General features: G+C 36.4%; 1 protein-coding gene across 1 annotated transcript; it reads right to left on the reverse strand.

Annotated features, from left to right (window-relative positions):
* Positions 1-30416: 30416 nt before the first annotated feature.
* On the reverse strand, positions 30417-48857 carry LOC110466900 (angiopoietin-related protein 7-like). The gene is made up of 6 exons (XM_021523691.1): positions 48641-48857; positions 44041-44165; positions 39655-39751; positions 39345-39509; positions 38713-38865; positions 30417-30553 (listed from the first exon to the last, which is right to left on the reverse strand). Exons 1-6 carry the CDS (start codon positions 48855-48857, stop codon positions 30417-30419), a joined length of 894 nt encoding a protein of 297 aa, XP_021379366.1.
* Positions 48858-65322: the final 16465 nt, after the last annotated feature.

Consider the following 65322-nt stretch of genomic DNA (forward strand, 5'->3'; position numbering starts at 1 on the left):
TTAAACTCTTTCAAACGCGCATCAGCTCGAGATTAGGTCCTGTTTACAAAATGGCGACTGGAAGTGGAAGTAGCAAGGCGGATTAAATTGGAATTTAAATTGCGTATATTTCGGCAAGTAAACATTGTTCACAAAGCCCATGTGGTCTGTTCATCTAATTTAGTCAAGATGTACTCAGAACAGTCGTTGTTTAGTCGCTAGGGTCATTCACAAAATAGTTAGTATTATTATATAAACTTATTGTAATTATATGCAACCGTATTGAAATGATTTAATTACATCACGTGGATCTCAGATAATGTAATATTCACCTGTTTCGAACATCCTGTTTAATTAACCTTCATGTGCTACTACCTTGTTCTCACTTTGTTGTGAATATGTATTCATTCTTAACGTTCAGTTTGTTTCAAATTTTGTTGCTTGCTGCTGTATTTTCTTAACATTGTATTTTTTATTTCATTTTTATTTTTTTTGTCTTCACAGATACATCATGTTAAATATAATATGAGTATACATATACCATGTAAACATATCCTCTCACATGAGTCACATCTTTGATTTTTTTCCTTGCTTGGGATGAGTTCTGGAGTTCAGTATCTGAGAAGTTTTTTTTTACCAAACATTACTTATAGTTAACGTCACATACTGTATACATTTACATCACACCACAAAGACATAAACTATTACAACTAACGGTCCATCATTAACGTTCAGATTGTTGAATTTTTTTAGCTCACCTGGTCCGTAGGACCAAGGTGAGTTTATGCCATACCGCAGCGTCCGTCGTCCGTCGTCCGTCAACTTAACACTACTAGTCATGAACCACTGAGCGGATTTTAACAAAATTTGGTGTGGAGCATCCTTGAGTGAAGAAGAACCTATTTTGAATAAATGGTTGGTCTGGCCTCCCAGCGGCCTGAGGGGCGGGGCCAAATAGGGGAAATATAGCAAATTATTCTTTAAAATCCTTCTTCTTCTGTAGGAATGAAATAATTTGGTCCATATTTAATCAGAAGCATTCTTTGGGGAAGGGGCACAAAGTTTGTATAAATGGTGGGTCAGGCCCCCCTGGTGGTTGAGGGGCGGGGCCCAATAGGCGAAGTATAGCAAATTCTTTAAAATCCTTCTTCTTCTGTAGGAATGAAAGGATTTGGTCCATATTTGTTCAAAAGCATCCTTGGGGGAAGTGGAACTAAGTTTGTATAAATGGCGGGTCTGGCCCCCCTGGGGGCTTATGGGCGGGGCCCAATAGGGGAAAGATTGCAAATTATTCTTAAAATCCTTCTTCTTCTGTAGGAATGAAAGTATTTGGTCCATATTTGGTGTGAAGCATCCTTGGGTAGTCGGGAACCAATTTTGTTTAATCCATGGGTCTGGCTCACCAGGGGCCTGAGGGGAGGGGCCCAATAGGGGAACATAGCAAATTATTCTTTAAAATCCCTCTTCCTCTGTAGGAATGAAAGGATTTGGTCCATATTTGGCCAGAATCATCCTTGGGTGAAGGGGAACAAAGTTGGTAAAAATGGTTTGTCTGGCCTCCCTGGGGGCTTAGGGGCGGGGCCCAATAGGGGAAATAGAGCAAATTCTTAAAAATCCTTTTTCTTCTGTAGGAATGAACAGATTTGTTCCATATTTGGTCTGAAGCATTCTTGGGTAAAGGGGAACCAATTTTGTATACACCGTGGATCTTGCCCCCCAGGTGCCTGAGCCGTGGGGCCAAATAGGGGAACATAGCAAATTATTCTTTAAAATCCATCTTCTTCTGTAGTAATGAAAGGATTTGGTCCATATTTGGTGTTGAGCATCATTGGGTAGTGGGGAACCAATTTTGTATAAACGGTAGGTGTGGCCCCCTGGGACCTGAGAGGTGGGGCCCAATAGGGGAAATACACGTAAATCTTCAAAATCCTTCTTCTTCGGTAGAAATGGCAGGATTTTGTCCATATTTGGTCTGAAGCATTCTTGAGTGAAGGGGAACCAATTTTGTATAAACGGTGTGGCTGCCCCCGCTGTAGACAGAGAGGCGGGGGCCAATAGGGAAAATAGGGGGAAAAACTTTTAAATCCTTCTTCTACCATAGAGATTAAGGGATTTTATCCTTATTTAGTGTGGAGCATCTTCAGGTGACGGTGACTCAATTTTGTATAATTGGTGGGAATGACCCCATTATGGGCATAGGGGTGGGGCTCTGTTTGAAGTTTGTTATCTATATCTCAAGTACTGGATGGATCTTTCTGAAATTTTATATGTACTAACAGCACCTACCATGGAGTGTTATATCTTTACTGGGGCCGCGGTGGCCCACGGTTAAGGCGTTTACCATTCTGCTACCACTAGCCCTCCACCGCTGGGTCGCGGGTTCGAGACCTACGTGGGGCAGTCGCCAGATACTGGCCGTCGGTCGTTGGTTTTTCTCCGGGAACTCCGGTTTCCTCCACCACCAAAACCTGGCACGTCCTTAAATGACCATAGCTGTTAATAGGACGTAAAACACAAACAAATATATCTTTACTTCATACCAATTACTTTAATTATATTAAGGTAAGCGAAACAGGCCCTATTGGCCTCTTGTTTTGCTTTCTATTGCTGCTGTATTTTCTTCACGTTGTACTTTCAGGTTGAATTTAAACACCACTGGCAAGCAACAATTCCTTAGCACTCCGCTCCCTTAACGAAAGATGCACGTATACATAATACATGCTAGAGTTTGTTTTAAACACGAAATGTCATGTGAAAGTCATTTTTGTGAGCTTCCGAAAACGACTGTTTCCTTTTTCAAGCAAAGAGCGCAAATCACTTGCTTGACAAAGGAAACAGGCGTTTTCGAAAGCTGGCAAAAATAACGTTTTAATTATTGTTGTTTTTACAAAAACAAACTTAGCTCTTATAATTATTACCAAATTAATTATGCTCATTCCTAATATCAGGAATTTACAAATTTGCAAAGTACTGTCTTGCTGTTATCATCTGCAATGCCGTACATAATCCTAAGGAGATCATGTTAACCACAACACAATTCGAAAGTTATCCTTATCACATGATTTATTTGTTATAACAAGTAAAGCGTCGATGCAGATTACAGCATACTTAACAAGAGGCCCAGGGGCCTGAGTATTATTAAACGTACTGGTACATGCACAAAATTTGATTGTAGTACATCTGAGTCTGAAGATTACTTTTGAAATATTGGTAGGTTTTCCCTTTATGGCCCCGCCCACGCCCACTGGGAAATGAGCAGGGATCTCTTTTAACAACGTAATACTCTATTCCGCCAAAGATGGTACTAACCAAGTTAGAATATATTTCCAGCAGAAAATGAACAAAATGTACTTACAAACTTTATTTCCCTAAATACAATTTAGTAAACTTATTTCCTAAAAAAGCAATCATGGTACAATATTTACATTTGCTCTGTAATGCCAATTTGTTACCACTTCAGACATGTAGGTTAAGAACTTGGAAGCGTTACTATGGAGACTGTATAATTCATAACGAATTAAGGTTGTTACTATTACTAGCACATTAGTTGGGTTGGAAATAAAAAGTATGTGATGGCTGTTCATTTGTTGAATTGTCTATATAAACAATACCAAACTTTACCCCTCCCCAAAGGCAAACGAGGGACCTTGGGCACATGAAATTTACAAAATATATAAACCATTAGAAGGCCTTTACAACTATGATTAATATTTGATACTAGCATTTCTGGAACTACAGAAGATTTTTGAAATTTGCCACCTTTTTCACCCCAAACCCAGCCCCCTAGGGGGTCAGGGTCACAAAAATTATACCAGCAGACCTTCCTCAGTTCAAAAACATTGGAAGACATGGCCTATTATGTATATTTCCTGTATGAACTATACTAAATTTCATTTCACCGCCTCACCACGGGCAAACGGCGGGGNCCTAGGGGGTCAGACTCATAAATATTATACCAGCAGACCTCCCTCCCCTAACAAGTATTCAAAACATTGGAATATATGGCCTATTGTGTCTATTTCATATATAAACCATACTAAATGCCACCCGCTCCTCAGGGGCAAACGGGAGCCCTGAGAGACATGACAATAACATGTTTAGGTCACCTGAGCTTTAGCTCAAGTGATCTATTGCTATCCGTCTTCGTCCGTCGTCGTCCGTCGTCCGTCGTGCATCGTCCGTCAATATTTTACATTTTCAACTTAAGCTGAAATACCGGCAAAGGAATTTCATTAATATTTCATCGGAAGGTTACTGACATTTCCCTGACCAAGTGTTGTTATTTTTCGGGTCTATCAGAAATTCAATATGGCTGAAACGGCCGCAATTTTGAAAAACTATTTCAAACTTAAAGTCAAGTTCTGCTAGGCCGATTGAACTGAAACTTTGTAGGAATGATCGACTCATGGTCCTGACAAAGTGTTGTGATTTTGCGGGTCTATCAGAAATTCAATATGGCTGACACGGCCGCCATTTTTTTAAAAACTATTTCAAGCTTAAAGTCAAGTTCTAATGGACCGATTGAACTGAAATTTGGTAGGAATGATCGACTCATGGTCCTGACAAAGTGTTGTTATTATGCGGGTCTATCAGAAATTCAATATGGCTGAAACGGCCGCAATTTTGAAAAACTATTTCAAACTTAAAGTCAAGTTCCGCTATGCCGATTGAACTGCAACTTTGTAGGAATGATCGACTCATGGTCCTGAAAAATTGTTGTGATTTCGCGGGTCTATCAGAAAGCTCAAACGATTTATACCAGCAGACCCGCCTCCCCTGATAAGTATTTATCTCAAATATGAACAAAATTATTTTCCAAACAATGTAAGATATGGCCTGTCATGTCTATTTCCTTTACAAACTGTACTAGATTTCACCCCTTCCTCAGGGACAAGCAAGGGCCCTGGGAGACATATATTCACAAATTTTATAAACCACCCAAATGCCATTACAGCTAATGGTAGTATTTGATCCTAGCATTTTTATAACTAAAGATCAAGATTTTTTAACCCCCCGCTTTTTTGCCCCTAACTCAGCCCCAAAGGGGGTCAGGTTCATAAAATTGTTACCTGCAGACCCCCTCCCCCTAACAAGTATTTCTATCAAATATGAACAACTTCCGTTCAAAACAATGGAAGATATGGCCTATTATATTTATTTCATATATAAACTATACTAAACTTCACCTCCTCCCCATGAACAAACGTGGGGGGGTAGGGGACATGAAAATCAAATCACAATTTTTATAAACCACCCAATGTCCTTTACAACTATGAGTTTTGGGGAAATGGAAAAGAAGATTTTTTAAATTTATTCTAAATTTTCCCCTCTTTGGCCCCTAACTAAACCCCATAGGGGGCCACACCCTTATTTCATAAATTCATTGAGCCCCTGGCCCAAGAATGCTTCATATCAAATTTAGTTAAAATCCAATCAGTCATCCAGGAGATAAAAAGCTTTTAAAGGGAAATATTGACGTCGGACGACGGCCGGACGACGGACGGACGATGGACGCCGCGGTACGGCATAAGCTCACTTGCCCTTCGGGCAGGTGAGCTAATAAAATCTTTAACGAAATGAAATACAACTTAACCAATCAATCTGCTTTGATGCAGTCGATACTCTGTATTTATTATTTCGATATGTAAACTATGAAGACAAAATTACAAAAAACCGTCAATAGTTGTCGAATCGTTCCGTTCTTATGTCTATCATTTCATTGAACACATAAGGCACACTTCAAATATGCCGCTTACAATCAAAATTTACTTACCATTCTTTAGCTCCCTATTCAACTTTGCAAACAGCATAATGTTTGGTGATTTCGTTGCGGTATAATTCCGACAGAACATCTTGGTAAATGTCTTGCATTCCTTGGTCTCGGGGTCATAGGCAAAGGAGACACAGTCTGTTTTACAAACCTTGGCACAGTCCACATAATTTGTTTTATTGTTGTAAGTGGTAAGCACGTTATTGGCGTAATCTGCCATGGAGACGCGAAGTACACGTGCAAATGAGGATGCTGAAAGTCCTCGGATAATAAACATAAAAACTAACCACACCATTGATAAATCCATGATGTATATGCAGTCGTTTTTCTTACTTTTTCTTAAAAAGATGTGACGGTAAATCTTTAAATCCCGTATTTTTTACAATGCTCTTATGTGGAGGTTATTACTCATCAAACGTCAAAACAAAAATCGTATCACTACAGTTGAACTGGAGGGTCTGGATGGTTTGTTAGCATATAATCAATAAAGTAAACAGCTTTGTCACACCTTCATTTTGTATCATTCCAACCATTCGTTCTATTGGGCATTTGTCACTTGTAATCAGATGGTCAAGAATCAAGTCTGCTGACGACACTAAAACGTTCCTGAAAGTGTGAAGTTTATAATTACACAATGCTTAGAAACATTCCTCTTCCATGAAAACAACACTCTCCTTCCATCAGTTACCTACACTGACTTATTACAAATCATTTCATGTGTTCTGATCAGTTATATTTCATGCTTTATGCATTTTGAATGTGTTTCTGATCTTCATTCTCTCATGATCGCATCTATAATTCATATTAATTTGTCAGTGTTTATTGTGCTGATTTAGTCAGATCTAACTTTGAGTAGTGCAATTACTCTGTCATCATGATATGTGTAGAACAAATACATCGTGGTAAAACATAGTGGATACCCTATTGTCTCTATAAGTCCCATAAGGTCTTCAAGCGTAACATTGTTTTCGGTTGAACCATCAATTAACCAATTTCCTCGACTAAAGGTATTGCACAATGGTATTGTATATATGTTTATATGCAACCGTATTGAAATGATTTATTTACATCACGTGGATCTCAGATAATGTTACATTCAACTGTTTCGAATATCCTGTTTAATTAACCTTCATGTGATACCACCTTGTTCTCACTTTGAGGTGAATACATGTCAATTATTAACGTTCAGATTGTTTCAAATTTTGTTGCTTTCTATTGCTGCTGTATTTGCTTCACGTTGTATTTTTTATTTAAAGTTAAACACCACTGGAAATCAACTATTCCGTAGCGCTCCGCTCCCTTAACAAAAGATGCAGGCAAACATAATACATGCTATACTTTGTTTTAAACACGAAACGTCATGTCAAAGTCATTTTTGTAAGCTTCCGAAAACGACATTTTCCTTTGTCAAGCAAAGAGCGCAAATCACTTGCTTGACAAAGGAAACAGGCGTTTTCGAAAGCTGGCAAAAATAACGTTTTAATTATTGTTGTTTTTACAAAAACAAACTTGACTCTTATAATTAATACCAAATTAATGATGCTCATTCCTAATATCAGGAATTTACAAATTTGCAAAGTACTTTCTTGCTGTTATCATCTGCAATGCCGTACATAATCCTAAGAAATCATGTTAACCACAACACAATTCGAAAGTTATTCCTATTACATGATTTATTTGTTATAACAAGTAAAGCGTCGATGCAGATTACAGCATACTTAGCAAGAGGCCCAGGGACCTGAGTATTATTATACGTACTGGTACATGCACAACATGTTATTGTACTACATCTGAGTCTGAAGATTACTTTTTGAAATATTGGTAAGTTTTCCCTTTGGGGCCCCGCCCACGCCCCCTTGGGAATGGGCAGGGATCTCATTTAAACAACGTAAGACGGTTCTAACCAAGTTAGAATATATTTCCTGCATAAAATGAACAAATGTACTCGTACATTTTATTTCCCTTAATACAATATAGTAAACTTATTCCCTCATAAAGGGCGAAAGGATCGCACGGGGTTATTGCAATTAACAAATTATTTAAAGCTCCTGATGGTCTTTCCATCCCTGCAGAGAAATTGACTGTAGTACCTCTGAGTCTGGAGAAGATTTTTGAATTATTGGTTAATTTTCCCTTTGTAGCCCGCCCTCGCCCCTGGTGTTGTCGAAGAAATTCCAATTTTTACAAATTGATAACATCTTCTTCGAAAAATGTTTTTAAGTACGAATAATTTCCTACTGAAAATTGACAAAGCAAATTGCCCAAAAACTGAAAAGAAGAACTAGGGTACGAGGAAAAATACCCCAATTACTTCCACCAACATTGTACAAAGCAAAAAACGGACAAACGGACAGCCTGTTTAATATAGGGCACCCGCATCCGATGCAGGGCCCTAATGCGGTATTACTCTAAACTTAATTGTGGGATGAAGCCTACTTAAATCGGTGCCCAGTATTGGTGTCAGGCGTCATGTTATTAGAATACAGCGCCATTAATAAAGCTAATAAATCCGACAATGTTTTGATGCAGTAAAATGTTACATTGTAGTAGTTAAAAGAAGTAAAACAGCGTAGCAAAGAGAAAATGTAATGATTGTCCCATTATAAACATGTTGTATTACTCTCCTATTGCAAAATATACAGAAACTTATATCGGTATCCCGCCATATTCATAAAATATATGTAGTATTCAACGGAAACCTTTACCTATACTCTATATATAATTTAAAATGTCATTAAATGCTTTGAAGATTGTATATATATATACGTTATTGACAATAAACTGAAGAAAGTTAATGAACTATTAACTTAAATCATATGATGGAACAAATAATACAAAGCAAATGATTATCATAACACAATGAATACAACTCATCATAAAATTAAATTTGTTCATTGTCTTGCATTGTTTCAATAATAAATGAACTATTTTAGACAAGTCATTTTTAACGCAAATTTATCTATGGAAACACAGAAAAGATCACGTACACTACTTTATAAGCATCTATTTTGTACATGATGTGATACAAGTTACAAATTCCCACAATACAATAAATGCTTAACATTGGCTATAATACAAATATTTAAGGATTGACCTTTATTTATACGGTAGTAAAAACGCACATATTCTGTACAGATCACCATAGACTATGCTCGTTGCCTTTTGCGTTTATAAAACCGTATATGCCGTCAAGATGAAGGACAATCCTTATATTAAGATCCATGAAATGTTTAATAGCTACGGTACGCAGACGAAAAACAGTCAAAGCGGGTTGCTACGATAATAACTATGGTAGCTGTGGTTGCTAAGATTATATCGTTCTAGTGAATCTTCATCTATATATGAGTAATTTTTAACAAGAGTCCTACAGTTTTTATTTTTGTTGTTGAAATATGTACCAATTTGAGTAAAAAATAGTTAAGTATAACGTTAACTTAAGTTTGTCAGGACCATGAGCTGATCTCTCCTAGACCGAGTTTCAGTTAGATCGGCCTATTAGAACTTGTTTGTAAGTTTGAAATAGGTATTTTCAAAAAAGCGGCCGCAGCCAAATTGTATTTCTGATCGACCCGAAAAATAACAAAACTTTGTCAGGACAATGAGTCAATCATTCCTACAAAGTTTCAGTTCAATCAGCCTAGCAGAACTTGACTTTAAGTTTGAAATAGTTTTTCAAAATGGCGGCAGAGTCAGCCATATTGAATTTCTGATAGACCCCAAAAATAACAACACTTTGTCAGGACAATAAGTGGATCATTCCTACCAAGTTTCAATTCAATCGGCCCAGCAGAACTTGACTTTAAGTTTGAAATAGTTTTTCAAAATGGCGGCCATATTGGATTTCTGATCGACCCGAAAAACAAGAACACTTGGTCAGGGAGATGTCAGTAACCGTCCCATGAAATATTAATGAAATCCCTTTGCCAGTATTTCAGCTTAAGTTGAAAATGTAAAATGTTAAAGGACGACGCACGACGGATAACGGTGGCTAAAGCTCAGGTGACCTAAAAATCCACAGTGAGCTACAATTTGTTTCTTCCTTCCATTGCCTTTTTTACTTTGTAATGAGTGATGGGAGAAGCCTTTCAAGTATTTACATTTTTTTACAACGGTCGTTGTATATGCGGTTTGACACACTGAGCATGGAGTGATGCGGACAAATGATTCAGAACGAAGCGGTCATTGTTCACGTTACCGTCAGAGATATGTGAGTGTGCATCTATGGAACACTTATTAATAAAAGATCATGTACGTGTTATAGATATTAAATAATGAACACAAGGAGTTTTGTACCGTGAACTATTCGTATATAACAATCCAGAGTTCCTATCAGTAATGCATATTTTCTGCCAAATAAATCAATCAATTTAGGTAACAGGAAATTACCAAAATGATTAACATAGTTAATTCTGTGTGCAATGGGCCCTAACCAGAACGAATAGAAGAAAACACCAGATGATTCAGGGAGCCGATATAAGTATATTTACTCGACCATGCGATGGTATACATCAGGGCTATTCTGGCTCTTTTATAATGTATTCAGAGCAATTGAAAACACTTTCTGCTCTGAATAGGTTCATTTAGAGACATTACATAAAATATGAATTGTACGTGGAAATTATCGCAAGTGGCAATGTTGGTGTTGAGACGCTTCATACTAATGGCGATGAGGAAATTTTCGCTTTGGCAATGTTTCTGAAAAAGGTTATTCTAATTTTCTACCACAACAGGTGGGTGTTATTCAACTTCCAAGGCATCAATTAATCATTACAACTGTTGTATAACATATTGTTTATACCACACGTGGTAAAAACTCTAAACGCGTTTTGATTGGCCGATACGATAAACTTTGACCGGGATTCCTTTAAATGGACAATTTGGCGGGAAAGCCGCTTCATGCGGTGGCAGAAATGATGATATACAGAAAGTAGTTCGTCATTGTTTTTGTGATACTACATTTCTTATGCTGGTTTCCATGAATTTATTGCTTTGAAGACAATACATTTGTTACGTACTTGTTATGATTTGTAATTCTTACGCCCTACCTGCAGGGACGAGAATGTCTGGAATGTGTTAACAAAGCCTAACTTTACCGTCACCAACTTTGCAACTATTCATGTTTTTTTGTCGCTAACTATTCGTCCAGATATAACTAGGGCCTCGTAAAATATTCACCAGCTTTGCAACTATTCATGATTTTTTGGTCGGTAACAATTCGTCCAGTTTTAACTAGGGCCTCGTCAAATATTCACCAACTTTGCAACTATTCATGTGTTTTTTGTCGCTAACTATTCGTCCAGATATAACTAGGGCCTTGTCAAATATTCACCAACTTTGCAACTATTCATGTTTTTTGGTCGCTAACTATTCGTCCAGATATAACTAGGGCCTCGTCAAATATTCACCATCTTTCCAACTATTCATGATTTTGTTGTCGCTAACTATTCGCCAAGATATAACTAGGGCCTCGTCAGATATTCATCCATTCATTAATTTGTTTTCATCAACTATTTGCCATTAAATACTCGTGAAGATACATACTAAGCAAAAATGTCCACTTTTACCAAATTACCAAAGCCTTTTTTTTAGTCAGCCAACGGCCTATATAATTCTTCCTCACCATCTCATCTGTTTTATATTACATGAAGGAATGTATGCATATTATTTTAATTACGGTCGTTCGGCCACAAATGAACAGTGTTTACGTAAATTTGAACATTTACAACATCATATACAAATATGTACCACTTGGTCAGTGCCATTGCAAAAGCCAGTATTTGGATTTTTGCTATGTACGGCGTAAGATTTAAGTTTGCGCCCTCCCAATATAAACTTACATTGTAAGTGAAGTCACAACAGGGTCATTCTTCTTGTCATGTCCTATTGCTTTCATTTGAAATATCCCCTCCATTTCTTTAACTTAGAATATCCATTATGTTGAGAATATTGTTAATCAAATACAAGTTATTTCCATATCCTAATTGCAGAGGAAAAGTCACTTAAAACAATATGGCTGACTTACTGTTTACTATTCAGGGGGTGTCATGCTATTAGCCTTTTACCACCAGGCAATATGGTATAGCAGGCTAATTACTGCAGGTCATGTGAAAAATTCTATGTATCTTAACAGGGGAGATACAAAAGGTAACATACTGTCCAGGGTCAATCGGCTGTGTCCATGTTACACTACACGTCGAAGACGATTCCCGGTGTCGACCTAATTCGGTAGATACCTGAGCTGAAGATAGGTGGGTTCATCGTGATACAATCGGTAAGATCTACAAACAATCAGGTGTAAGTAAAAAAATCCATATGTCCTGCCATCGCTTCATAATACCTTTTATAATACCTACAATCTTGGCTAATTTGTTTGATCGGTAAAAACTAATTTTAAATAAAACGACTACTAAGGTCTTTCATTCAAAAAAATCCCGGTAGTATATTTTTTTTTTTATTGGTTATTGTAATTAGTATTTTTGATACAACAGTTATATGAAGCTATGAAGACACACTATTACTTAGATTGGCCTAGTTTAAAATGACAGATTACTTCAATAAAGCAAAAGACGGTAACTCTTTTGCAACACCTGGTCGCTTTTCCCATGTAGTTTGGGGTTACAATCAAATTGGAGTTAGTTTGAATAAGTTTTGTTCAAATCTACAGTATTATCTATTGAAAATGTTGTCAATTTTCAAAACAACAGAATGATGAACCGTTCGAATATCCCTCAGTATCTATAACGTATAGTTACCTGATATTTATTTGAACATTACAAATTAACGTACCGTAAAAACGTGTTTATCCTGGTTTACTTCCATGGATACGTGATGCAAAATTCATTATTCATTATTTACCAAAAAATCCCCAGTTGATCGGAATGCTTAGATTTTCATAAAATCATCTCTACATATTAACACAACCATTATGTGAAACTTTCATTGAATTCTGCTGGCTAATTGCCAAAGGGTGGAGTCACCTTAATAGAAAGTTGAAAAATTGAAATAATCCAAAACTTGCATTCCGGTTTATATTAAAATACAATTTTATTCTTTTCACTTACGAACCAATTATGTAAAGGGCAACTGAATCCTTAGCGTTTGTATAACACTTAAATAACATCCCATTTAAGATGAACAGAATAGGTCTGGTACCCCTTCAGGTTGGGGATCGGAGAAAAATATACATGTAAACGTTCAGCATATAGGGCAATGTCAATTACTGTTTCACCCGTTGTCAGTATAATATGTCCCGGCATAATGCAACACCGGCTGCCGTTGATATATTATTCCAGTGAGATAGCACTACAGTCGGCTTAAGATCCGCCTTATCGCAACGAGGCAGTTCCAACATCACACATGATGTACTGTCGGCGATCAGCTCCAGATCCATGCAATTCTTTGCGTACTTGTAATATACCTGCCGGAACAATCGCTTTAATAATAGTTCGACAATCATTATACTGTTGTGTAGCATGCATTGAATATTTCGTAAAAGTGGAAAATATACCAATCGGATAATAAAGGCGTAAACCATATAATTTGTTTCACTCGAGCCTTCTACATTTTTTCATTCCGTAAACATTGATTAACCGAAGTTACCATATCGCACATATGTGTGCCTTTTATCGCACAACGGGGCGGCGATTGATTGTTAAATCGCACAGCTGTGTTTATGGTGTGCTCGCGGTAATTGTGGTGCGTTGTGTGATCAATTTCAGAAAACATGGATGATTTCATACACCAATGATGTGTGGAAAGTAATCTGTAGTGATCTGAAAATAACAAATTGCCATCAGCTTAGGTCAAAGCCACACAATTATCCACTGTTTGTTCCTACGGGAAATTATATTTACTATGGTTGTATGCGTTGTCTCTCCCATCGGATTGCTTCTAATTAAAATTTCATGATTCTTGTTATGCGTGTGTGATTCACAATTATAAAAAAGATACATTTCTGGAGATCGTCCATTTGTGAAGGATAGGGATTGGTTGGTAGATGATAATGGGTTAATCGCCCTTAAATGATCGAGGCTATTAATACAAGAATGAAACCATCACAACTAGCCTACCACACTGTGACCAGAGAATGAAATCCCGGGAAACAGCTTTATCTGGAAATATCTGCAAAATTATATTTTTGGCATATTTGAATCGTATTCAGGATTACGGTCGCCTTATCGCTTCGAGATAGAGGGAATTTCCCTATAGCTCAAAGGTAGAGCGTCCGACTAGGAACGTAGGGATCGTGGGTTCAATACCCGTTGGAAGCACACTATTCTCTTTTCCTGTTAAATACTAAATGAAACTATTTTGCAATAATCTTTTAGAATCCAGATGACTAATCATGCCTTCTAGCTCGCCTAGCCATATATTTGCTATGTACTAATGTTGTGGTGTACTGGTGTACTATCATAATTCTAGGGTATTTTAATATTTTTCTTTTTTTATTATTTTTATTAAGGTATACAACTGGCCCCTTGGATATACGGCGCCCTGCTACATAACACACGTTTGTATCATCTTCAGGACAGCACTGTTCTGACGATGTACGAATGGACGGCTTTGACTGACCCAGAAGCAACCGAATCATATCTCTTTTCGAGGATTGTTGATGGTGTTTATACTGTCTGTATTTTAGGCTCTTTGCACAGTCGTAATGTACACCCTTTATCCGAAGGACCTAGGTGAGCTTATGCCGTATCGTGGCGTCTGTCGTACGTCCGTACGTCAACAAATTCTTCAAACGACTTCTTCTTCCTTACCACTGATTGGTATTTGACTATATTTGATTGGAAGCATCCCTGGGTGGTAAACGACTTCTTCTGTAGAACTATGCGATATATAATTAGCTCACAGTTCGGGCAAGATGAGCTTATGGGATGGTGCGGCGTCCGTCGTCCGTCCGTCGTCAGGCCATCGTCCGGTGTCAACTTTTTACTTTAAACAATTTCTTCTGGATAACCAAGAGGCCTAGGGTGATGATATTTAGCAAGTAACATGCTGGGATGAAGGGCTACCAAGTTTGTTCAAATAAATGACCTTGACTTATATTCAAGGTAACAGGGGTCAAATAAGTTTAAAACCTTTAAACAACTTCTTCTGAATAACCGAGAGGCCTAGGGTGATGATAGTTGGCCAGTAACATGCTGAAATGAAGGGCTACCATGTTTGTTCAAATAAATGACCTTGATTTATATTAAAGGTCACAGGGGTCAATTATGTTAAAAAATATATTTAAACAACTTCTTCTGAATAACCGAGAGGCCTAGGGTGATCATATTTGGCCAGTAACGTGCTGAGATGAAGAGCTACGAAGTGTGTTCAAATAAATGACCTACATCCATTTTCAAGGTCACAGGGGTCAAATATGTTAACATATTTAAACAACTTCTTCTGAATAACCAAGAGGCCTAGGGTGATGATATTTAGCCAGTAACATGTTTGGATGAATGGCTACCAAGTTTGTTAATATAAATTACTTTGACTTATATTCAAGGTCACAGGGGTCAAACATATTAAAATCTTTAAATAACTTCTTCTTAATAACCGAGAGGCCTAGGGTGACGATATTTGGCCAGTAACATGCTGGGATGAAGTGCCACCAAGTTTGTTAAAATGAATGATCTCGCCCATACTCAAAGTCACAGTGGTCAATATATGTTAAAATCTTTAAATGATTTGTTCTGTATAACCAAATAGTCCAGGGTAATGATATTTTGCTAGAAGTATGCTGGGTTGGAAGACTATAAACTCTGTTCAACCTAATGTCCTTGTTCGACATTCAATGTCACGGGTGTCATATGTTTTTTATAGGTTCTTATTAATCAAACACTGATATTCTGCCTGTAGTTGTATTTTAGTCCACTTTAAGATAACAAGTGTGAAATTAATACCAGGTGAGCGATAAAGGCCCAGTTATCTTGTTTTCATATTTGGTTGGGAGCATTCATGGGAGGCAGGGATTCAAAATTGTGCAAATGGCAGGGCTGACTCCCAGGGGGCTGACGGGCGGGGTCAAAAAGGGTTACTTTGCTACGTTGCTTTAAGCGACTTTTTCTCTGGATCCGGAACCAAAAGATGGATATCAACCATATTTTAATGTAAGCATCCCTAGGTAGTGGGGATTCAAAATTGTACAAACTAGTTACACAAAGATAAAACCAACCAAAAAACCCATCGGCAAGGTATTGCAGTGAGATAGCACTATAACACAACATACATGGAGGCACGTCCTTAGATAACATTGGCTATTAATAGGGCGTTAAACAAAATAAAACCAAACCAACATATCCTGCCTCCAGCACACATACACACATGGAGACAACGAGTTGTATTCCTAGTTGATATAACTTTTTTTCAAATACTTAAATTCGTTAGTAATTCGGTAGTTCTTGTTAAAAGTTTGAACTTAAGTACCTACTATATTAAACAAGTAATTAAAGGAATTAAATATTGAGTTTTACTATGTTAAGTATTGTCAGCTGATCGCGTCTCTAGGCATTTCAGGGTAGGTCTTTGTTGAAAAAACCCCCAAAAAAACAGAACGTCTAACAATATCTTCAGTTATACCAAATATGTTTCACTCGTGCGGCGCATTCGTGAAAGAAATACAAAAATATTAGCCGGAGGGGTGAATTAAAAGATATCAAAATATTAGCCGCACGAGTAAATAATATATTAGCTACACGAGTGAAATATATTTGGAATAAGTGAAGACATTGTAAGACATCCTCTATCTATTTTATACTTTCAGTCTCGGGTTGTTCTGGTAAACACATGCTTCAGTTCTGGTTGACATTGTAATGTATCTCATTTTGTTACTTTCAGTCGCGGGTTACTCTCACCTGACTTTGTGCTATAAAAGACTTGTTTTCCAGTTCTTGTTTCTTATGTAATCTATATGATTTTGTTACTTTTATCCTCGGATTGTTTTGATCTAGCGGTGTCCTGTTAATATTTCGGTTCTGTTTACAATGTTATGTATATGGTTTTGTTACTTTTAGCCTCGGATTGTTTTGACCCGGCGGTGTCCTGAAAACGACATGCTTCAGTTCTGTTTACAATGTAATGTATATGTTTTGTTACTTTCAGTCGCGGATTGTTTTGACCCGGCGGTGTCCTGTTAATATATCGGCTCTGTTTATAATGTAATGTATATGGTTTTGTTACTTTTAGCCTCGGATTGTTTTGACCCGGTGGTATCCTGTACATATCTCGGTTCTGTTTACAATGTAATGTATATGGTTTTGTAACTTTTAGCCTCGGATTGTTTTGACCCGGTGGTATCCTGTTAATATCTCGGTTCTGTTTACAATGTAATGTATATAGTTTTGTTACTTTCAGCCGCGGATTGTTTTGACCCGGTGGTGTCCTGTTAATATCTCGGCTCTGTTTACAATGTAATGTACAGGTTTTGTTACTTTCAGCTGCGGATTGTTTTGACCTGGCGGTGTCCTGTTAATATATCGGTTCTGTTTATAATGTAATATATATGGTTTTGTAACTTTTAGTCTCGGATTGTTTTGACCCGGTGGTATCCTGTACATATATCGGTTCTGTTTACAATGTAATGTATATAGTTTTGTTACTTTCAGTCGCGGATTGTTTTGACCCGGTGGTGTCTCGTAAATATCTTTGTTCTGTTTACAATGTAATATATATGGTTTTGTTACTTTTAGCCTCGGATTGTTTTGACCCGGTGGTATCCTGTAAATATATCGGTTCTGTTAAACGCTGTGTAAGAGTATTGAGGAGCTGACAACACATATCGACTATGACACATACCTCCCATATATCGATCCGCTCATATTATCATCAACAACAAATGGTACTGATCCGGACCGAAAACGGATATATCATTCTTGTTTAGAAAATTACTGGACCGCATCTTTCAAGCTCACCGGCGTCCATAGTTTACTTTATACAACTTCTTCTTCATATCCAAAAGGCCTAGTGTGATGATATTTGGCTAGAAGCATGCTTAGATGAAGAGCTATAAAGGTTCTTCAAATGAAAGATGTTCACTCATATTCAATTTCAAAGGGTCATTTGTCTTATAAAACCTTTAAACGACTCCCTCTGAATACATAAAAAGAATGAACTTCACCCACATTCAAGGTCACAGGGGTCAATTATATTGAAAGCTGTCAAACGAGTTTCTTCTGAATACCTTACCTGTCCAGAGTGATGATATTCGGCCAGAAGCATTCTTGCATGAAGGGCTACAAAGTTTGTTTAAATGAATGACGTTCACCCATATTCAAGGTCACAGGGGTCACAATATGTTGAAGTCTTTTAAACGACTTCTTCTGAATAACCAAAATACTTAGGTTGATGATATTTGGCCAGTAGTAGGGGTCAACTATGTTTAAATCTTTAAAACAACAACAATTCATCTGAATAACCAAAAGGTCCAGGGTGATGATATTTGACCCCATCATTTGACTGGTCAATAGTGTATAAATCTTTAAGTGATCTTCTCAATAAACAAAAGATATATGGATGGTGACATTTGGCAAGTTGCGTTCTGGGATGAAGGGCTATACAGATGTTCTCCTTAATGTTCTCGTTTGATTTTCGAGGTCACAGGGGTCAAACTATTTTGAACAGTCTCAGGTAAATAACCAAACGGTCTAGGATGATGATAGAAGGCCAGAGGAATGCTGGGATGAAGAGTTACGCAATTTGATAAAATGAATGGCCTTTGACTCTATTCAAGGTCACAGGGGTCAATTGTCTTAAAACAGCATTTAAATGACTTCTGATGAAAAACCAAAATATCAAGGGTGATTGTGTTTTGCTAGCGGCACGCAGGCATGAACGATTACCAAGTTTGTTCAAATGAATGACCTTCATCCATATTCAAGGTCACAAGGGTCAAACATGTCAAAAATGTAAACGACTTCTCCTGAACAAAAAAATGGCTACGATGATGACATTTAGCCATTAGCATGCTGAGATGAAAGGTTTGAAAAGCTTGTTCAAAAGAATGGCCTTGAATTATTTCGAAGTCACGGGGGTCAAATAAGTAAAAAGAAATACTTAAAATGAATTCTTCTGAAAAAAAACCAATATGCCAAGGATGGTGATATGTGACCAGTAGCATGCTCAGATGAAGAGCTATCATGATGTTTCATGTGAATGACCTTGGCAATCTTTCAAGCTCACATCTGGCCATTTGTGTATAAAACTTTGGATGTCATCTTCTCAATATAAAAAGGTATTGGGAAGTAATATTTAGCCAGTTGCATTCTGGGATGAAGGGCTATAACGGTTTTTTCATATAATATCCTTATTTGACTTTCAAGGTACATGGGGCAAATGTGTTTAAATCGTAGAACAGGTTTCTTGAATGTCTTGGAGTCAAGACACTGATATTTTCCCCTGTAGCTTTATTTTCGTCTACTTTTAAAGTTACAAGTGTGATATTAATACCAGGAGAGCGATGCAGGCCCATTGGGCCTCTTGTTATGAACAAGCTTGATGAACGTTTATGTAATTGATAACAAGTGTTTTACCTTTAATTGTCCATGACATGCATTGAAGCTACCTTTCGCGTTTCGGTAAAATATTCGATTTATACAAGTCAATGTGTCTCCCCCTGGGGAACACCTGTTTAATTGATGAGTTTGCTTTATTACCCTTTTTATTGTGTCTGACAAAGGCTAGCCTGCCATACTGCGCTTACGCTTTACAATATCTTCGCATGCAATTTAGAGATGGGAATGGATAAAGTAACCCTGTTCAATTCAAATGCCATAATTTATTTTTATCTTTATAAATAAACCGACATGACGTTCGGTGTTTTACAACAAAACAGGAGAAAGGTGATACCAGTTCATGCTACACAGATCTGAGGACTTCATCTAATATTTAGTAAAACATGTCTAGCTACAGCGTTAATTGTCAAATTAATTATTCCGTCGTCAATATTGTACTTTAAGCAACCTTTCCTTAATAACCAAAAGGCCTAGGGTGTTAACATTTGGCCAGAAGTAAACTGTGATGAAGGTCTACCAAGTTTGTTCAAGTAAATGAGCTTAACCCATATTCGAGGTCACAGGAGTCGAATATGTTAAAAACTTCAAGCTTGTTCATTTGAATGACGTATATCCACTTTCAAGGGCACATTTGGTCAAATATGTATAAATCTGTAAATGACCTCACGATTTCTCACCCGACAGGAATTCTCACCCGGGTGAGAAATCGTGCCAAATATTGTGGAGTTCGCAACACGATTTCTCACCCCTGCACGATTTCTCACCCGGTCGAGATATAGTGTGAAGAGTAGGCATACTACCCGTTGCCATGAGTACGAACATTGATTTTGATTTCGGGGGATTGTGGTATATTAAGGCTTGTTTATTTAGAAACTACTGCGCACACTCCGAAAGACCATGGCGAGCTTATGTCATACCGCAGCGTCCGTCGTCTGTCCATTCGTCAAATTTTCTTTTAAAATGCTACAAGCCATGAACAACCCAGTAAATTTTGACTGTGCAGCGGCCGGTATGGACAGCTTTCAAGCATTTGTAAAGTTCTTCATTTTGCCCTCTTGTAATCATAAATACCATTATAGTTCACGAAAATGTGAATAAGTACTTATTCAACGAAACATTCAAGTCATGACACATGGTTTGAAACATGTACATGCAATGTTAATTTTACATTTCCATATACATGTATGCGTAATCTTTGGTTGACAATGCGCGCAAACAACAAGTCTCCGAAAAAGATACAATATTGTACACTACACGGATCTGAGGCCGTCATCTTATATTTAGTTAAACATGTCTAGCTACAGCGTTAATTGTCAAATTAATTATTCAATCGACCTGTAGCTTACCTGATCCAAAGGGCCCAGTAAGCATTTGCCGTGGCGCGACGTCCTCCGTCCTTCCGTCGTCAATATTTTACTTTAAGAAACATTTCATTAATAACCAAAAAGCCTAGGTTGTTAACATTTGGCCAGAAGTAAACTGTGATGAAGGTCTCCCAAGTTTGTTCAAGTAAATGAGCTTAACCCATATTCGAGGTCACAAGAGTCGAATATGTTAAAAACTTCAAGCTTGTTCATTTGAATGACATATATCCACTTTCAAGGGCACATTTGGTCAAATATGTATAAGTCTTTAAATGACATAATCTCGATAAACAAAAGGTCTAGGGTGGTGATATTTGGCAAGTTACATGCTACGATGAAGGGCTATACAGTTTGTTCAACGTAATGACCTTTTCGACTTTCAATGTCATATAGGTCTTCTGAATGACTCATATATACTGATAGTATTAGTGTCTGTAGCTTTATTTTAGATAACGTTTGAGGTAACAAGTGTGAGATTCATACCAGGTGAGTGATGCAGTCTCATTGGGCCTCTTGTTTCAAGCATGTCATTTTTAACTCTGTCATATGACGTTGTTACGGCACGATTTCTCATCCGACAGGTATTCTCACCAAATTAGAAATCGTGCCAAAAAGTGTGGAGTTCGCAACACGATTTCTCACCCCTGCACGATTTCTCACCCGGTCGAGAAATCGTGTTAAGTGTAGGAATACTACCCGTTGCCATGAGAACGAACATCGATTTTGATTTCGGGGGATTGTGGTATATTTAGGCTTGTTTATTTAGAAACTACTGCGCAAACTTCAAACTTTATCAAACTTGTTCGAACTTCAAATTTGAGCTCACCTGGTCCGAAAGACCATCGCGAGCTTATGTCATACCGCAGCGTCCGTCGTCCGTCCATTCGTCAAATTTTCTTTTAAAATGCTACATGTCATGAACGACCTAGTAGATTCTGGCTAAAATTGGCCTGGAACATCATTAGGCCAAAGGGAATCAATTTTGTATTAACGGTAGGTGTGCCCGAAAAGATCTAAATAATTGCCTATCATTTGCTGAGTCATTTCAGGTTATAACAATTTCTGATCTGATTTACGGCCTATGGTGGCATATTTCTGCCATCGAGTTACATATGTCGATATACTTTTTAAAAGATGTCGACGTAATATGAGAGGATGTCGACATCATCTATGAATACGTCGCACTAACGCCTAAATTATGTCGACCTATTTTTAGATTTCCGAGATCATTTTGCCGAGATGATTATCACGTAAGTAGGTAACTCGGCTTTTATCGTGTTAATGCTCAGATGTGACATCGACTTGTCACTTTTTTAAGGCGACACCGATCTCTTACGTTCTACAGTATCGACCAATCGACGAGCCAATTGCAGTGAGTGACACGCTGAAACAACCGTTCGGTTTGTGGGCGTGTTCTTTTTGAACTTGTTACTTGTTGACGCCGTAATGATTTTGATTGTATAGTCATTAATTACTGTGTTAGTTAATAACTATTCAAAATAACTTTAATGTGAACCATCACAACTCATTAGATCCGCTTATTAAAAAAAACCACCAAATAAAAATATCAATATATATTTGTTTTGCTAATTAGAGGATTTAATTAGTTGGGATGGACCACATTAAAGTTACTTTGAATAATAAGTTATTTACACGCAGTAGTTAATGAATATAATATATTTTTCATGTTTTCACATATTTGATTGTGTTTACATATTGGCACGCTACAAAGATTAATATACACTGTGTTGGAGAGCAGACTAATAACAAACACAGCCATGCATATGATAGGTAATTGGAGGATATAATGAAATATATATCAAAGTCGTTACGGGCTTTATGAAGCGTGTCGGCAATAGCAATGCAGGTTATTTTCCAAAGATATTTGATATTTGATTTCAATATTGGTCACGTTTAAGACAAAACAGACACAGGTGTATCATACCTCTCTTCTATTAACGTCATACCGATCTATATTAACTATTAGCACACAATACCGATTTGGCTTTTCTATATATATTACACTTACAAAAGTAACTTTTAGTAACAATGTACATTTGAACGTAACACGACGTAATCGACTGAATTCATAATTATTAACATATAAACATTGTGGTTAAGTGTGATAATATGTATTTTGAACTATCAGCGTAAATGTTTGTACATTGACCGCAAGCAGAAAAATCCGACCCTCTGAGGGTTAACCAATAAATGTGTACTATTACCTCTCCTTCAACAATGGTTGACCACGTATGTTACGAAAGTCATTAATTTGAACTTAACAAATTAACACTACATAAAATACTCATCAATACGTCATGTTTTATCATTATATAATTGTCAATGTTCCATATTTTGCATACTGAAATCAATTCCGTTTTCCGTTCCATTTTAGAGAAACGAAAACACAAATACGAGTTGTCTCCCTTCCAACTGTAGACAGAGACGGGATAGGCCAACACTTTAAATGCCAAGAGTTTTAAATGTGTTTGCTTTGGTGAATAATGTACCTGTACACAGTTCGTTTATATATCATGGAGGGCTGTAATCGTATGATATACTTACTGAACTGGAAGCAAACCAGGGGTTTTCACCTGAAACAAATCATATACTGTAGCTAGTCGCGTGCCTTAAGTTTTTTCTATGACATATAGCAGGGGTACAGAGGACTTACACTGGAAGTGCACGTAGCCCCGTGGAGTATCGATAATGTATTGTAAACACGATCGGTTGCACCAACTACGGTTCCTGTGAACCTGAACACGTGTCCTTTGTTCCAGATCAATTAATCATTGGATTCGTATACGTAACGGCTCATCAACACAGAACAGGCTGCTAGGGCCAGTCATTGCTCCAGACACGTAGACAAAGCGACATGATATAAGTCTTTATCCACCAACAGAAATTTATGTATTTGTGCATAACTAACACTGTGTGTCGTAATTAAAATTACAAATTGGTCATATAGATTAGGCCCCGAGATAGATAAGATAGATAAGAATACAAGTGACTATTTGTCAATACTGTCAATACTATAAACGACACCCCGGGACCAGACATATTGCTTATACTGTCAATTTATAAAAATCAATCTGCAACTAACACAAGATAAAGATGGTGACGCAGTGCAGTTATTACGAAAGCCTATAATTGCCGCCGGTAAATTAGACATCTTTTTAAATATTTATTTACTTTATGTATGAGATGGTAATTATCGTCCGATCATTCTATCGGATGGGGATACCAATCCAATTCAGAGATGCTTGGAAAAAATATAGTTCTGTCTATGGAAGGCCCAAACAATTATGTATGTTTCAGGTAACATGACTGAAAACCAAGTGAAAACATAGGGTCGGTCGATTTTGTTTCGGCTTAAACACAACTGTGTTATATCTTTATATTACAATACGAGACTCGTTACAATGCCAACATCTCGTATACATACTGTTCATAAGATATGGCGTTAGTCTGTAGATACTGAACCGTTGAACAACATAGCGGTCATTTGCGTACACTACCCGGATATAAAATAAAAAAAACACGGTGTCGGCCTACATTGTATTACCATCGTCCGACATTATTTAGTTGAAGATTTCTGCAAACGAAGAGTATGCTAATAATAGTAATAATAAACTTTATTTACTGAGGATACAAAAAACCTGTTTAGCAAAGCTTAACTTTCACAGGGTCCTCTATGTATGCATTGCTGATCAATATTAATTGTCGATTTGACCTATGACCCTTTGCTAGCCTATGTATTGACCGTTGCTACATATAACTACATTCGTCTGCTTGCTTACTAAACGACTCGGTAGTGAAGCGGCCGTAAAACCTATCAATCAATCAATCAATCAATCAAATAACTAATGTAATACGAAGCAAGCCGCATGAGGATCTATTTAACCGGGAATTTTAAAACTATATTTATTGTTATGATGTAAATGCACTTATACATCGGTGATAACGGCAAGTAGTTCCAATTATTATTAAAAGTAACTTTGCTACTTTTTATATGCGATGGCCGATTTAATATAACAATGGTCTTGACATGAGTGGCCACTGCATCTTTTACTTAAACGATAACCAAAACCAGATATTCCGCCCATTAAAATACAGGTGACCATTTATTTCTAGACACTACAATTTCTCTAGAGGTTTTTATAACTAAAGTGTCTCTCTTGTCACACCTACTGTTTATACTTCTGTGTCTTTCCTGTCACATCTGCTGTTTATACTTCCATGTCTCTACCGTCACACCTACTGTTTATACTACTGTGTCTCTCCTGTCACAACTACTGTTTATACTTCCGTGTCTCCTGTCATACTTACTGTTTATACTTCTTTGCCTCCTGTCACAACTACTGTTTACACTTCCGTGTCTCCTGTCACACCTACTGTTTATACTTCTGTGTCTCTCCTGTCACAACTACTGTTTACACTTCCGTATCTCCTATCATACTTACTGTTTATACTTATGTGCCTCCTGTCACAACTACTGTTTATACTTCCGTGTCTCCTGTCACATCTACTGTTTATACTTCTGTGTCTCTCCTGTCACACCTACTGTTTATACTTCTGTGTCCCCTGTCACATCTACTGTTTATACTTCTGTGTCTCCGGTCACACCTACTGTTTATACTTTTGTTTCCCCTTTCACACCTAAACATTACAAGGATAAAATAAATAGAATATAACAGAATAAAAATATAAAACATAGTAAACTGTCTAAGCTAATATGTCCAAGCTCTATATGGGCAGAAATCATCAACGAGACGTGATGCAATCTTCTCAATTAATGAATATGTTGACAATTTTCAGAAAATCGAACTGTTTAAAATACTTCTATGATTTAATCAGTATAATCACCACATTTTCCCTCAATATTAAACATACGCTAAATAAAAGGGATAGAAAATAAATAGGTTGTACCGTAGATACATGTGTACATATACATTGAATGGAATTGAAAAGTTTGAATAATGTTTATCAAATTTGAATGGCTGAGTAATACATTCTGATTTTATATTCGTATCTTTGTTGAGTTACAGGGTGGCACCCAACAGATTTCAAAAATACTTGCAGAAAAAATAGGACTGGCGAATGTGCTGTTGAACCATCCAGTGGAGAAGATTGTCCAGGTCGGTACGTCCAGATTATACCCTCTGAACAACGTATTGCAAACAATAATCAGTTTATATTTTTGTGTTAATTAGTTCATTGGATTTGTTTTTAATGAAATTCAGTCATGGTAATCAGTTAAATTCCAGCCCGCAATAAAAGTGAATAAAATGGAGCTGTGCCCTTGCTTTTACTTCCAGTTCGAACACGGGGATCAACGATGTAAATATGGATGGGAACATAATGCAAATAATGCAATGGTACATACAGGGTTGTTACATGGGTATATTAGTCAGTTGTTTAAGCAGGCTATAATGTATGTTGTCGTCGGATTTTAACCAATAAAACAGCTCGAAACGTATGACAATTTATAAGATTACATGTATACGCGCACTGTACAAGTAGCTTTTTTTAGTTTAAAGTTTCTACGTCAAAACTGATACTAGACACAAGTAAGTCGGTTAATACTGTTATGAAATATTCGAACATTATCGGCAGAAATGCATTTCATTTGAGAATGAAAGCAAAAGCTCTCGTGACGTAACACGTTGTGTACTTATGACGTCATATATTAACCTGGTTCAATGGTAGTCTTGTCGGTTCGCTTCGGATCACATGGAGAATACCCTGCGTCAAACGCTCAAATGAATGCGGTTTATTATTGGCGCCACTTTTATTTAAATATGGCTATTTCGCCTATGTCGTTTAAAGGACGACGCATATAAAAGAAACGCAGTAAATACATAGATTATCTAAGAACAAGTAAATAACATTAAACAATTGTTCTATAAAAAAATATAAATGTATGGATTGAACAGCTGTTTTATTCATGTTATTCAATCTCTATGAAGGTATGTCTGTAAAGTCATTCTCGCTATGTACCAGTGAAGAGATTTTCTACAGAACTTTGGTTTCCAATGACATGTGAGTAGAAGACACTATTAACCGAATAACGTTTTATAACACCACGTAACAGACGCAACGCCATTGTATCAGTTCCAGGTGACGTGACACAAGCTTGGTCTAATGTGGCAAACAAATATGGAAGAAAAATTACCTCCCTTACTCTTTACATAGATAAACTTGCTTTCTCTAGCACGTTTAACGTTTCAACTCAAGAAGCACAAAGTTATATATTTAGTTATATTATCAATGGTCGCCATTAGACTGCCCTCTCGTTGGTCAGATATATCTTGACAGGTAAGCCCGTACTGCATATGTCATTAGCAGAATGTATGACTGCGGGGGTAGTTTTAGGTACTATCTTAGTGGCCCACAATAAAGTCACAAATTGTACGTTTTTTAAATGATGCAGTTTTATTTAACACATATTTCCTTTACAATAATGTTTAATAAAAAATTATATCTGCATTTATATGAAACATCACTGTTGGGACGGTTCGTAGTGCGCATGGGGTCTTATCCGGGAAAACCCACTTTCGCGCATGTGATCACCTTACATTTTCACGTGCAATGACGTAGTCACTGTGTCCTGTCAGAACGGTCTGCAGGTGACTGGCCAGCGAATCATTATAGCCACGCCCCTTTCAGCAACAGGTGAGAATATCTACCCATATATATAATACATAACATATCCTAGAACATATATACAAATACTGGTTGTGTTTATTGCTGGAGAACAGGCTCGACAATGGGGAAACAGCAGGTTGGTCGACCAGTGATTACATTCTTTGTTTAGAAAATACTGTCTCGATGGTTCTCATGGTTCAAACAATTTGATATATGATACAAATTTATCTCTAAAACAAACAGAAAAACATGGTTTAAAGTTATTTTATTTCCAAACCCTCTTCACAGCAATGTTAGATATATATCTGGAATGAATATTGGGATATCTCTAAAATCACAATCCATTTTATTGGTATTTTATACAATTACGTTACATTCAACTAATGTAGTATTATTTAAAGGCAGCATAATCTATTGTTTGATCCTATCTTTATATATACAATTCGTATCTATGTCTGTATAATTCGTCATTATGACCACGACGATCGGGTGCCGGAAGTCGCGAGTTCAAGGCCCAGACTGGGCACGCGTCATCAACTATCTTCCTTCGTCACTTGTGTTTCTATGTCATTTATTTAGTGACCTAAATATTAAGATATGAACTACCTGTCGTAATGTTTTGTATTACTTTACTTAACCTCACATTTTTAAGATAAATTTTGTATAATAATATAAATTTATAACCATTAAGAAATGTACAACAAGCCATACTCGTGGCGTGATAAAAAAACACGGACTTTCATACCAAACAAAAAGAAATAGCATAATTCTCAAACAGATAACTAAGTTCAATGTATGTCAAAAAAAACAACACGTTAGTTTCAACATAACGACACACCCTCTTAACATTTAATACAAACCGGTATCAGTTAGGAATTGAAAGATAGTATAGACAAACAATTCACCGACCACAACCTTCCGACACTAGTTTTAACACAGGTATTTACAGTCAGACCCGTGCACCATTAAGTGCCATTGACAGTTACTCGATAACAAATATTACGTTTATACGACAAACGTTGTTTGCTAACGTAACAGGAACAGGTCAGACGGAACGCCGTGCTGGAATCGCTTGCTCTCTATTTTGGAAAAGAAGCGTTATCTCCCCTTGATTACTGTGAGCGGGATTGGAGCAAAGAGGAGTTCATTGGAGGCGCTATGGCATCGTTCGGGCCTGGTACAGTAAAATATTTCGAGGAAGGAATTGGAGGTCATTTTATGCGGTGAGTATAGGATGGATCGGCCATACATTTTGTTTACTTTCACGTTTATTAGATGCTCAGGAATAAAGTATTTGTTTCTCACATTTTCAGGAATTACTGACAACATCCCTGATAGTATTTCACGATCTATATTTAAAACCACGTGCCGGAAATACCAACTTGTAATAGAAAAGAAAAGTGGATGGTATACATTTACGAAAAATAAACAAACATTAGTGGAATTGATATCACGATATAAATACATTGATATTTATTTCAAGAATATATCGTTTTGGTACCGTGACGTTATATTTTACATTAAGTGGATGGTATACATTTACGAAAAATAAACAAACATTAGTGGAATTGATATCACGATATAAATACATTGATATTTATTTCAAGAATATATCGTTTTGGTACCGTGACGTTATATGTTACGTTTTAAGTTTGGTGTAAACTGATCCAACTGGTATTTTCACAAAACATGGGGTGTGATAACTAATATCCGTTTGACTTGTTTACATAAAAAACACCCCAATAAAACAGAAGCAATACAACAAATTAAACGCAACTTATACACATTTCTTGCCTACATACTCTGTCGAGAATGACCAACATTCTACTTTGGAAAAAAAATTCTTGCATTCCGACCGCAGTGATCGTGACGGCTGATACAGGGTACCCATCTCCTGTAGGTACTGAGAATCTGTTCCGTTCAGTGCCTTGCACGTGTATACCAGCATTTTGTACTGCGACCTGTATGGAACAGGTAACCAGTGCAACGAATAAAGCACATGTGTGATGTGCTCTGTCTTTCCAGTACGAGTAACTATCCGTACTGCAGTGTTCTGGACCCTCTGTAGACGACTAGTTAATTTGCCAGATATACCACAGAGCAGTGCGTTATCATAATCCAACCGAGTGGTAGCAAGTGAATGCACCAACATCTCGCATGCATCTGTAGCTATAAACTGCCGAATACAGCCGATGTTGCTGATCTGGTAGTAAAAGGTTTTGGCAGTAGCGTTCACTTGTTTCTCCATGTTCAGTGAACTATCAAAGTATACCCCTACTCGTCAATAGTTCTGGCACCGACCTTGAGCTGGAAAGCCATTGTTTGCTGACACTTTGGGGAAATTAGTTCCGTCTTTTCCTGATTAAGCATAAGCATGTTGGCGTTCATCCGGATACTGATATCTGTCAGACAGGCTTACTAGACTTTCTGAGACTGTATTCCAACTGTCCTATAGTTTTAAGACCATGTAAATGTATGTGTCATCGACATAGCAATGATAGCGAAGGCTATCGCGACGTCAACTCTCTCCAATCGGTACATACAATATGTTCGTGATCCTAATACCGACCCTTGATGAACCCCAACATCTAGTACTTTGTCATGTGAGGTGGAAGATCCGTTGGCAACACACTGTCGTCGTTCACTCAGATAAGACTGTATCCAGCATAGTGCGGTATTAGTCACTCCATAAGAGTGTTTCAGAAGTTTATAAAGTATGCCAAAGTCGATGACGTCAAATGCAGCTGACAAGTCCAGCATGACAAGCACCGCTCTGCACTTGTTATCCAATGCAGAAGCTATATCATTATGTACACGTAGGAGTGCCGTCTCAGTAGAGTGTCCCATGCGGTTGGCCGATTGCATGTTGTCATGGAGACAGTTTGCATGGAGATGAACATCTAAACGCCGGGACACAACCTTCTCCAAGATCGTAGACAGAAATGGCAGATTTGAAACTGGGCGGTAGTTTTTCAACTCCCCCTTGTCCATTCCAGGCTTCTTTTACAATGGCCTGACATGTGCCTTCTTGAAACATAATGTAATCTTTGACTCAGCCAATGATTTGTTCATGATTGAGGTAATCAACGGCATCAGTGATTTAATACATGGATTTAATAAGTCTATAGGCAGTGGATAAAGCGCACAGGACTTCGATTACGAGGTCATGTTGCGCAACTTATCCTGGGTTGTTGATGAGAGCTCTGCTAATGGTTCTCCATCAAATGCAATATCTGCAGTCATGACAGAGATGTCAATGTCAGCAGATGAGTTCACTTCGGCAATATTTGTTCCTGAATAAGCTGATTTTATTCAGAAAGTAATCACTGAACTTGTTTGCTAAGTCTTTTTCAGAATTACAGCTTGGTAGGTTAATTTCACCTGTCCCATTAGGTTTTTGTTGATTCTAAAAAGCTGTCTATTTTCCTTACCACTTTCTTCGATTCTTTCCGAATAATAAGACTTTGACTGAAAGAGAAGTGAACCAACCATCCGACATTGCTCACTATAAATATGTTGGTGAACGGTTAATTTGGTCCGTCGCCACTGTCTCTATGCGTTTCAACGGTTCTATTTTTCTACGCGAATATTTTCATTATACCATTGGGCATTTTGTCTCACAGTTGTCACTTTAGTCTGCAGAGGTTCGTGTTTCCCTATAAGGGCTTCTATACTAGATGTGTATGCTTCAATAAGATTATCAACCTCGCCTTCAGTAGATTGAAGGGCGGAAAAACTAGACTGGATATCATTGTTGAAATCTGGTATTGAAATTTCGCGGAATTTCCGGAAGCTCACTTGCACGATCTGACTTACTACAATTCAGTTTTGTGTGGACAGCAAGATAATCACCGGATTGGTTCCCCTTTACATCACTTTGACAAGGATCATTCACTGAAATAGTTCCATGAATGACTGAGTTATTTTCCCTCGTTATGACCACATCCAGTGTGTGGCAATGGGTGTATGTTGCTTCTGTCACATGCTGAATCAGACACCTGTAATCTAGTAGTAGAGCAGAGAACTGGCGAGCATCAACATAAGATAGATCGTCTAAGTGGAAATATAGATCACCCGTGATAATAATCTCTTGTGGTACAACAATTTGGTGGTCTAAAAAGGTAGACCATTCATCATAAAACACTGTATTTCGGAAGGCATTTTGTTTAGTTGGAGTTGGCCTGTAAATGATACACAATCTAAATTGTTTATCACCAGCAATGACAGAACAAGTCATGTGCTCAAAGCGTGTTTATGCATCATCATGGCTGGAAGAGAGATGTCTCACACTTAGGCCTTTCTTAAACTGATCAGCCACCCCACCACCACGTTTGCCGAGTCTAGCACTGTGAAGGAATCCATAGCCAAATGCATCATGATTTCTTCTGTTAGATGTTTCCAACAATAAACAAATTATCTAACATCATAAAACATCACTTCAAAGACCAGTTAATTCTCTACGACGCTATTCCGACTTATAAAATACCGATCTTAAATATTATTTCAGTTTTTAACGGAACATTTTCCCATAAAAAATATTCCTAAACCTCAGAAATGGTTCTTAAGTAGGTCCGTTATGACGCTTAATGTTCTTTTCGCGATCCAAGAAAATTGTTATCGTATTTGTTTATTTCGAAGGGTATACTTCGCTGGGACAGAGACAGTCGTTAAATGGGATGGTTACGTGTGTGGAGCTGTCGAGGCGGGAATCAGGGCGGCTAAAGAGGTGCTACAAAGTGGCCAATCAGGTTAATGAAACAACTTCGACACATATAATAGTTACTATATTTTAATGAATAAATAATTACATTTTTGTTAAACCTTTCATCTTCCCCTTGCAAATGTGTCTCTACATTTCAACATACGTTTAAATCCCGCACGAGCGGGGAGAGTACAGAGTGAATACCATGAACAACAAATCAGGATAATTCGTATTTTATTGAATGAATATCAGACGAGCGCTGTCCTTCCGTGGCGAAGTTAATGTTAAATAACAAGGGAATGTATTCTCATGGAGTTCAAACGTGTACGCTCACGGAAGGAGACGGACACTGAACGTATATCTACTGTGTGCGCCATACGGAACAGATCTGCTACGGCTTGGAGAGCGCTCAATACATTTCTTGAAACAAGAGGCCCAATGGGTCTGCATCGCTCACCTGGAATTAATATCACACTTGTAATCTTAAAAGTGGACTAAAATACAGCTACAGGCAAAATATCAGTGGTTCATTTATAAGAACCCATTAAAAGATTTAAACATATGACACCTGTGACCTTGAATGTCGAACAAGGACATTATAATATTAGGTTGAACAGAGTTTATAGTCTTCCAACCCAGCATGCTTCTGGAAAGATATTATTACCCTGGACCTTTTGGTTATACAGAACAAATCATTTAAAGATTTAAACATATATTGACCACTGTGACCTTGAATATGGGCGAAGGTCATTCACTTGGTAGTCCTTCATCCCAGCATGTTAATGGCCAAATAGCATCACCCTTGGCCTATCTTTGCTTATTAAGAAGAAGTCATTCAATGGTTTTAAACATGTTTGCGATCCCTGTGACCTTGAAATATATATGTCAAGGTCATTCATTTGAACTTGGTAGTCCTTCATCCAAGCATGATCCTGGCATTTTTCTAGGCCTATTGGTTATTATAGGCCTATTGTTTAAAGGTTTAGAACATATTTGACCCTGTGACCTTAAAAAAATAATGAAGGTCATTCATTTGAATAAACTTTACAGCCCTTCATCCCAGCATGCTTCTAGCCAAATATCATCACCCTAGGCCTATTGGTTATTCAGAAGAAGTTGTTTAAATGTTTAAAACATATTAGCCCTCTGTGACCATGAATATAAGTCAAGGTCATTTATTTGAACAAACTTGGTAGCCCTTCATCCCAGCATGTTACTGGCCAAATAGAATCACCCTAGGCCTCTCGGTTATTCAGAAGAAGTTGTTTAAAATATTTTAACATATCTGACTTTGAATATAAGGCAAGGTCATTTATCCAAGCATGCTTCTGGCCAAATATCATCACCCTAGGCCTTTTGGTTACTGAGAAGAAGTTGTTGAAAGTAAAACCATGCCATACGCGCACTTGGCCCTTCAGGCCAGGTGAGCTAAATATATTAATGACTGAAAATCATAACAAGTATGGTAAAGTTTCATTCTAGATCCCCCTACTTCCACTTACTTTCTCTTTTCTTCGTTGTATCAATATAAAACAAGAGTACCGCGGGGCGGAACAATATACGCCCGTCGAATGCCATATAGTGTAATATACTTTCTTACGTTGAAATAAGATCTCTCTGCATCATTCTAAGAGTGGTTAGCTGACATGCTATAAAAAATGTAGGAGAAAATATTTGGACAAAAAATAAAATACTGAAAGGGACAAAGGGCAATAACCTTTGGAAAAATTGTCGAATCAAAATTCTTTTGAGAGAGACACATCTTCATATCATGAGTATAATGTATACCAAGTGTCAAAGAGATCGGTCGAAAAATGTAGGAGTAGATTGCCGGACAAACAAAAGTTTATGTCGGACGGCCGGACCCCATACCATAATACTTCCGTCAAATTTGACGGACGTATAAAAAGTGTTTTAATTTAAGGAAAGTTGGAATTCTGCTTGATAGAAGACCTCGTTACATGAAAATTCTTAATTAATAAAGTGTTAAATGTAATTAAAATGCTAATTTTTTGGCATCAATTTATTGACCCATGGTTACAAGACCTAATTAAACATTCCTTTTATTTATTACTATTTATAATAGTTTGTAATAAGAATCTTTTAAATTTTTTGTCTTGTTAACATTATCAGTGATAAAAAATTCTTTAACGCTGCTCTGGTTTTCTTGCAAAACATTTTGAAAACGCTAGCAGCTATTTCGATCACAATTACCCGGACGTCAGAATCCTGCAACCTTTTGCAATAAAAGGGCAAAAGTCCTCTCCAGACCGCAAGCTATGGTTTAACTTTCTCTTGGTTTGATTTGATTTAATTAATAAATGTACGGGATAACAATAACTACTCAACATATTGAAGAACAAAACTTAAACCACCAGGTCTAAAACAAATCGCCTACCTGCTGTATTAAGGATCAAACACTTTTAGCTAATAATAAAGATCAAACAACGTAATTTTTTATCATAAATATAATACATATGCAAGACCACACACTTGTGTTTTTCTAACGAATCAGAAAGCATGAGTTAATCGCGCGAACGAATACATAAACGAGTACGCGGAGCGCCCGAGTGAATAAGTATATACGTCCGCGCAATAAATTAGTGCTTTCTGATTCGTTAGAAAAAACACAAGTGTGTGGTTTTGCTTTTATCACATACCTTCCGTATTTGGTAGAGATCGATACAAATATTTTATAAACTTTGATATGTTTTGCAAATACCGGGAATTTTTCAGTTCGCAATAACAATGGGATTCCGATGAAAAGTAGTTCCAGCTAGTAAGGAAATACAACATTCCGTATTGCACATGTGCAATACAGAACGTTGTATTTCATGGTCTGAAAATTGCTTGTAGTACTACAACTAGATTCAACAGGTATGTGATAAAAGGTAATAAATATCAAACAAATTGCATATGATTAACAAATACAACAATGTACATCAAGTAATAAACATAAAATAAATTACATTCTCATTTATTTGAGATATATAATACTACATTCGATTGGTCAAGCAAACTGTTTTTCGACAGTATAACCAAAATATACCGTAAATTTTTCATTTGCATATCAAGGATGGCGAATATTAATGACGTCAATGACCCCGACTGACCCTGACACTTCATGAAAATGATTATTCATGACGTCACGAACAATAGCGTGACCCTGAAAAGTCAACGTAATTTCCGCCTCACTTTGAATATTCCTGACGTCACCAATCCGGGGCAGAGTGACCCCAAATTTTTTAGGAAAACACTCAAAAATATCTGAAAACCTTCTCTTCGTTAGGGGGTTATGGCGTATATTAATTACAATATGAAAGTTTCGGCGGTATATCGTGATCATATTGTCGCAAATATTCGTTTAATTGTCGACGAGGACCGCCAAGAAATTCAAAATACAGTAGGGTTATCTCCTAATTATAAAAGTATTAAAGTGCACGATGTTCTATAGACAAAACAATATGAAAAATGTTCTAAAAATGAAACAATGACAACTATTTATTGAAGATAAAACAATGTACACCATGTTCTAAAGATCAAACAATCTTAGCTAGGTTCTAAAAATAAAGTAATGTACGGTGTAAAATTCAAATTATGTACATAATAGTTTGCATTAAAGTTATTAAAGAACATTATCTTAAAAGAGACACGATGCGGCTAAATCGCTTACCTGGCATTAATTTCATACTTGTAGTCCTAAAAGTGGACCAAGGTCAATTATATTTAAATTAACTCAATAAAGCTACAGCCAAACTATCATTATCTTTGACTCTTAGTATTCCAAATGAATGATGCTTAAACATTTTCAAAATAGGCAATTTTGACATTGAAAGTAGGTCAAGGTAATTCATTTTAACAAAACAGGTAGCCATACAACCTAATACGCTGGTTGCCAAAATAATCATTCTGTGACTCTGGTTATTCAGAAGACTTTGAACGCTTCTGACACATTATTTTAAGGTCAAAAACCAAATACAGGTTTCATAAAATGCATTTTGTGATAAATAATGTGATAATGTTCCAACTAATTTAGGTTATGCTATAATTTCAAGCAAAGCAATATATGAAAATACAGACTAGTTATTGTACATCGTGTAAAAACATTAAAATGTACACAATCTAGTAAAACATTCATTTTCAACATTATGAGATAAAAAATTCGAAACATACAACACGGTTTATCATTGTTAAATATGATTATATTTTTAATTAGAGCATGTACAATTTATAATATAGTTCAAACAATGAACATTTTGTTAAGACTATATATCATATTTATACAAACAAGAAAATAAGTACAACTGTTGGATTATGCTTCTCGAAAAGGTCACCGATGACCTCGGTGTAATCTGGGCCTTGGCAGTACAGACCCTTAGGTCATATGTGACATACCACCTTTCCATCATATATCAACTAACTTTCATTGAGTTATATTATCTTCAGTAGGTAAGAAGTTATGTCTCAGGCAATGTTAGTTTGGTTTTATTTTGTTTGACGTCCCATTAACAGCTAAGGTTATTTAAGAACGTCCCAGACAATGTATTGAACCTATAAACTTAATGTGACCATGATCTGTGAGATACAGACCCAATTATGGTTTGCGACGCACCGCCTAATCCTAAATATATCCCAAATTTCAACTATATATCATCAGTGAGAGTATAATTATGGCCCGGATAATGAATTTGATTTTGGACGTTAATATGAGATTAACATTGGGTGTACGCAACCTTGTGTGGTACGCAACACACCGTCTTGTCATCCTACATACATCAGTATACAATCATCGAGTATCTTATGTGGTTCAGTTTTTTTTCCGGGGATCATTACATGATAAACAACTACTGGAAATATTATAAGTAAACATTATATATACATAAATATAATCTCATATAAATTTGATGATGATGCGGTTTTATTTACTTTTATTTTGTTAACGTTGAATCAACAACTAAAGTCTTTTAGGGACGCGCCTCCGAATATGATATTTACTATCGTTTTGAAGATTTATCAGCTTGTTATATTATCCTAGTGGGGCGATCATCCTTTTGAATTAACAAAGCAAATAAAAGGAGTTTTCTATGAAAACACCAAGGAAGCAGATCAACATATCCGCGCTTGGCCTCGCATGGATTTTTAAAAAAGGAAAAAAAAACACAAAACAATATTATCAAAAGCCAAACAAAATAAAATCTTTTTCATGTTATATATTAAAAGTTTGTAACATCAATGGAAACTTTCTAAATATCACCAAATTGTCATTATCATTATAGTGTATTACATTTTTGAATTAGGTTCTTGAGATTCAACTCTTACGTTATTGATACCTTAGCAGATATGAATATCTACTGAATACTTTTAATACATATGAAATGGAAAATACAAAAAAATGCCAACCTTATACGGCTAATACAGTTTAGTATAGTTAAGTGTTTAGAAATGGTAAATCTGCCAGGCAGTTGTAGTAGGTCCAAGTGTAACAAACTGTGCTATCTGGCTGGTCCAACATTTTCTATTGAGAAAATATGAATAATTTAATGAAAAAGTTGAAATATATTGCTTATATACAGTTGTGTGACAACACAACGCACCAAAACACTGTCCGCATATCGTCCACACATAGTTAAGTATTTGTTATTTGTATTCGTTGTAGTCTACAGCTTCCCTTAAGCTGGATTTTCACACCTTGGCGGGGCAAGTAAGTGCCCCGGGTTAGACAACGTACGGTCCTGGTACATGTATATGTGGCTATGTTTATCTGTATATAGACAGATTATCTTGTAAATGTAGATATACTATAGAAAAGCAAGTTTATACGTTTTATTAGGAAACGTATATAAAGCTCAATTTACACCAACCAAGATTGTCATCGCACAATGTTCGTCCATCGGCCGCACATATGTGCGCAGGCAATACTCGTCCATACTCTTATCGTTTGCACATCGTGCACAAACCGTGCGCACTGCACACGTCGTTTAACGTTGTGTCTTCCCACAACTGTAGGTATACATGTTTTTTTGTAATTTTCTTTTCAAAATATAACTCACATTCAACATAATGATAAATAAGCCTTAGATATTTTACCACTTAATTAATTGGCTACTTTCATTTATAATAATTTAATACAATTGCCCGATTCATTTGACATTTTCCATCTTTTTCAATAAAATATTAAATCTAATAAGATTGCCATTTGGCAAATCATATTCGTTTTAATCTCTTACTTCTAAAATTCAGTTAGAAAAACGCAGTGGACAACCGAAGAGCACATGTATCAATATCAGTGCAGTATAGCTACTTCATTTTCGATAAGAATACTGAATTAAACCCCCAATAATTGAGATGGAGAAATCATTGATTGGTTTGGTTTGGTTTAGTATTGTTTAACGTCCTATCGACAGCTATGGTCATTGAAAGGACGGCCTCCCTTGTGTGCAAAATGCATGCGTGTAGTGTATGCGTGTGTGTTCTGGGAGGCTTCGATAGTGTTTGTCACCTTGTGATAGCGCGAAACTGACGCCGACTTTATAGTGCTACCTCACTGAAACATACTGCCGAAGACAGCCAGTAGGATAATTAAACACGGTCATCTGAAATAACCAGCGAAAGACTTACTTGTATATAACAAATAGAACAGGATGAACGCTTTCAGTTAATATGAGCGTTTCACAAGCATCCTTGTCGTCATCATATGAGGGTAAGCTATATCTGGGTAAAAGTTATCCCATACAAGCGATTTAAAGTTACCCTCGCCAGACATGTATTCAGCGCCGTTTAGATTTGCGTCGTAACATCCGTTATACCACCATCCGCCATACTGGGCACAGTGTCCACTGCTACGATCGTTATCTCTGTCGTATGTCGAGAATGACATTCCGTTGTGAACGGCCATATTATTTCCTGAAAAAAATAATAATTATGTAATATATAGTTATGATAATACATGACATAATTAATTGAGTATACGCATTTGTTTGCACTTTGCCCTAACCAAAGGAAACGAAAAAAGGTTCAAGGAGCAACATTAGTCGCCTCATACAATCATACGGTGGCATATTGTGCTAGGGAAACATATCGATTGCTTTGTATCGGTACATATATAGATACTAGAGTAGATGCTCCTAACAACATCAACCAACACTAAAGATTGATGCGTTTAATTGTAATCGTTAGTCCAGGTGTATGCTGTACATACGCCATTAGTTTGATATCATTGCGACTTCGTGTAAATGAACATTTAGAGAATAGATACAGAATTGATATTTGACGATAAGTTTTGCAGGTTTCAATGTAAATAATATACTTCATATACATACGTGAGACGTCATCCATATAAGTTTTGCAGGTTTCAATGTAAATAATATACTTCATATACATACGTGAGACGTCACCAGAAAACCCGGATATAGTCAGTCTGTATTTTTCGGTCTCGTTTTCAACTCTGAACGAGGAATACTGGGCATACGCAGCATCACCTAGCCATGTGACCAATTCAATACGGAGAATGGACTCTGTGGAGGTGAGGTGGTGAATTGCGTCATTGCCTGTTCAAGATACATTAGATAATGATTAAGTATATCTTTCAAGTTTATGTTATATCGGTGAAATGAGTAAATATAATTTTAGAAAGTGTCACATAATCTTGTTGTCATTAAATATTCATTCAAAAATACTTGTTAAGATACATACCCAGCCAGAAATTTCCACGGAGGTTACCAAAGCCTGTTTTATAGTCAGACCAAGGTCTGTAGAATTCCTCGTCGCCATTTTGCCTGTTTTGTATTACCTGGAAATGTAAGTAAATTGGTTGGACTTTATCGGCGATTAGAGTTCATCGGTGATCTGGATATTACTTGTATCTGTGTTGTGTCTGTTACGCTGTGTAGATGTTCTAGTAACCTTGTAATTGAAAGGTAACTGGTCACACTTTGCGTGTAAAATACCTGCATACATACGTTTGTATGGGTGTATCTCTTAGTGCCAACATTTTAATTTACCTGTAGGACAACTTGTTTTTATAGTGATATTAGTCTTTTTCTTAAAAAGTAGTTGAGTTTTAACAAGTAAATCTACCTGTAAAATTTACTTTTGGAACTCAAGCACATATATTAATAAATAAAACTTTGTTGACTTTTTTTTATTCTCCTAAAGTGTTATATTTGTGATAATATTTACAAGCTGATCCATATAGTATTTGATATAACTTAAATAAATTGATCTTTCAATAAAAGATGAATAACTTAGTTATACAGCCCAATTAATAAAAAAAAAATACAACACCCTAATTAGTATATATTTTTGTCATCTTCTTATGGACAAAATTACTAAGTTTTTATTAGTACCTTACAGGCGTATACGTGATAACATATTTTTTTATAGAATCAATGTGGTTGTAGAAAAAAATGGTATTATGATTATATATTTACATTTGCTCTGCATCCTTCCATTGCAATGCATTGAGAAGGCAAATGTTGTTAGGTATGTGACTATAACAACATTTCTATTGTAACGTCATCAATCTCTTTTGTGACGTCATCAATTTCATTGTTGTCAACACTTCATTTTCTTTACAAAGAACTGTTCGAAATAACGAAATTAAGCGTAACTACTCTATCAAAATGTAAATATAAGTAATTAATATTTTAGCAAATATTGTTATTGTCCTATAACACACATTTCTATTGCTAACAAACTTACATAGAGCCCTGCCGGGATTTATTAACTTTGTCATCAATATCAATGTGTATTAATTGCTTATTAAATAAACTGGAAAATTAAATTTAAAAGGAATCTTGAAATGAAAAAAAACCATATATTTTAGGGATTTTGAAAACTCTTTCAGGTGAGAATTGACTATGCTCTCAACAACTATTCGGTATCTTGAGGACATTTCTGATGTTTCTTTTCATATGATAGTATAGAAAATATCCTAGATTTGTGTATGCTTTATTATACATATAAGATAATTTTCTGATAAGGAATTTCCCTCATTAAGGAATGTTCTACATGGAAGATATATCTGACCACCCTTTGCAATAGCTCGATAAATTACATCACGTCAGATCTAGACAAAAAAGCGACAACGTCACAATATGAAGATTACAGTTAAACATTGTGTGTATCAGGCAGTCCAGTCGTTATGTAAAAAGCAGGTAAAAATGTATATATTACGTATCTGATACGAGCTAGTCAAAATTGAACACCATCGACAAACTTTTGGCTTTAATGTATTAATTGTATTGAATAAAAACAATTAAAGTTAAATTTAAGCAAAGTAATAGAGACAACGTCACGCTAACTTAAATAAAAAGGATTAATCACTTATGTATCTATTCCAGACTCGGGTCTTTACTCCCTTTATTTATCTTTTCAATTGTCATATAGGTCAATATGTGTAGATGCCGCTTAATCCTTCGCCATCTTGAATCAGAAGCTCTTCATGGAACTAGTTTAAAGTTTTAATTTCAAGTATTTTTTATACATTTCCAGTTTCCGTTTATACATGTATGCAAGTTCCCTCATGACACATATTTTTTCTTAGTTTTTTAAAAATTAATACACAGAGTTAAATCAGTTTTAATCCTTACATTGAAAGCAAAATTAGATAATAAAGGAATGGTTATGGACAGATATAGGAATATTTCACTATTATTTCAAACGTTTTCTTTTTCTTTTTTGTTTCTTTAAAATATAAGGAGACACTTTTCAGTGTTTAGAAGATGTTACATTTGATGATTTGACCAAATATGTCAAAGCAAACTTTATCTAATAATGTGTGTAGTTATGAAAGACAGGTAAATCTCAGGTGAATATTTAGGTGAAAATGCAACCTTTATATGAAACAGTATATACTTGACTTGCCATTGTTTCATAAAACAACAAAACAATTTGGATACTTGATATGTCTATGACGGTAAGATGATTTTATTAAGTATATTACTGTTAATTAATGATATCAAGTCCATTACCGTTAGATGATTATATCAAGTCCATTACCGTTAGATAATTATATCAAGTCCATTACTGTTAAATATTTCAATAAAGTCCATTACTGTTAGCTAACTAAATCAAGTCCATTGCTGTTAAATAATTAAATCAAGTCCATTACTGCTAGATAATTTTATCAAACCCATTACTGTTAGATAACTAAAACAAGTCCAATAAGATAATTATGTCGAGTCCATTACTATTAGATAATTATATTAAACTCATTACTATTAGATAATTAAATCAAGTTCATTACGGTTAAAAAATTATATCAAGTCTATAACTGTTAGATATTCAGACACATATACATATATATATATATGACTGAAACATTGCAACAAACTTAAATCATGAAATATTTTAGTTTAACTATTGAAAATCATTCAGAATCCCCGTACCACTATCAAAAAGGCGTTCGAAAAATGTTTTTCCCGGGGCGAGGTTTTATAAATCAATTTTTGAAAAGAAAGAATACCTTGTGGGACTTTTATAAAAATATAACTTAGATGAAATAATCAACACATAACATAATCAACAAACGTGTTATGAGTTTAAAATTTGCTGCGGGCTCAGACAGGGAATCGAACCCCGGACTTCACGTTGTTCAGATCGCTGGAAACGATTGAGTAACATGAACAACGGTAGTGTACAAGCCCAGATGTGCTGCAGTTATATCCAAACAACGGAAGTTAAGGGGAGATAACTGTATATAGGCAAAACGGCAGTGCAGTGAGACAAGGATTCTTCATTTACAGGCCATTCCTTATTATCAATCAACCAAAATAACGTTTGAACAGCAATGCGATAGCTATTGCATAGTTGTGCAGACGCTATTATCGCAGTTTTTCATCGTACACACAGCAGACTTCATGTAATAATGGGCAATCACACCACTATAACTGCATACTAATGCCTCCAGCCAAATATGTTTTCCAAAGTTCTTCCGGAGAAGTCGTTTAAAAACAATCTGGAGACCCCCTCTCTAACTTCGTAGAACAAGAGGTTCCAGAGGGATCTTGGCGCCCACCATCGTACCATCTTCATTAATTTCTTTCTATGTTAGTTTGATCTTTTCTCTTCTTTTCACTTATCTGATTGATCACTTTAACTGAACGCTATCTTAATCAACCTCAAAAGAATTCAGAACTAGCTTAGAACCATGGGGAACCTTCATGTGATATTTGAGAAAGATCCCTTCTGTACTTTCTGATAAACAGCACTAATACACTTTAACTCTCAGATTAAAGATGGCTGGGTGTCGGCCATCTTAATGTTGTGATCAGTCCCAAAATACGAATATGCATAACTAAAGACCATAGGGAACCTTCATGTGAGATTTGACAAAGACCCCTCAAGTACTTTCTGAGAAATAGCGTAAGCAATAATTATTTAAGGGCGGACGGAATGACGGCCGGACGGACCACGGACGCAGTGCGATTTGAATAGCCCACTACCTGATGATTGTTGGCTAAAAAGGACAACATGACAAAAAGCCTAGATGAACAATCTCAAGTGGTAGTTATTGCATCTGGAAACATTCGTTGTAATTTGTCCATTACCTTAGGAGGAGTTGTTCGGACAAACTTTAGATGCGAACAGACAGACAGACAAGCTGATTTAAGTAGGTATACCATCTTACGTCTTTACGGGAGGTATACAAACATAACACAATCTGCTTGTAATACTTTCAACAGATTGATGCCTTTAAGCAGTATGATCGAATTGCCCATTGCGATCCCACACCCAGCCTCTGGAAGTCAGCGCATCCATTGGAACCATTTTGAATCCCCATGTACCCAAACATGGATGTCATACCTCTAAACAATCGAGTTCTTCGTCAATATGGTCAATTGCTCTTTTTGAACCCGATTATAAGTTTCCGGAAAAGATTTAAAAACCCACCATTTAAGGGAGTTTCTAGTCATTTTTTATATTTTTGAAATATGTTTTATCAGAAGAAGTTGTGTGTTTAAACAATGTTTTGATAGACGGATGTTTGTAAGTTGTATCATGTTCCTACCTCCTGGTAATATTATACAGCAGGTCAGCTAATGATGGGTTGGGTTGATGTAACCGAAGTTTACTCACCGTCCAGGGTCCATTTGCCGTGTCCATGTCGCAGTACACGTCGAAGCTGACTCCCGGTGTCGGCGTAATTCGGTAAATACCTGAGCAGTAGATATTTGTGTTGACCTCGCTACAATCAGCAGGACCTACAATCCAAAGACGTTAATTGAAAGAAAAAAGAGTATGGTAAGTATCCAAAAAGCATCTTACACGAGAGGTCGGTTAGTCATTGTCTATGTATACACTGCCAGCAATACACATTTGATACATATATGTATGTTAGCATTTCTGATCAAATCTGTTTATTTACTATAGAAAACGAAATGATGCTATCAGACAAGTACTACCTATTGGAAATACAACAATCATACGGTATCAGAATACAGTATAACCGGTATAAACCGATCCCTGTATAATCCGGATCCCTGTTTTAATCGGCTGTGATTTGTGGTCCCGGCATATTCCCTATATACTCATACATTTAGTAGTTAAACCCTGTATAAACCACACCCTATCCATTTGTAAAACCGACATTGTTTCATAAAAGTTCGGATCCAAGTAAAAATAACCTGTTCATTCTGGTCCTGATATTTCTATCGGCCGGCTACAATCTAAAGCAAACACATTCTAAACAAATTAGCGCTATCCAATGTTGGGTCGCCCTTCATTTGTATTATATACTGTATGTTTTATAAATATTTAAACATTGCAATTGATTCATTTCTCTGTTGTTTATGTTGACACACTCGTATATAGATCGTATGCAAAACACTACATTATTGTATTTTCAAAGAATGACATCCCGACCCTGTATAAACCGGGCACCTGTGTAAACCGGACAATGAATTTGGTCCTGGTGACATCCGATTTTAACAGGTAATACTGTATGAAAATGTTCTAATTTACGTTGAAACCGCTTCAAGAAATGGAAACCTGAAAGCAAATTTAGCACTGTGTACAGCTTTTAATTCACAAAATGTTTTTATTTGCGTTTTCACCAGCAAACAGTTTAGTATTTTGTCTGACCTAATGATTAACTAGATATCTACCAAAGCACAACGTCAGCCCTGTGCATCCCGTACATCTACTTTAAACACATTGCTCTTCCACTGTCCCATGTATCTGTATCTGTATCCTTTAGATCCCTCCTACGTAGGCGAACCTCCAATGTCTGGAGTAGTAACTTATTTACACGACCTAGATAATTTGAGAGAGCAACTGGTGATAATGTAAACAGAGTTCATAGCATGCTCCACGGATTAACTATATACAGCACTATATACACAACATTAGCAGCAACCAAACAGGTATACTAAAGGCAGGTGGGGTAAATGTCTCTAACCGCGAACCACACATCGCACACAGTTATTATGTTAAAAAGTCCCTTTATAACACTTTTTTCATAGTGATTAGCGAATACATCTGCTTTTTGTCTGGCGAAGTAAATTGAACCGTTTGATTACTACCTTTAAACCAGCACAAGTACAAACATGCTCGCTAACAAAAGTCGGAGCCAGCAGACGGATTACATTTTGTGGAATATTGCGATTATGATTAGCGATATTGGAAGCAGTATTTGCCGCCGTTACTCTCCGTTTTTGCCGAGTATGAAGTAAGCAGATATTGGACCTTGGACAAATGGCCGTCGATATTTTTGATGCTTCAATCTGATTGGCTACTGATTTTCGAAGCTTAAACGTGATTGGTCGCAATTTGATTGATTTTCATTGCTTAAATTTGATTGATCGAAACGTTCGTGACGTCACGATCGCAACGTCACCTCACTTTCAACCCGGACAGCTGAAAACCAACGACACGGTAAGATTCGTCTTTGAATAATAAAATGCTTATATTTTAATGAAATTTACATAGTTCATAGGCTACTATGTGTGAACTATGAACCTATTTGGTATTTTCGGAGTTTCAAACATGTTATGAATTTATGTATCTATTTTAAAGAAATAAAACAAATAAATAATTCTTTGCTGCTTTTCTTTACTTCCCAAAGAATGTATAGAAAAAGACATGCATGTGGCCTGAATTATTACACATTACCCGGTAAGTATATTTTCCAGTTCAAACATAGACCCGACACCACCTGCTACAACACCTTCCAGAGAATCATCACACACAATTTCCACCCGAAAAATGGTCATATCAATTTATACACTCGAAAATATTGTAAATATTTTGTAACTATTTATTGTTTGTATAATGTTTTATGCATAAGATTATTAATGAAAATGAAAATATATGATCAAAAAGAGCATAAAAAGAGGAGAAAAGAAAAAGAGAAAAAAAACGAATCAGTGGTGAGAAAGCCCTGGAGAAAATACCTGAAATCAGAAGCAAAAGGCTGAAACACGAAATTGATGACGGCACACGCGACACACACAACACTATGATGATATGACGTAAAGAGGGGAGGGGACATAGATTTATGGGATTGTTTAAGCCGCCATCTTGGATCCGCTGCATAACAACGGATCCAAAATAGCGGATTTCCTAAGCCCCCCCCCCCCCACACACACATCCACGTCATATCATCATTTAGCCTCCATGTGGTAATGTCCTCCTTATAGCTAATATCCCTTCATGCTAACACGGACAGATTAAAAACATCAATATACATGTATATCTCGCCTAATGGTCCCCATTGCAACATTTGGGATCTTTGTGTTTCTCTCTTGTTTCCTAACTGCTATTTTGTTTCCTAACGTCATACTTTGCAATACATCTCAATTTAACGTTTCCTCAGATGAGGAGGGCAATGGGTTATGTTCCAAGACCAGAACATACAGTTGTGTGATCACATAACGCACCAAAAATAGCGTGCGCACATTGTGCATATATTATGCACCCACGGCTGCACATGGTGGGCACAAATGTACGATTTAACAATTGTTCGCCCTGTTGTTATCTTCTCTCCGCAAAAAAGTGCGATTAAGTACAACTGGTTGACCAATCTTACGGAACGAAAAAATCCGGAGGCCTCGTATTGGTTAGGGAACACTATATATATAAATTTTTCATCAAATTGATTAGGATTATTTTCAATTTTACAATGCGTGTTACACAGCAATGCAGTGACCGTAACACTGTCAAGACTGGGTTAAACTCCCCGGTAACAGAATAGGTAAATAACATATTGAGTTTTACCTGACAAAGAGAGCTGATATGCTACTGTATGACTGCTATGAAAACACAACTGGACGTTAAGTGTTTGTTTTTTAATATTGTTAGTAAGGGGGGTTGGGGTTCAGAAGACCAGAAAGCTTTACAACATGTTAATTATATATCTAACCTATGTTTAATATGCATAATTAAACTATTTGGTGGGATTGAATTTCCAAACTCATCATTGGATGGTCTTGTGTGATACAATGGACTTTTTGGCCTGTATCTGTTGGCTGCGGTAATTTAATCCCATCAAATGTTTATACATGCAGCTCGATCAACAAATTTTTTTTTCTCTTCACAATATGTATATATTTATATACCGGTATATATTTTATATGTCTTTTCAATATCAGAATAAAAGGTTAGAATTTAAACCATTAGATTCAATTATAATAAAAATGAGTATTAGTAGTTGTTTCCCCTGATTTGATTATTAATTTGATAATACCAACTTGTTTATATGTGTTTGTATGTGTTCTTATGTCTATGTCTATGCTTGTACCACTGTCTGTTACTATGTTTGGAAAGGGCTTAAATAGGCTATGCCTGCTGCCCTATCTATTTGTCTTTTGACAATAAAAATGATTGAAATCGAAATCGAAGTGTTTGTTATTTGCATTCATTTTGTCTATAGCTCCACTTCACGCTGGATGTTCACACATTTGCGAGTTACGTAAGTGCCCCGGGTGGGGAAAACTACGGTCCAAGTACAGGTACAAAATGACTATATTTACCTGTATACGTGACCGTGTGGGTATGTGCTATATTACATGTGTTGATTTTAGTCGTTTAAAACCCCCGAAAAGACCATTTCTAAATTTTAGAAAATATAAATAGAAAGATCGGCTGATATATAAAGCTAGAATATAGAAATATACTTAAAATCAAGTTTATATCTTTAGACACCAAGCCGTATTTATTGCTAAGACATTTCTCAATTTACACCAACCGCGATTGTCATTGCACAACGTTCGTCCACTGTCCACACAAATGTGCGCAAGCAATAATCGTTCTTTGCTTAACGTTCAGCATTTAGGGTAATATCAATAACTGGTTTACGCGTTGTCAGTAAATTGTGACCAGATAGAATGATGATGTCCTTGGTGGCTTCGGCAATGTATTTCATTAAAATATCACTGAAAAGTCAGCATCAGATCTGCGCTATCACAAGTAGGCAAATACAGCAAATACCTGTGTCTTGCACACAAACGCACATGGAGTGACTAATAAAATCTTAAACGAAATGAAATACAACTTAACCAATCACTCTGCTTTGATGCAGTCGATACTCTGTATTTATTAATTCGATATGTAAACTATGAAGAAAAAAATACAAAAAAAAAATCAATAGTTGTCTAATCGTTTCGTTCTTATTTCTATCGTTTCATTGAACACATAATGCACACTTCAAATATGCCGCTTATAATCAATATTTACTTACTATTCTTTAGCTCCCTATCCATCTTCGCAAACATCAAAATGTTTGGTGATTTCGTTACGGTATAATTCCGACAGAACATCTTGGAAAACGTCTTGCATTCCTTGGTCTCGGGGTCATAGGTGAAGGACAAACAGTCTGTTTTACAAACCTTGGCACAGTCCACATAGTTTGTGTTATTGTTGTAGGTGGTAAGCAAGTTATTGGCGTACTCTGCCATGGAGACGCGAAGTACACGTGCAAATGAGGATGCTGAAAGTCCTCGGATAATAAAAATAAAACCTAACCACACCATTGATAAATCCATGCTGTATTTGCACGTCAGGGGGTGTTTTTCACTTTTTCGTAAAAAGATGTGATGGTAAATCTTTAAATCCCGTATTGTTGACAATGCTCAAACGTCGGGGTTATAACACAACAAGCGTCAAAGCAAACATCGTATCACTGCAGTTGAACCTGAGGATCTGGATGGTTTGTTAGCATATAATCAATAGAGTAAACAGCTTTGTCACACCTTCATATTGTATCATTCCAACCATCCGTTCTATTGGGCACTTGTCACTTGTAATCAGCTGGTTAAGAATCAAGTCTACCGACACGGGCACGTTCCTTAAAGTGTGAAGTTTATAAATACACAATTTTTAGATAAATTTCTCTTCCATAAAAACAACACTCTCATTCCATCAGTAACCTACACTGACCTGACTCAAATCATTTCATGTGTTCTGATCAGTTTTAATTCATGCTTTATGGCTTTTAAATGGAGTGTTTCTGCAATCTAGCGTAAGTAATTGGAAATCGGATATGCTATCTCATTCCTAGTTACGACCGGCTGTCAAAAGATTTGTTAGTATAATGAAGCTCGTTTTACGTTTTTAATTATGAAAAGATTAGAACTAAAGAGATCAAAAGAACAAATAATTTAGAATCGGTTTTAATTCGGCACATTAACATCATACAATCGATTCATATTTCAATAACAAATGACTTAAGATTCGTTTCAATTGCCCGTTTACCTAATATCAATTTGATAAAGGGATCACAGATCTCCACCAAAAGACATTATAATCGGTCTGATTCCCAAGGTGTCACTAACGAATCTATAATTCATATTAATTTGCCAGTGTTTAATGTGCTGTGTTGTACAAATGAAACGGTTAATGATTTAGTCGGATCTTATTAACACAATGTTGAGGAGTGAAATTACTCTGACATCATGATATGTGTAGCATAAACACAGTGTTCTTAAACATGGGGGACACCCTAGTGTCTCTATAAGGTCTTCAAGCGTAACATTGTTTTCAATTGAACTATTTATTAACCAATTTCCCCGACTAAAGGTATTGCACAATAGTATTGTATATACATTATGATTACACTTGGGAGCTACGGAAGTATCGATCAACGAGAAATTTTCAGAGCAATTGTGGATTAAAATTAACCTTGACAAAGGAAATATACTAACAGTGGGGTGCATCTATAGAAGTCCTAACAATGTAGATGAAAATAATATGGAGATATGTGCGTTACTTGCGGATATAAGAAAAATACAAACTTCACATTTATTAATCATGGGAGACTTTAACTTAAAAAATATAGATTGGATTCGATGGATCCCGTCTAAGGCAGCAAAACATTTGGAGGAAAAAATTATTGAGGCAATTAGAGATTCATTCCTATTTCAACACATCAATGAGCCAACAAGTATAAGGATAAATAACGAGCCCAGTATATTAGATCTGATATTTACAAACGAGCAAGACATGGTAAGTAACCTTAAAATAAAAAGTGGAATTGGCAAGAGCGACCATGGCACCATTTACTTCGACTTCAACTGTACAAGGACTTACTCAAACAGTAAAACAACCAAGTATAACTACAACAAAGGAGATTATGAGCAAATAAGGAAAGACCTAGCAATAGATTGGATGAATGAAGAACCGGAAACATATAGATGCCCAAACCGCTCATGCAATACAGCGAAAACACAGGAGTTGGCAGAGATATCTTGAAACAAGAGACGGGGAGATATACAAGGAATACGTAAGAGCCAGAAATAAAGTAAAAACATTAATAAGAAATTGTAAAAGGAACCTGGAAAAAGACATTGCTAAGGAAGTGAAGATCAACCCAAAGAAATTTTGGAATTATGCGAGCTCAAAAACAAAATCAAAATCTGGAATTTCAGAACTACACGTAACAAATGGAGGAAATACAATAAAAGCTCAAAACGATAAAGATAAAGCCAACGTATTAGCAGATTTTTTCTCAAGTGTATTTACGATTGAACCGCAAAATTGTATACCTGTTCTAACAAATATCAATATACCAACTCCATACCATAATACTAAAATAACGGAGGCAGAAATATTAACCGTCTTAAAATCTTTAAATCCTGCAAAATCACCGGGACCAGATACCATCCACCCTCAAGTACTAAAAGAAACTGCTGATATAATAAGCACACCATTGTGTGAAATATTCAACAAATCTCGAGAATCAGGAGAACGTTCGGCCAGCTGGAAGGAGGTACAGATAACCGCCATCCATAAAAAAGGGGATAAGAAAAATCCCGGGAACTATAGACCTGTAAGTCTGACAAGTGTACTATGTAAAACTATGGAGAAGATGATAAGAACAAGAATAATGTGCCATTTGGAAAGAAATCAACTTCTGAGTAAACATCAATATGGATTCGTAAAAGGTAGATCAACTGTGCTTCAGCTGTTAAAAGTAATTGACGACTGGACGGAGGCTCTCGACCAAGGGAGATCAATCCAAACAGTTTATCTTGATTTTATGAAGGCCTTTGACACTGTTCCCCACTTCCGTTTAATAAGCAAATTAAGATCATACGGACTATCACCGGAAGCTGTACGGTGGGTACACAGAGTCATAGCAAACCGGAAGCAGAGAGTATCAGTCAATGGTGAAACGTCTAAATGGATGAAGGTAACTAGTGGGATTCCACAGGGTAGTGTTTTAGGGCCATCCTTATTTGTAATCTACATAAATGACCTCCCAGAAACAATCAACGCAGCAACATTCTTGTTCGCAGATGAAAGAAAAATTTACAATTATGATCAAAATATTACCCTACAGGATGATCTTGACCAGCTCCAAGAATGGTCAGATAAATGGTTGTTAAAATTTCCCCCCGACAAATGTAAAGTATTAACCTTAGGAAAGAACATAAACAACGCGCCACTACATTTGTATAAAGATACGGAAGATGGGAGGGTCGATGTCACTTTGGAAAACATAACAAAAGAAAAGGATCTAGGAATTATAACGGACAATCACCTAAATTTCAGCGATCATATCCACGAATCGGTCAATAGCAAACAGAATAATGGGAACTATCCGAAGAACTTACACATATTTAGACAATACACCATTCTGTCGTTTGTATAAAGCGCTTGCAAAACCGCATCTGGAATACGGGGCCAGCGTATGGAATCCATACCTACAAAACACATAAATGAACTGGAAAATGTACACAGAAGAGCGACTAAACAAATACCGGGAATGAAGGAGTTGAACTATGATGACAGATTAAGGATATTAAAACTACCAACACTCAAGCATAGAAGACTGCGAGGAGACACGGTTTAAGTGTACAAACTAACTCACGGGGGATACGATAACATGGTCAGCGAAGGATTTTTATGCCTAACTAATAACAAAAGAACAAGAGGCCACAGTCTCACACTACTAAAGGGGATGTGCAGGTTGAACTTTAGAAAATATGTTATTAAAGAACGTATTGTAAACCACTGGAACTCCCTACCCGATACTGTCGTCACCTCACCAACAATCAAAACATTTGAATCCCGTCTGGAGAAGTACTGGGGACAACCTGATTGTTTATATAACCATGAGATAGACAATAATGAACTTATTCATCGCCGGGACGTCAGCATAGTGTCTGACGATATTCCAGATCTGGATGTATAGGCATATTGCCTGCGTCCAGTATTATTATTATTATTATTATTACAAGCTAACCGATAATATGATTTATATATATACACTGATGTTCTATTTATAGTAAGTGTTTGTTTGTTTGTTTGTTTGATTTTGTTTAACCTCCTATTAACAGCTAAGGTTATTTAAGGACGGCCTCCTTGACCTTTGATATCAAAGGCTGAAAAGCTATCCAAAAGCTTAAGCAAACATTTTATTACACTGTCGGAGTGCATACGGCCCAAAAGAGCTCCACATATTGTGTATAAAATGTTTTTTCTATTTATAGTAACATTAACCTTGAAATTTGACATCGATACCTCAAAAGCTACAATTTGTATTCTAAGCAAACACTTTCTAAAGTAACAATGACCTTAACATTTAACCACCAAAGCAGGCACTTTTTCTGAGGTAGCACTTGATAAAGCCTGAGTATAATCATCCCAACAGAATTGGAAATATTGTGCCTTAATTATTTTCTATTCATGATAACAGTGACCTTGACCTTTGACCGCCGGACCTGAAAGCTATTCATAGCAAGCACTTTATTCAGAAAAATACTGGATAAAGTCTGAAAGTAATCCAACCAATATTACTAAAGATATTGTGCAGATATTAAACAAGAAGCCCAATGGGCCTGTGTCGCTCATTTGCTTCTAATGCAACTTTGAAGCTGATTTAGGTCATTTATGTGGATGCTAAGCTCATTACCACTTTATTCAAACATAGCACATTTGACCCATGTGACCTCTGAACAAACTTGGTAGTCCTTTATCCAAGCATGCTGCAGGCCCAATATCAGGTATCTGGGCTTCTTGGTTATTGAGAAGAAGGTATTTAAAGATGTTAGCACATTTGACCCCTGTGACCTTGAAAGTCGGTCAATGTCATTCATTTGAACACACTTCGTAACCTCTCATCCAGGCATGCTATAGGCTCAATAGCATGGTCCTCTTAGTTATTGAGAAGTTGTTTTAAGATTTTAGCACATTTGACCTCTGTTACCTTGAAAGGCAGGCAAGATAATTCATTTGAACAAATTTGGTAGTCCTTTTTTCAAGCATGCTACAGGCACAATATCAGGTCTCTGGGCCCCTATTGAAAATAAGTTGTTTAAACATTTTACCTCATTTAACCCTTGTGACCTGGAAAAGTCGGGCAAGGTCACTCATTTGAACAATCTTGATAGCCCTTCACCCCAGCACGCTACAGGCCCAATACCAGGTCTCTGGGCCTCTAGGTTATTGAGAAGATGTTTAAAGAGACTAGAAAAGGTCTGTAAGACATAAATGCCCCCGCTGCCATGTGAAATTAGTTTAAGTGTTCTATAAAAAGTTACAACCACTTTGATCTTGATAACCTGAAACATGCACACACACAAGGTACTACACTTTAAGTTGATTTTAATATTCTTATGTTTTTTCTGTATGTTATTACCCTCTCCATAACATATTGGATGAAGTTGCTAAGTGTTTAAATTAAATCAGTTGATGATTTTCTATATATAGCAACAGTGACCTTGGCCTTGACCTTGGAACCCTGAAACACAACAATGTCCGAAGTATACTCATACGTNGACCTTGACCTTGATCTTGGATCCCTGAAATACAACAATGTATGAAGTTTACTCATACTTGACCTTTGTATAAAGTTTGACCAAAACCTGTCAAAGAATGAAGTTACTAAGTGTTTACATTGAATAGGGATGCGACGCGACGGGACGAGACGCCGGACGCCGCACCAGGGTAAAAGCTCACTTGTCCTTGGCAGGTGAGCTAAAAACAGATAGAAGGACAGACAGACAGAAAATCTGATTACTATAGATGTGCAGGGGTCCTAACAACAAATTGTGAAATTGAATTGGAGAATCCCCCTTTGGGACCCCACTCCTCCCCCTAGGGAGCCAGGGTATTATGAGAGAGACCCTCTTTAAACGGCATTCAGTCTTCTTAACCGAGTAATGCTCCAGACCATTGGTTTGAAAACATCATCAAGCCATACAGAAGGACTTCAAAGGATGTACTGTATCAGGTGATTTATGACCTCACAACAGCCAGGGTCATATGAGGACGGGTGTCAAGGAGACACCTATAGAAGAAAACTACAATTCAAAGGAAGTGCATGTGTTGACGGAAAAATACAATTACTAATAAGAATTTCCTATCTGCAAAGGGCTATAACTCCAGAAAAAATACAACATTGACACTGGATTCCAACTCAAACTGTAATCCATTATACATGTATACAAAGATACAAATAATATGAAAAACTGTTAATTATGAGAATTTCCTATGTGCAAATGGGCCATAACTCCAGTCAAAAATGGAATTTTAATACATGTACATGGTTCAAACTCTGTAATCTATTACTGATAAAGCCACAAACAAAGTTTTTAAACTGATATGGCAAGCGGTAGCGAAATAAGTCCAAAAAAGGTTTATTTTGATAATTTCTTATGTGCGAAGGGCCGTAACTCCAGCGTAAAAAGGAATATTTACACGAAGGTTCGAACTCAAACTGTTATCCATTATGACAAAGCCACATATTAGGTAACAAATTGATGTTGCAAGTGGTAGCGAAAAAAAGTCTGGGAAAAAATTAATTATGAGATTTCTTATTTGCAAAGGGCCATAACTCAAGCAACAAATGAAATATTGACACAGGGTTTGGACTCTTACTGTAATCCATTATGATAAAGCCACATACTATTAAAGTGGCAAGTGGTAACGAACAAAGTATGACACACAGTTAATTATGAGAACTTCCAATGTGCAAAGAAAGGGCCATGCATACATGTAACTCCAGCAAAAAATAAAACATTGGCACGTGGTTCCAACTTGATCTGTAATCTATTATGATTAAGCCACACACAAAGTTACAAATTGATATGGTGAATGGTGGCGAAAAAAAGTCTGGGAAACTTAAATGTGACTGCCGCCGCCAACGACAACGGACAGAGTGATCCTTAATTGTTCACCATGCTTCTCAGGTGGCACGACAAAGAAAGGCAGAACAGTGAAGACAGAAAGGAAAGATATAAGATCCCAAGTGTGTTGCAATGGGGGCAGAAGATCTATTTTGGTCTGTTCAATGACCCCCAAGTAGTAGACATGAAAGAAAATCCCCGATTCTTCAGCTTCAGGGGGCCAACTTTTAGCCCCCCCTCCCCCCTCCTATGTACATTGTATGTAAATTAAATTATGGTTTGACAGATTTTGACAGATTCGATGACTCAAGTAGAAAATTGTTTGAATCATGTAATCTTGAAAAGAAAGTAAAGGGACATAACTCTTCATGTAGACCCCTATTCAAGTAATTTGTGCTGATCTGACAGATCTGTCAATTCAAGATCTATCTGTACACCAAATTCAAGAAGAATTACACATTATTATATGTTTCGCATGTCTGAAATTGTCTGACATTGTCAGTATGGTAAGTTTTAAGAAAAAGTTGAAAACTATCAAAAATTTCTGGATATTTTTTTCCAAAAACAACGGAAAGAAAATCTACATTTCAAAGAAAGTGGTAGCTATGGGAGCACCCTATATATGTAATAAACATAAAAATATTGGTACTTTGCAAAACAATAAGCAAATTTTGCAAAACCACTAATTCTCAAAAATCACCTAAACATGACATATTTTATCTAAAAGGAAACTTGGAACTTATCAAAGTAACAAACTATATATCCGATGTATAACAGAAAGGAATGTGAGGAAATCATGTGAGGGACACAACTCACAGGAATATTATCAAAAGGAAGACAATCAATCATAACTGCACAAATACTTAGAGTACATGTACATAGCAAGTGTTCCTAGTTTAAAACAGAGAGTATGAGTATCACTTGAAACAAATTTTAAATTATATAAGAAATAATTCTCAGGGACACCATCTAAATGAAAATTAATTGATTGATATAACAGTCGAGATGCATTCAAAATCCTCCCCACATGGAAAGTAAAACAAACATTACAGTAAAATGTTCAAACCTGGCCTGCATGGTGTAAAGTTTCACCTTTTGTGACTTTCAGCTTTCTTGGTGAATTTTGTGCATTTTTAAATATCTCCCATTCTCATCAGATGTATATGAAGTGCATAACAAATGGAAAAATAAAAATATGAATGATAAACTGCCAGAATAAGATGTATAGGAAAACAAACAAAGGGGCACAACTCTTCAAGTTCGTGAAAATCCAGCCCTTACTTTCTTCTATTTTTAGGATGCTTCTTCACCAAAGTCAAATAACTTTGGCTACTTCAACTTCTGACAGGTCAATGACCCTTGATGAGACTTATTTAGCTGTCAAAAATCAGACCAAAAAATACTGCAGTACAATTTTATGTTAACTTATGTATTAGTGGATTTGAACACCACTGTAAATATGAATGTTGAACAGAAATATTTTAACATTTACGGAACACATTTAATTTTTTTTTACAATCCTTTTAATCACAGATTTAGGGTTTAAATGTTGTTGTTGTTGATGTTTAGTGAATCGAAGAGATACATGAGCATCAATAATACATGATAATAACCGAAAAGTGACATTAACAGACTTGATATCAGGTGAAATGTACTGTACCTGTATAACCTTTTTTTTTAAACAGTATTCTAAAAGATATGATTAAGGTTTCAGACTCTTTTCGGTTATCAGCATCTTTTGAGGAAACTCCATGTACTGTAGCAGAAAAATGTCAACAAATAATATGAAGTGTATGTAGTGCAGTGGATATAGAAAGCTCAATTCCTAGCTGCTATATATTTGTAGAAAGTTGTCAAAGAATTAGATATTTGGCAGACCTTTCTTATACATATGTCTTAAAAGTGGTTGCGAGGATTTATAAAACCCAAAAAACAAACTGATTCCTATTAATTGAAAATTATTGAAAATAACGTCAGGTAATTCGAGTAAAATGGACTTCCATCATAATTTTACATATTCATAATGTGTTTATACAGCCTCTCTTAAGAAAAACACATTCCATACATGTTTTCAGCCTGTTTTTGTTGTCATTTTCTGTCCAGCCTGTAACATCTCCTCTTTGCTAGCCAAGCGTTCATTTTGTAATTCACATATTCATGTATTCAACCTTAGCGGATTTAGCCTTGTTCTCTAAGCTTTCAAATTACTGAACGTGGCACAGGGACTTGGCACGAATTACCATCCTATGGTCCACAATTTTTGTTTATATCATACATTATATAATACACATATGTGAACTGAGGGTTAGACATTAATACCAAGTCCCTGTGCATGTAAATAATAATGGCGGCGCCCAGTACCAAGTTGCCTTGTCGACTATGTCATGATTTATGTCAAAAAACAAAGGAGGACAATACTTAAAGAAACATTTTCTGTATTTGATCAGTTGGTAGAGATAATTGGCCATATTCTAACTGTAAATGATAACCAAGGGAAATACATAGGCGACCAGTGCTGAAATAAACTTGAAAGTTTAAAGTTTTGCTAGTAAAGTGTCTCTGCTAGGTGGCAGGGGAGGGAAATTAAACACAAGGCTAAATCCGCCAAGGTTGAATAGTACAAATTTAAATTATGAACCCTTGGCTATTGAAGATGGTGAGATAACGAGGTTAGATCGTAAAATAAGATGTGTCTTCAGCAGTATGCTCCAGTGAAATGACACTATAAAGTCAGCATCAGTCCTGCGCTATCACAAGGAGACAAACTGATGAACATACCACAGACTCCCAAAACACAAATTAATTATGCATGAACTCACCACACGCATGCATCTAGCATATGGGGAGGCCGTCTTTAAATGACCATGTATAGCTGTTGATAGGACATACATTAAACAATACTAAATCAAACCTGAAGTTTATTTTGACATAAAGATCTTATTTATTTGGATAATTTCATGGAAATGATGACTTGTAATTTTAAACAGATGATTTGTTAATTTCAGCTTGCATGCATTGTATGAATGTTATTTTAATAACATTGTACCCATATGAATCCATGATTGTCGTGAAGTGGTGATATATTTGAATTTAATACATTTGATGCTCTATTATCTGACCTGGAATGCATTCGTAGCCATACCGAGACAATACAATACTGTGGTATAACTGTATATATATTGTGTACATAGTTTAAGCGTCTGCGAGACCAGCTGTTCTAACTTACAAATGTCCAGGTGACGAGAAATAACATGAGAGGAATGTTTTTATTTTTGACACGAGCTGTAGGCAATTCACTTTTCAATTCGTACTATTCTTCTCTTTGGATAATGACGCTTTAACTTGTAAGCGAAAAATACATCACTGGCGTCACGAGCAGCATCAATACTAAAAATGTCTTTTAATATTAACGGCTACCAATTCTGTGCTCCAGGTTACAAATAAATGCTATGTCCCAATTACTTGCCCTCTGGACTGGTTTTTAAGTAAGTTGTTTTAGTGCCAAATTTTGTACAGCATGATTATTTGGCCTCTTTATCTTAATCCTTCCAACGTAGGTATCTTGTGATAAAATCTGTTGTTTGCCTTTACACTGTTACAATGTTTTACCATTTATATATATATATATACATGTATATGTTTGTCGAAATACAAGCTCCCGAGAGCTTATGTTAACTATGACATATATTCAACGTAAAATAATGATTCTTGTATCTTGTATTTTGATGTAACATGCCACTATGCTTTTATCCGATAGTTTTAAGATAAAAAAAACAACACACACACAAGCTTTTAATCACGAACTTTTCCTCGAATGCGCCTATGTATAATCATCCCCCGATAGGTCTCTGGATCCGCCACTGCTGTTGATGCCGACATGTACAAATGTATGTAAACTGTAAACTGGTAAAACGAAAGTAGGTCTGCACGATCGCAAACATTTAATGCTGATATTTTCGCATAAATTTCAATTAGTACTTGATGTGATAGCAATGGATTAAATGAATGTTACCTTGTGTTGTATTATAGCACATCAGTGTCTCAATACATACGGTATTAATCTGTTAATGTTCGATACGTATACACGTCAGTTTTTTATATACCATCCTGACTTTGTAGTATGTTGCGAGGTATTTCCGGGTCACGTTCTCGTAACCTCCCGGTTACGTAAAAAATGCAATTTTTCAATTCACAAAATCTTGATAATTTATTAATTAACGATAGTTTAAAGAATAAACGAGTTAACATAAACAATATTAATACATTGTAAATATTATTTTCTTGAATGTTTGCGAAGCAGACGACGTTTGACCATAATCTGGAAACTAGAACATTTTTTCCAAAAAAATGTGTTTTAACATTTGAAAGAAAAAAGTTTGAACGGAAAAAAATAAATTTGTTCTTTTATGAATTAATGAAAGTGATACAGAAAGGAAATATAGTAAATAATTGATAGTGAATTTATCGAAAACATCATCCTTAGAGAGTATGTTCTGGGCACGATCGTTTAGAAGCTTGGCAATACTTTAAACACTTTCAAACGCGCATCAGCTCGAGATTAGGTCATGTTTACAAAATGGCGACTGGAAGTAGCAAGGCGGATTAAATTGGAATTTAAATTGCGTATATTTCGGCAAGTAAACATTGTTCACAAAGCCCATGTGGTCTGTTCATCTAATTTAGTCAAGATGTACTCAGAACAGTCGTTGTTTAGTCGCTAGTGTCATTCACAAAATAATTAGTATTATTATATAAACTCATTGTAATTATATGCAACCGTATTGAAATGATTTAATTACATCACGTGGATCTCAGATAATGTTATATTCACCTGTTTCGAATATCCTGTTTAATTAACCTTCATGTGCTACTACCTTGTTCTCACTTTGTTGTGAATATATATTCATTCTTAACGTTCAGTTTGTTTCAATTTTTGTTGCTTGCTGCTCTATCTTCTTAACATTGTATTTTTTATTTTATTTAAAAAAAAAATTGTCTTCACAGATACATCAGGTAAAATATCATATGAGTATACATATACCATGTAAACATATCCTCTCACATGAGTCACATCTTTGATTTTTTCCTTGCTTGGGATGGGTTCTGGAGTTCAGTATCTGAGAAGTTTATTTTTTTACCAAACATTACTTATAATTAACATCACATACTGTATACATTTACATCACACCACAAAGACAAAAACTATTACAACTAACTGTCCATCATTAACGTTCAGATTGTTGAATTTTTTAAGCTCACCTGGTCCGTAGGACCAAGGTGAGTTTATGCCATACCGCAGCGTCCGTCGTCCGTCGTCCGTCAACTTAACACTACTAGTCATGAACCACTGAGCGGATTTTAACAAAATTTGGTGTGGAGCATCCTTGAGTGAAGAAGAACCTATTTTAAATAAATGGTTGGTCTGGCCTCCCAGCGGCCTGAGGGGCGGGGCCAAATAGGGGAAATATAGCAAATTATTCTTTAAAATCCTTCTTCTTCTGTAGGAATGAAAGAATTTGGTCCATATTTAATCAGAAGCATTCTTTGGGGAAGGGGCACAAAGTTTGTATAAATGGTGGATCAGGCCCCCCTGGTGGTTGAGGGGCGGGGCCCAATAAGCGAAGTATAGCAAATTCTTTAAAATCCTTCTTCTTCTGTAGGAATGAAAGGATTTGGTCCATATTTTTTCAAAAGCATCCTTGGGGGAAGTGGAACTAAGTTTGTATAAATGGCGGGTCTGGGCCCCCTGGGGGCTCATGGGCGGGGCCCAATAGGGGAAATATTACAAATTATTCTTAAAATCCTTCTTCTTCTGTAGGAATGAAAGTATTTGGTCCATATTTGGTGTGAATCATCCTTGGGTAGTCGGGAACCAATTTTGTATAATCCATAGGTCTGGATCACCAGGGGCCTGAGGGGCGGGGCCCAATAGGGGAAACATAGCAAATTATTCTTTAAAATCCCTCTTCCTCTGTAGGAATGAAAGGATTTGGTCCATATTTGGCCAGAAGCATCTTTGGGTGAAGGGGAACAAAGTTTGTATAAATGGTTTGTCTGGCCTCCCTGGGGGCTTAGGGGCGGGGCCCAATAGGGGAAATAGAGCAAATTCTTTAAAATCCTTTTTCTTCTGTAGGAATGAAAAGATTTGTTCCATATTTGGTCTGAAGCATTCTTGGGTGAAGGGGAACCAATTTTGTATACACCGTGGATCTTGCCCCCTAGGTGCCTGAGCCGTGGGGCCAAATAGGGGAACATAGCAAATTATTCTTTAAAATCCATCTTCTTCTGTAGTAATGAAAGGATTTGGTCCATATTTGGTGTTGAGCATCATTGGGTAGTGGGGAACCAATTTTGTATAAACGGTAGATGTGCCCCCCCCTGGGACCTGAGAGGTGGGGCCCAATAGGGGAAATAGACGTAAATCTTCAAAATCCTTCTTCTTCGGTAGAAATGGCAGGATTTTGTCCATAATTGGTCTGAAGCATTCTTGAGTGAAGGGGAACCAATTTTGTATAAACGGTGTGGCTGACCCCGCTGTAGGCAGAGAGGCGGGGCCCAATAGGGAAGATAGAGGTAAAACCTTTAAAATCCTTCTTCTACCATAGGGATTAAGGGATTTTATCCTTATTTAGTGTGGAGCATCTTCAGGTGACGGTGACTCAATTTTGTATAATTGGTGGGAATGACCCCATTAGGGGCATAGGGGTGGGGCACTGTTTGAAGTTTGTTATCTATATATCAAGTACTGGATGGATCTTTCTGAAATTTTATATGTACTAACAGCACCTACCATGGAGTGCTATATCTTTACTGGGGCCGCGGTGGCCCACGGTTAAGGCGTCTACCATTCTGCTACCACTAGTCCTCCACCGCTGGGTCGCGGGTTCGAGACCTACGTGGGGCAGTCGCCAGGTACTGGCCGTCGGTCGTTGGTTTTTCTCAGGGAACTCCGGCTTTCCTCCACCACCAAAACCTGGCACGTCCTTAAATGACCATAGCTGTTAATAGGACGTAAAACACAAACAAATATATCTTTACTTCATACCAATTACTTTAATTATATTAAGGTGAGCGAAACAAGCCCTATTGGCCTCTTGTTTTGCTTTCTATTGCTGCTGTATTTTCTTCACGTTGTACTTTCAGGTTGAACTTAAACACCACTGGCAAGCAACAATTCCTTAGCACTCCGCTCCCTTAACGAAAGATGCACGTATACATAATACATGCTAGAGTTTGTTTTAAACACGAAATGTCATGTCAAAGTCATTTTTGTGAGCTTCCGAAAACGACTGTTTCCTTTTTCAAGCAAAGAGCGCAAATCACTTGCTTCACAAAGGAAACAGGCGTTTTCGAAAGCTGGCAAAAACGTTTCAATTATTGTTGTTTTTACAAAAACAAACTTAGCTCTTATAATTATTACCAAATTAATTATGCTCATTCCTAATATCAGGAATTTACAAATTTGCAAAGTACTGTCTTGCTGTTATCATCTGCAATGCCGTACATAATCCTAAGGAGATCATGTTAACCACAACACAATTCGAAAGTTATCCTTATCACATGATTTATTTGTTATAACAAGTAAAGCATCGATGCAGATTACAGCATACTTAACAAGAGGCCCAGGGGCATGATTATTATTAAACGTACTGGTACATGCACAAAATTTGATTGTAGTACATCTGAGTCTGAAGATTACTTTTGAAATATTGGTAGGTTTTCCCTTTATGGCCCCGCCCACGCCCACTGGGAAATGAGCAGGGATCTCTTTTAACAACGTAATACTCTATTCCGCCAAAGATGGTACTTACCAAGTTAGAATATCTTCCGCCAAAGATGGTACTAACCAAGTTAGAATATATTTCCAGCAGAAAATGAACAAAATGTACTTACAAACTTTATTTCCCTAAATACAATAAAGTAAACTTATTTCCTCAAAAGGGAGAAAGGATCGCACGGGGTTATTGCAATTAACAAATTATTTAAAGCTCCTGATGGTCTTTCCATCCCTGCAGAGAAATTGACTGTAGTACCTCTGAGTCTGGAGAAGATTTTTGAATTATTGGTTAATTTTCCCTTTGTAGCCCGCCCTCGCCCCTGGTGTTGTCGAAGGAATTCCAATTTTTACAAATTGATAACATCTTCTTCAAAAAATGATTTTAAGTACGAATAATTTCCTACTGAAAATTGACAAAGCAAATTGCCCAAAAACTGAAAAGAAGAACTAGGGTACGAGGAAAACTTCATGTTAAATTCAAAAAAATACCCTAATTACTTCCACGAACATTGTACAAAGCAAAAAACGGCCAAACGGACAGCCTGTTTAATATAGGGCACCCGCATCCGATGCAGGGCCCTATCTCGGTATTACTCTAAAATTAATTGTGTGATGAAGCCTACTTAAATCGGTGCCCAGTATTGGTGTCAGGCGTCATGTTATTAGAATACAGCGCCATTAATAAAGCTAATAAACCCGACAATGTTTTGATGCAGTAAAATGTTACATTGTAGTAGTTAAAAGAAGTAAAACAGCGTAGCAAAGAGAAAATGTAATTATTGTCCCATTATAAACATGTTGTATTACTCTCTTATTGAAAAATATACAGAAACTTATATCGGTATTCCGCCATATTCATAAAATATATGTAGTATTCAACGGAAACCTTTACCTATACTCTATATATAATTTAAAATGTCATTAAATGCTTTGAAGATTGTATATATATATACGTTATTGACAATAAACTGAAGAAAGTTAATGAACTATTAACTTAAATCATATGATGGAACAAATAATACAAAGCAAATGATTATCATAACACAATGAAAACGTCTCATCATAAAATTCAATTTGTTCATTGTCTTGCATTGTTTCAGTAATAAATGAACTATTTTAGACAAATCATTTTTAAAGCAAATTTATCTATGGAAACACAGAAAAGATCACGTACACTACATTATAAGCATCTATTTTGTACATGATGTGATACAAGTTACAAATTCCCACAATACAATAAATGCTTAACATTGGCTATAATACAAATATTTAAGGATTGACCTTTATTTATACGGTAGTAAAAACGCACATATTCTGTACAGATCACCATAGACTATGCTCGTTGCCTTTTGCGTTTATAAAACCGTATATGCCGTCAAGATGAAGGACAATCCTTATATTAAGATCCATGAAATGTTTAATAGCTACGGTACGCAGACGAAAAACAGTCAAAGCGGGTTGCTACGATAATAACTATGGTAGCTGTGGTTGCTAAGATTATATCGTTCTAGTGAATCTTCATCTATATATGAGTAATTTTTAACAAGAGTCCTACAGTTTTTATTTTTGTTGTTGAAATATGTACCAATTTGAGTAAAAAATAGTTAAGTATAACGTTAACTTAAGTTTGTCAGGACCATGAGCTGATCTCTCCTAGACCGAGTTTCAGTTAGATCGGCCTATTAGAACTTGTTTGTAAGTTTGAAATAGGTATTTTCAAAAAAGCGGCCGCAGCCAAATTGTATTTCTGATCGACCCGAAAAATAACAAAACTTTGTCAGGACAATGAGTCAATCATTCCTACAAAGTTTCAGTTCAATCAGCCTAGCAGAACTTGACTTTAAGTTTGAAATAGTTTTTCAAAATGGCGGCAGAGTCAGCCATATTGAATTTCTGATAGACCCCAAAAATAACAACACTTTGTCAGGACAATAAGTGGATCATTCCTACCAAGTTTCAATTCAATCGGCCCAGCAGAACTTGACTTTAAGTTTGAAATAGTTTTTCAAAATGGCG

The sequence above is a fragment of the Mizuhopecten yessoensis genome, unplaced genomic scaffold, assembly GCF_002113885.1.
Source record: "Mizuhopecten yessoensis strain PY_sf001 unplaced genomic scaffold, ASM211388v2 scaffold11147, whole genome shotgun sequence".
NCBI classification, from domain to species: domain Eukaryota; kingdom Metazoa; phylum Mollusca; class Bivalvia; order Pectinida; family Pectinidae; genus Mizuhopecten; species Mizuhopecten yessoensis.

Coding starts and splice junctions, on each gene's coding strand:
- LOC110466900 (XM_021523691.1), bottom strand. CDS start 48,857: ATGGCAGAGTACGCCAATAACTTGCTTACCACCTACAACAATAACACA. Junction 44,166..48,640: donor GGATAGGGAGCTAAAGAATA/GTAAGTAAATAT, acceptor TTTGGATTGTAG/GTCCTGCTGATTGTAGCGAG. Junction 39,510..39,654: donor CCGTGGAAATTTCTGGCTGG/GTATGTATCTTA, acceptor TATCTTGAACAG/GCAATGACGCAATTCACCAC.